Below are 72,089 nucleotides of genomic sequence, written 5' to 3' on the forward strand. Positions count from 1 at the left end.
AGGCGGCTATCATCAGTGAAGCCAAATACAAGAAAAAACTGGAAAAATATTACAACCAGCGTGTGAAAGAATGCCACTTCAAGAAAAATGATTTTGTCCTTCGAAACAACGAAGCTAGCCGCGCGATACCCCCGGGAAAAATGTCCCCCAATTGGGAGGGACCTTATCAAGTCTCGGAAGAATTGGGAAAAGGCGCATACGCTTTAAAAGATTTGAATGGAAAGAAGATCCCGCGCGCATGGAACGCGGCACAACTTAGAAAATGTTTCATGTAAAAATATCAAGTTTGTAATCAAGGCTTTTTAAGCCATTATGAATAATGATACGCGCTATTTCTCTTAATGAGAATTCTATTACCTTTTTGCATACATGTTTCACACTTCCCTTTATTAAGTTTTGAGCAATATGACAACATTGTATTGACATCAAAATGAAATAAAACGAAGTAAAACATACATGCGCGAGCTTCAAGCTCAAACGCGTTAACGAGTCTTAACTCTAAAACGTCAGGGCCTTAGCCCAATTCTATTACCTTTTGCATACATGTTTCACACTTCCCTTTATTAATTTTGAGCAATATGACAACACTATATTGACATCAAAACAAAATAAAACGAAGTAAAACATACATGCGCAAACGCGTTAAAGAGTCTTAACTCTAAAACGTCAGGGCCTTAGCCCAATAATGTGAGCCTTAGCTCAAACAACTCACAACATCCATCCTACATGCTGCGCAGCCTGACCATAAAATACCTAAACACAACTAAGGCAAGAGCAAACGCCAAAACATAGTTGTTAAGGTCTCAGGTCAAGGTCGCGTATAAAATTGTAATGGATATCTGAGTAACACATTGACGCGTAAGGCTAAAAAAAATCATAATTCCATAAACGCGCGATAACGTTGAGCAAGAGAGGAATAATGAAAGCGCCAAGACACGTGTCAACATAATCAAGATATGGCAGAATCACTTACAATATGACAAGGGTTAAGTATAATAAATTCCTTACAACCTTGTTCTTATTCCAACGCGCAAGCATATCTTATATTCAACAAGCAAACATGCGATATAAAGAGATGAATGGGAATGCGCAAGATGCGAAGAAGGGAAAAACAGAATTTCATTCAAAAGCATTGCAATTTACAAGTTTACAAGATGAGATACAAACTACAAATAAAAAAAAAAAAAAAAAAAAACATGAAGGGCTTCTCAAGTCTCCACGTTGACATCAGCCTCTTCATCATCCTCATCATCGCCCTCGGCATCTGGCGCAGCCTGCTCCTCGTCGTCTCCAAACTGACCATAGTCAAGTTCTTCATCTTGAATGGAGTCTTCTATCATGACAGTGTCAGGAGCGGATCCTTTGGCCACGCCAGAGCCGCTAGCAACGCCAGCATTCGCCGCGCCATCATCGCCGCCGCCAGCCCCCTCGCACTCGTCAAGTAATTTCTTTAGCGCGACGAGATCGGGCTGGTCAGCAAGCGCGGATATCTGCAAATCATAAGCGAAAATATGAGTACAAAGATACTTGGAAAATAAATCAAAGTAATCTCATTAAAGCTAAAATACCTGCGCAAGGATGGGAATGGGAGTATTCATATACTTCTCCCCCATCGCGGCCATGTCCGCGCAGGCAACGGAGCTCTGATAAGGGTACTCGGATGGGTTCTTTTTCAGCATGCCATATTCATAGCCATCCGTAAACCCTTCAGCTCGCTCCACCAAGCGCGCGGCAGCGTTGCAGTCCATCACAAGGGCCTGAAACTCGTCTGAGTATTTCATCGCGAAAGCGCAACGAGTCATGCCCTGTGAGATTAGCCAGTGGCGATCCTGCGCATGGCAGCAACAGACGTCTCGAGGGCAGGAACCTGAGAGTTTAATAACTCAACAGTTTCCTTAGTCTTTTTCAGCTCCTCTTTGTCGGACGCTGCTTCCGCCAAGATTTCTTCTTTTTCAGCCCGCGCAGCATCAAGTGCTTCCTGGCTAGACGCTGCCGTCGCCAAGGCTTCATCTTTATCTGCCTGCGCGGCCGCCAGCTCCCTCTTCAGGCGCGCAACCTCACTCTCCAGTGATGATTTTTCAGTGATAGACTGGACAAGAGCTTGGTCACGCGCCTCCGCCTCCAGCTCCAAGTCGCGCGCTCTGCGCGCGTACTTGGACGCGTCCGCCTCCGCCGCCTGTAGCTTCTCTCGCGCCGCCTGGAGCTCATGCCCGCGCTTCACGAAGGCGCTGTTGGCACTGGCTCGGTTCTCACTGAGCTCTGCTTGGAGCTTCTCAGCTCTTTCGCGAGCATCAGAAAGATGCCAAGCAGACACCTTAGCCTCTTGCTTGGCTTCCGCAAGAGCATCACGTACTTTAACGTAATCAGAGCGAAGCTCTTGGGAGGCAGCAATGAAGGCCGACCCAGCAAACATATGATCGTTGAGCAGGTCGTCGCGAGCGCGGTCCTACTGGAACCTCCTTTCAGATGGAGGCACAGCATGAGCCCAGAATTCCGCACACACACCCATGGACTGAAAGGTGCTGTCTTCAGTAATATTCCATCTCGGGCGGTAAGTGTGATCGGCTTCCTGCAAAAAACAAAGAAATTATCTAAGTCATCAAAACATTAAGATGGAAGTCCGCGCAGCGGAGCAAAAAAGAACCTATACCTGCGAGGATGAAGCAGAAAAGTCAGCGCCAGCCCCACGAGAAGGCTCCGCCGCGAAACCTCGTGGCGCTGCAGGGCTGGCGCGGGCGCCGTAGGAGTCTTCAGCATGAACCTCCTCATCCTCCTCTGAAATAGGCCTCTTCTCCTGCGACCTAGAGTCAAAATCAGTCTCGCGAGGAGGGCTGTGCGCAGGAGGAGGTGAGGGAGGTCTCGGCGCCGCCAGGTCGGCGCGCAAAACGGCCTCCTGCTCCTTAGTAATCCCAATGAGGGGAGATTCATCGCTTGCAGGAGCAGGAGCAGAGCCAGCGGCGCTGGCGCCAGCGCCAGGAGTGCCGCCAGAAGCTTGTACGCCAGCTACGGCTTCTATGAAAAAATCAACAACAACAAATGGTTAATGACTTGATCTAAAAGAAAGTCAGAAAAAAAGAGCGCAATACGTACCTTGGCGCAACTCCGTTCGCGAAGCAAACATCGCCATGAAGTCCATTCTACCCTTCTTTGAGGGTAAAACAGGGGACTTCGAAGCGACCTCCGGCGCAGCCTCGGCATCTTGTTGCGCTGTCGCCGGCTCTACAAACATTTGAGTAAGACAAGATTCATTAGTAATTCTATAAGAATCGCGCTCATAGAACCATAAAAGATAAGCAAAGGATAAGCAAAGTATACATGTCAAAGGCGCAATGCCACTTCCCTTTTCCGTAGCGCGAAGGGAGGAGGTAGCGCCACCATACCTCAAGTGGACAGGAGGTCTGCCCACTTTTTGAGGCAGGGAAGCCAAGGAAACCTTGGTGGTAGATTCCTGGGTTTTCCCAAATCCCCCCGCCTGGGTAGGAGGATCCTGAACAACAGGGGCATCATCCTTCTTCTGTTTCTTACTGGCCCCTGCGCCAGTTTTCCCCTTAGCTTTACGCTTTAGTTGGGGCGGCTCCTCTTCCTCCTCCTCTTCCGCGAGCTCCAGCTCATAATTTTCAAGCGCATCTACAATACATGCAACAGAAGTGTTAGCAGAATTTGGTATTATAAAGGAAAATGCATAAGTACAAAGGCTTACCAGGCGCATCGCTGTCGAAGACAAATCCCAGATCAACAGGGATGAACATGTCATCAAAGCGATCAGGGAAACCAACCTCCCCAGCGCCAAGCGCGACGGAGCCACCCTCCATGTGCTCATCATAGGCGGCATGGATATACTCCTTGGTGACTGCACAAAACAAGTCAAGTGATATCAGCAAAAAGAATTATATTCGCGCAGAAAAAAAAAAAGAAAAAAGCAATGAGATAAACTTACACAACCCGTCGACTTGGATAACGGGCTCAAGCGCGTTGTCCGCCCACCTCTTGCTCATACCAACCCCCACCAGCGCCTCCTCACAAATGTTCTTGGCGGGGGATGGTTCAGCGGTCAGCTTATTAACCCAGGCGCCAGTTGGGTTCTTGAGGACACCCACATCCGCAGGCGCAGAGGAAATCGAGCGCATGGTCATACGGATGGGGATCACACCAGCCCTTATATAAAAAAACCTCTCAGACCAGTCATGAAGGCTCTTGAATGAAACAGTGGAGCACTTCACCTTCTGACTGCGAGGAACGAAGGAGAACCAAGAATCTTGGATCTTGGGCTTATAAAAAAATTGAAAGCGCCGAGGGGTGGGCTCCTCGCGCTGTGATTTGCACATGAACTCAAAGTGAGTCATGCGCACAAGTCCAAACGGATGGACTTGGGATATATGAATCCCGTAAAACCTAAGCACCGCACCCACAAACCTTGTCATCGGAAGACGAAGGTTGCAGTGGGTGAAAAAATGGCTATATAGGGATATATAGCCGGCAGGCGGGTCCGCCGCCGTTTGCCCGGACCCAGGCAACATGCAGCCAAACAGGGGGGGAAAACCCTGAGAGGCGATGAGGCTGTCAAGATCCGCCTGCCTCAGTTTGCAGGGGATTTCATTCCACCTCTTCACGGCCTTGGTCCTCCCTACCTCCTCCGATGAGCCCTCAGCAGCCTTCTTCCCCTTGCCGGTCTTCTTCAATGTAGACATTACTAACGATTTTCTACGGCAATGGATGGGGGAGATTGTGTTGTCTGAACTATCAGACATACAATTGTAAAATCGAACAGGGGAAACTTCTGAAGAACAGATAGCTGGAAGCAGAACAAAGATAATCGGAATACAAGGAAAGAAAGAAAAGCTCAGAAGAATAAACAAGAAGATGAAGGATAAAAAAAAAACTCTAAGGGCTGGCTTTTATAGGCCCAGGAGAGAGAAAAATTCGTGCTGATCGGACTTCACGCGCCACCACTCGCAGGTGTGAGCCAACGCGAGCGCGACACGTGTCCCTGACACTGTGTGAGGGGACACGAAAAGAAATAATACAGTTGTTGCCAGAGTTCACGCGCCGCCACTCGCAGGAACGGACCAACGCGAGCGCGACACGTGTCCCTGACAGCATGTGAGGGGACACGAAAGGCAACTGTAGCACCTCGAGCACACGAAAGATCTGACACGTCTCCATCACTGACCCACGTCAGCAACAACAAACCACGTACAGGGACGATTCGTATGCACCAAAAAGGATAGAATTTCGCGCAACGATGACTAATAAGAAGAAAAAGACAAACCCCTACTAAAAGAACAAACTGTTAAGTCTAATATCTATCTTGCCTCGCTAGCGCGAGACAAGACACACATTAGACTGGGGGGGCTTGAAGAGGTATGTACCCGCCTCAACATCGAGCAAGGCGGGTCAACCCACAAGATATAGACAAGAAGCTTGAAATCAAGACATTATGAAGGCACAAAGCCAAAACCTACGCGCATGGCGCATATCACATATGCTCACGCATATCACATATGTTCATGCATCACATGCTCAGGCATCATATGCCCAGGCACCACACATGCTCAGGCATCATATGCCCAGGCACCACACATGCTCAGGCATCATATGCCCAGGCACACATATGCTCGCGCATCACATATGCTCACGCATATCACATATGCGCGCGGCGCATATCACATCTGCGCATGAAACATCTGCGCGTGAGAATAAAGAGAAGACCTCGCGCATCCTCAGGATTGGCGCATATCACACATGCACATAATCAACCTCATCCTTATCCAAATCAGGATTAGGGCAACCTTGATTGTGCACGTCAGACAACCTTCCAGAAGGTATCTTTTTAAGGAATAAGAATACGCTGATGTTGACAGCTGCCAAATGAAAGGTGGACAACTCAGCATGACACATGTGCTACCACGTGATTACAACCAATGAGAAAGCACCAGGTGTCCCAGAGGACACGTGGCGCAGAGCAATTGGAGGAGGCCAACAAGGCTGAGCCTAATCAGTGGAAACCCTAGCACTATAAATACAGCATCAACTCCACAAGGAAGCATCATCAAATATCACCTGACAACATACAATCACAGAGTATTCAGCTATTAAGCAATACACTCTAAATTCCTTACTCTCACATATTATTATCTTCTCCCACAAATACTTATTCTCACACCGGAGGGTTACCCCAAAGTGGACCTCTCTGTCCCTTTCTGAGGGGTAAGTTTACGGTGCTGTTCATTTTGTAGGTGGAAGAACCCAGATCCAAGAGAAACCATCGGTGAAATAGCATAATCACACCCGAGGAAAGTAGATCGTCTACCAGTGAGTCGATCCACGTTTCTTCAACTACCACGTAGACAAATTCTAAAGAGTATGAACTACAAAATATAAATGCTACTCAAAATTATAAAAATTTCTTTATATTGAAATTAAACCAAAAGATACTAGCCATGGGCGGACATAGCTATTAACTAGGGGTAACATCTACTACCTCTCAATTTTTCGTCGATGGTGTAAATTTTTATTTAGTCAATTTTCGTATTTTGCTACCCTTGAAAAAGTATAACGTGACCCTTATATGTTTAAAGCTCAAAGCTAAAACCAATTAACACCTAATTTAAGTTTAAAATCCAACCAAAATAAAGCTCAAATCAAATAAAACCATTGTTTGTTGTTCCCATACACTTGGACTAGGCCGGACTTTAACAAAAGAAAGTTTCATTCAGCCATTGTCCACCCACGTTGCTTCCACCCCATGCCGCCCTCCTCTGGTCACCGGACCTCCACGCTATAGCCGAGTCGCCGACGACCAGTGTTCCCTCAGTTCCTCTTCAACAGTTCGACTTCTACGTGTTCACTTTATGTATTCTTCAACTTTGATCTAAAATTGTAATTGCCAATTTGTTTATACAAATTGTTAATTTGGATTTGTTTGTTGGCAACTGAATATTTGAATAATTGATTATGGTTTATTGGATATTTAGATAAAGTAAAATGGAATTGATTCGGGATTTAGAGTTAAATTTTGTTTCTTTTAAAAGAAAGGGAACTTGGAAGATGACGACGTCTTATTAGCAATGTTTTTAAACGAACATTTCCAATAAAATGATGATATATGTCTAACAAGAAGTTAAAAATAGGTTATTATATGAAATACGGTATAAAATTCGGTAAAAAAAAGATTCTTTTTACATTGTATGAAATACGCTAAAAAAAAATTTAAACGTTACCCCTAAGATTTCTGTCTAGATCCGTCACTGATACTAGCAACACTTTTATTATAATATGAACAAATATATATACATATTATAGACAGAAGATGATGAACGCACGCCCCATACGTTGAGAATTTTATAAGACCGAAAGAAGGCGAATCCCTACATCATATTCCATTTCTAGTACATGACACCACCACACCTTTATAGTCTGGACACCCTGTTTAAACATATATTTATTAAATATATATATATTTAAAATGAAAAAAATAATAAAGATTCTTTTCAACTCTTTTTCTTTAGTATCCCAACTGGCAAATACCAACCGAATCTTTCTCGTCAATACTTATTTAGTTTTGCATTCTACAACTCAAAAGTGGTGGCTAATTTCCTCATATTCCGGCTCTCTTTTGTCCGATTCTAAATTGTTAAAATGAAGGTGAACCGTACGGTTCAAGTGTTTAACTAAGAGCATTCTAAGCCCGTTCCCTAAAACTATGTAAGGAGAATTTGTAAATTATATGGTATGGTTATGATGGTTGCGAGTAGAGGAGAGAGAAAATGTTATAGGGGAAAGCAAAATTTGGGGTTTCACTGTTCATACCGTATAATTTTTTAATATTTTATAAAAGTGATTGTGAGTGAAGGAAAGAGAAAAGATAATGATAAAGGTATAAAAAGTATTATTTAATAATTAAACAGGAGATAGAAAAACAATTATTTTTAGTGTAATTATATGATATATATATATATATATATATATATATATATATGGATATAGGGTAAGGAATGGGCTGGGAATGCTCTAAACCGATCGAACTCAAGTGTATATACGATTTGGGACTTTCCTGGGGCTGGCTCAACGAATGTGGATGCCTGAATCGAAACAAGATTTTGTGGCCTTTTCATCGCAATTGTTAAGAAAAAAAATTTGCTCGTTACAAGTTTTGAACTCTTTGAACCCGTGATCTATACTTTAGTAACAACCATGCCTACCATCACACCAATACACTACTTTAAGTTTACTTTACCCATTATAATATAGATATAAAGTTTTTTTGGACTTGGAGTCCTTAATTAAGTGTGGGCCTAAGCCCTAACTTGTTTTGTTGTCTCACGAGCCACCCCTGGACTTTCCTAAGTGTGTACGGTACGACGTATGTTTGAAGATTTAGTTTTAAATGAACCGTGCTCGATAGCTGGTGGATCAAACCTGAATAATTTACACCCTGAATAATTTGTTTCAAATAAAGCGAACCAAAGTATGTATTTGTGAGTTTACGTAAGCACAACCCATGTTATTTATTATTTTTCTATTTTGCACATCAATAATATTGTAAATATGAAATTTATGACAAAAAAAAAGTACAAATGGCTGTAAAATAGTTAGGTATAAACCATAAAGCCTAATGCACATTTCTATTTCGGCTTTTAAATTCGGGTAAAATATTCAACCAAATTGAATTGTGGTATATAAGACACAAAAGAAAAACGGTATAAAATAAGTTGATCAACCGAACTTGCCAACTCAATCTTTACCAGACCTTGGCTTTTTAGTTAAACATGTTTATGAGCTTGATTCAAACCTAACCCGAACCCACTTATGGTAGTTCCAAATTTACAATTTTTTTTGTTGCATTCTTGTTGTGTTATTTTCACGTCATGTAAAAAATTTGCGACCCTATACCATAAATAGACTTTTGAGGCCGAAGCAAACATTAGAAGTTTATGTTATACATGTCGAATTTAATGGGTAACAAACTAATTGTGTAATTTGAGATGGCATTTGATGGAATGAGGAGTGTAGTGTTTTAAACTGAACTCGACTTAGTTTATTGTTTCGTAGCTCATTTCTTTAAATTTATAGTGTTAAAACAAAAGTACGCAAAAACTTACATATTCATACGAGCCGAAGACCCCCCTTAGTTGTAAGTTACTAATCAAGGGTTGTTTTCTTATTCGATTATTTTATGGGTTTAATGGCACCTTTTCTAATGTACCCTTTTCGATTTTAATCAACGATATGGCATTTAACGAACTAACGAAAGCAGGTGGGTTGGATTCAACGATGTTGATGACTTATTAATGGAATTCTTTATATCATCCAATCATTAATCATTGGCAATCATTTATTTGCAATTTTAAAGTATTAAATCTATAATTAGGTTAAAGTGGACGCCATTTTTTTAAACATTTACATAAAAAATAATAAATTTGTTTGAAATATATTTATTATTGCAATTAATAAAATAATAATATTATCATTCATTGGCAATTTGGCATAGAGGTGGTTCGCTAAATAAAAAATATTTTCATGGATTTTTATTGCAACATTGGATATATAAAATACAAAGGACTCGTGTCTAGCTTAGCTCGTAACTAAACTTTGAACTAAAAAGAGTCATATATGTATTGTATCAATTTATGACACCAATTTAAGTTATAATAATGAATAAATAAATAATGATAACTATGGTATTAAAACGATAACTATTATAGGTAATAATAGCTATAATAACTACATTAATATTTTAATAATAACTAGGTTAGTGTGTTGTATAACATACAGATGAAAAATATAGAAAACATTAAATGTAATTATATGAATAGTAATAAACGTTATATTTTATAAATTATAAGGTATTACATAATAAATAATGAATATTAATGAATGAGTAATTGCATATTTACTAAAATACATAGATTAGTAAGAACAATTTGTATATGTATTTTAACATAATTCAAAATAGAAGGTTGTAAATCTATACATATTAAGAAAAAGAGATTGTTAGCATAAATTCATCTTAATTGAGTTGTTAAATCACAAACATTTTAAAAGTAAGGCAGTGAGTTTAATTCACATCAGCAACATATTTTTCATTTTAACAATGTTAATTAAACCAAAATAAATAATGATGTGGAATTTATTAAATTGGAAACTTATACACTTGGCATCTTATGTGAAAGCTCTAATTAAATGTCATGTGGACAATATGTCTTCTTTTAATAGTATAGTTATTAGTAATAATAAAAGTAATAATATTAGTAATAATGATATTGCTAAAAATAAATTTTTAGAGTAATGACAATAAATATAGTGTAACTAAAGCAATATTAATACTAAAATTAATATTAATAATAAGAGCAATGCGCCAATAATAATAATAATAATAATAATAATAATAATAATAATAATAATAATAATAATAATGTTATTATTATAAAATACTAATAATAATCACGCACATGGTAGGATTATCATTCTTCAAACTCGAATATTTTCCCACTGACCCATCATCTCGATTTTATTTTCCTAACATTATGTCATTTTCTATGGATTTTTGTCAATAATTAAATACTGTGTTCTTGAAGGGGACCTCATACCTCACAAGTCAGAAGGACATGGCATAAAGTGAATGCATAATTCACACTAATGTAACTTAGGTAAAAGGTTTCCCTTTGGTGTTCTTGCCATTTCTGTCTCGTAAAACTTCGTTTAACTCAAATGTATTTAACACATGTCTCGTAAAACTTCGTTTAATTCAAATGTATTTAACACAACATTAGAATTCAATTTTTGACTAAGTGTATTCTAATATACATCTCTTTCCTGTTGTCTAAATTTTCAAATACAGGCATATCGATTGATTTCCCAACACGGGAACAACATTTGTTCTTAATATTCGATCATCAATGTTGATTACTTACTTGATTAGCCCTAAACATAAGTACACAACAAATGTTAGGACGTTAGGTTATGAATCCATGAGGGGTTGCTTTCCAAGGACACCAGCGTACATAACAGGTTGTTGAAATGCTATTTGGAGTTAAGAGGACAAGAAGTACATAGATTCCAATATTTGTGTCAATGGCATATGATTGTGTGTACAACATTAAATAAACATGTATCAAATTGGTGAGGGGTTGCTTTCCAAAGGCACCTAATTTCTTAAGGCAGTGACGAAGCTTGGACTTAGTCACAAGGGTGATCAAAATTTCGGACCCAAAGATTTTTTAATTAACAATTCAGTTTGTGTCGGTGATTCGGTTCATGTCGGATCAAATAGTCCCCTTCAATTTTGAGTTTTATAAAAACAAAGCTTTTACTATTCGACAACTATTTTGTAATTTTGTTTATAAAAACAGTGAGGTTTTATTAAAAAAAATCAAACAATGAGGTATTATATATATAAAAAGATCAGCGGTAACCTTTAGTTTTTTGGAAAAATACATCGAGAGTGAATGTGCTTAATACCTATATAATTTTTCAGGAAAAATCACGAAATTATACTATTAACCGAAAAAACGGCAGTGACTGGGGTCGCCCTTGTCCCCAAGAAGTTGCGCCCCCTACCCATAGGGACCCTACAATAGTAAAATCCCATAGAAAATGATGTGAATATGTACATTCATTTACATTGCATATACTATTAGGAATTTTTATGGGTTGTTTCAATAGGTTTGTTTCGTGGCTATGGTTTGAAGAAATTACACTGAATCAGGGTGGTTTGGGTTGACCGGACCGGTTAAATCAGTTCGATTTTGGCGTACGGATTCATAGCATTGGATTTTTTAAAGTTGAGTATAATGGTAAGCTTGGAAAAATGACCGAACGTTTTACCTTTTGAATATTAAATGGTTTATGAGAAAAGTGAAAAAAAGAAAAAAGCACATAATTGGTTAAATTTATATTTATGTATATTTAGAAATTGGTTACTCTTATATAAAAAAAAAATCCGGCCGGTTCTAGAGGATATTAAAAAATCTTTAAACTTTTGCATACAATATATTACTTTATAAGGTCGGTAGAGGTGGGATTGTTGTGGAGGTTGGTGGACGATGCTCTTGTTTGCATCCCCAAGAAATTAAAAAAAAATAGAGGTAATAAAAGGGTGAATTTAATCCAATCATGTTAATTTGGATATATTTATTGCTAAGATATTAAACTAGCACTAATTGGTTAAATTTATATTTATGAATATTTAGAGAAGATTATGGAAAAAGTGAAATAGAAAATGAAAAAAGTTAGTTGTAATCAATCGTCACGAAATAATAAGAATACTTGGTTGTCACCCAAAAACGTAGGTTAGTTTAGACAGATTCACATAAATCCATAAGTTCATTTCTTTTACTTTCCATGTTCAGCTCTCGTATGTTTAATCCAAATTGGAATATGTATCATGGTGGCATGCACTTGTCATCATGACAGTGTTTCGTACCAACTTATTAAAGTCAAAAATATAATAAAACAAAATAAAAACATATATATACATAATAAGATAGATAATGGGTTCATATTATATAAACAATTATACTACTTTAAGTAAGCATATAAATTACAATTCTCTAAATATTTACTTGACTTTGGATTACAGTCATCGCAACATACGTATCAGACAATTTTAATGTATATCAATTAAATTTCAATAAAACTACTTACAATTATTTTGAACTAAATATGAACCCAAGCTGGTCATTTAAAACTACTTATAATTAACTGTATGATAAGGGTGATATAAAGTTGCATAATGATGTGCAAACTGGTAAGATATTTGGGAAGGGTTCTTTTTGTTTTCACAAACCATTTTTCTTATTATTCGATTTTCCTTTAAGATAGCTAAACTTTAAAAAATATAATATAATATAATATAATATAATATAATATAATAGTGATAGTAACATAACCAGTTAAAAAAATGAAACTTACAATTTGTGGTCAATCTTTGTTGTGTAGAGACTAAATTCTCATTGGTGATACCTATATAAAAAAAATTAAAAAATTAAAGATGATAATTTTACTAAATAAATAAATAACTATTATGTAATCAATAATAAAAATAAGAGTTTAGAAAAATATACCATCAGTAGTGTAATATTAGATAGAGATATTCGTAAGGTAGTATTGCTAAATGTATAACACATCATCTCCTTAAAAACAATAAAAAGTCCATAGTACTCAAAAAACAATCAACTAAAATAATTCAAACATTGCATATTCGAAAACATTTACTCGTTAATCTATTAAACATCGAATCTTGTACTATATCAACTTGCTTTTTGGATATTTTAAAGTATGTTTTTAAAGATAATATGTCTTTATTAAAATAATACTTATCGATAACTGATGACATACTTTATTTTATTTGTAATATATCTCTAAATAAAAAATTGGTGTTACATAATGATCATAGAATTATGGTTTCAATTGAAAGACAACGAATTACATATAAATCAACTGTGTGAATTAGATTACATGATTCAGATTAAATGAATCGCATTAAGAAGATTGGTCGATTGAATCTGTGAATCGATTTGTCACACCCCGACTAGCACAATGCGGAAGCGTAAAACGGGAATGTAACAGACACCTCTAGTATCAACACATTGTTTATAAAGAAACATTACCAATTAATTTACAATATATTACATTTCTTTGTTCTATCATTGTTTTACAGTCTAGGTGGTACAAACAAAACTATTTCGTTAACTAAACATTCTTACTACTAACACCCTTGCCTCTATTCACATAGCATCAACCGCACACCTTGGGCAAATAACAAATCACCAAATCATTTCAATTTAGGTACACCTGAAAAGCAGTTTAAAACGGGTCAACTACTAGAGTTGGTGAGTTTCACGAGTTTCAAGAAATCAGTAATGAGTATTCACAAGTCAGCACTTGTAATCATGAAATAAGTATGTATGTATGTAAATGATGTAATTATGCTAAGCTACAGTGAAGCCTCGACTGTATGTGTTGCGTGCATCCATTTCCCACGCTCCATCAACCACTGTGGCCCCTTTCTGCCCACAACATGCCCCGGTAGCTATGTCTAACACTACGTAGCCTGCTTGTATAAATATGGTCATGTGCAAACGGCGCTATGTGACACGGCAACCAAGCCGATTCCGTTTGGGTTTGTCAAACCAATAGTACTATTCACAAGCCACCGGCTCGAAGTTAATCACTGTGTTAGTGGGGACTTTCGTGTGTTAGCCCTTAGATAATTCACATCAATACATGTTTCAGGTATGTATATGTAATCAAACATGTTTTTCACCCCAAGAGTTCGTAAAACTGTTTAAAGAGTGGGGTCATGAAACTCACAGTTTAGTAGATAATCAGTATTGTATCAGCTCGTGGTTTGTTCGGTCTGCTATCAGTAGCCCCTATAATCAATATTATAATAATATTAATGTTTTAATATTATTATAATCTCAATACTAAACTGGGCTGTATAACTAATCTGGGTATATTTGGAATGCCCAGAAAGTGGCAATAGGCTTAGGTTGTGATATTGTTCAATGTTTAATACTTAAAATCGAACTTGGCTCAGATTCCCGTTTTCCCAGCTGGGCCAAGTTGTTCGTTTACGCGTTCAGAAAACAGTTATGGGAAAATAAGCTTGGGTAAATGTATTGGTTAATAAAATGATTAAGTTATAAAAAAAGGATCACATACTGGGGTCTCGGATTAGCCACGGGGCCCGTTTCCGTTTATTCAGTTTGATTTAAGAAGAAACGCGCACAATCCATCCGGATTGTCCAGGTTTTTCATAGAAAAGTTCGTTTTCACTTAATTAGTTCAAAAATATGATTTTTGATCATTCTTGGTGTTTTGATATTCCCGCAGATTCGTTAGTCGCAAACTTGCCGGATTTTATAAAAACTGAATTTATTTAATATTCAAGTTAGCATAATTAATTAACCGTTAATCATTAAATTATGAAAATTTAGCCACTTATCAATTAAAATATGTAGATTTTTATAAAAATATTTCTGGAATTATTTACTGATTTAATTTATAAAAATTCATTTTATCAGCTATATTTCGCCTGAAAATCGTCCGTTTATCCCAAACAATTTCTAAAAATTCCACAAAAATTCCTGAATGCTAAAATCATCTCCCAAATCAACCTGTATCAATTCCAGAATGTAAAAAGTTCGTGCGATATTCTTTTCGGCCCAAATTCGGCTATAAAAATTCACACGAACGCAAATAAAAATACCTTTAAACTTCTCCAAATGATCCCAAAATTCATATGTAATCAAAAACATCAAATCTGAGTTCCCAAAAAAATTTCATAATTTTTGAAGTATTTTAGCTATTTTTCCCAAATAAACGTCCCAATTCGGTAATAAATTCGCCAAATATTCTCGGATGGTCGAAAAATTACCAAATTTGAACAGGGACTTATTGACATGATCCCTGATGTCCCTGAAAAATTTCAAGGCCTAACAATATGCACATCACAACCTTAACCTAAATAGCCCGTAAGCGAGTGTTTCGGCATTATCTTAGCGGGTTTGGCTCGTTTCCGAATTTTTAATCAAGTTTTGAGGTTCTTGTGCTTCTAAGAAAGCTAGGTACAAGTCCTATATCACAAACCAAGCAATATTTCATCAACATAACAGCCCTTAACTTAGGGTTTCGGCTAGTGCACAAAAACGAACTTTTGAACCGTAAAAACGTCGTTTCAACCCTTTAATCCGTGTTTATGGCAAAAAAAACTATCAAAACAGGTTCCTTACCATGTGTATGATCAAAACATGTTTATGGACCATTTTTAGAATTTTTACACGGTTAGGAATGATTTTTAGTAACCAAGACATGTTTTTATGGTATTAAACAAGTTTAAACAAGTTCAAAAGCTACTTATTTAAGCTCTTTACCTTAGGGTTTGAAGGTTTTCTGGAATTTCAGATTGCAGATGCTTGGACCTCAGTTTTTATAAACCAAAATGGATAAACAAGCTTCCAAAACAAGTTTTATAAAAAGAATGGGGGGTGGGTTGGGCTGTCCGATCGGAAGCCTTCATGGGCCCATGATGGGCTGTTTTGGCCCAATAATCTGGTTTCTCAAGCCCAAATACGAAAAGCCCGGTCCAAATTTAGTTCGGGTTCGGTTTTTGGCGCGAAAAACTTATCAGGTGCGTTAAACAACGCGAAAACAAGTGTTTTTCGGCTAGTTTTGTGTAAAATTATAAAAACATACTATATGTTTGTAAAAATCAAAAATATTTTAACGGATCGCTTAAAACATTTCAAATAAGTGTTTGGTAAGTATTTTTCGGCTTAACGGATGATACAATGCTTGGTTTGTAACTATCTTTTGCGTTTAAATCTATAGCGGGTAGTTAAACGAGCATATTTTCGTTTAACTTGTTTGCTATCAAACTAAGGCCATATTTCTAATGTTTTACCTTGTATAGATCGTATATCACTTATAGATGGCCCCTCGAGATATCTGGGTCATAACCCGACCCGTTCGGTTAATCGTTCGTTTGTTATGCAAAAGGCGTTTATTTGCTTAATCGGTAAATACGTACTGAGGTGTACCTTGTTTTGGCTCAAATTTCACACGATTGGCTCCGATTGAGGATGTTAACCCGATTGAATCTGTGAAGGTGAAACAATTGAATATGTGAATATTACAAAGGTTTGATAGTTACCTTGAATACTGATGAATTTCAATGTAATAGGTAGATAGTGATTGTTAGGGTTAAAACGTGTGAATTGGGATGAAAAAGAATTATGAATATGATAGGCATCGCAAGTTTGATTTTGAAATTGAATTATAGTAATTAAAAATAATTAAGAAATGCCAAGTGGTACTTTAAAGAAATTTGGTGAAAAATAAAAGGAGAATTTGGTGAAAACTCACTTGCCGTTTGCCACTTTGAAGACTCATAGTTAATTTAAAATAGAGAGAACTTCGGTTTTGGTCCTTATGGTTTCTTAAATTTATCAATTTTGGTCTAATAGTTTATTTTAGGCTTTTATGGTACAATAGTTTAAATTAACCATTAATTTTAGTCCAATCCATTAACGTAATTCACCAACCGTTATTTAATACAACTTTGAGCGGCTTTTTTTGTATTTTTCACAAACTTTTATATCCTATGAATATTTCTTTTTTCTACTAAATATAACTTTTATACTTTTTGTTATTTTCTAACTATTATGGTTTATTATATCTGTTTATATATAAATATATACTTTTTTATTATTAAAAATATTTTTTTTTGAAACCAGATCTTTTATGTAACTGTATATTTATTTATAATTGAATACTTTAATTTTTACTTTTTATAGCGGTAATAATATACGGGATTTAAAAAACATAATATTATTTTTTTTAAGTTTCTTTGTAAGTTGTACACTTCTACTAACTACAAATGATTTAAAACACTCAACTTTTGCTGCTTTTATTTCTCGGTGGTAAAAAGAGCATATATTTCTTATATTGTTTTTTTTATTTTACTTTTCAATTGACGGACGATTTTTGAAAATCTGTTTATTAATTTTAATTCTTGGTTGGTATTGTTTTTCCCGAGCAACGAAATTTTTGTACCCTACTCTATTTTCCAATCAAAGTTTACAAAAACTAAATTAAATTAAATTAACTATGTACCATCAGTAAATGCAAATTAAGAACTAAGATTAAAAAATTGTTTTTCAAAAGTAAGAAAAACAATATAAAATATATGTTTTTTTTATCATCAAGAAGTAAAAGCGGGAACATTGATTTTTTTAAGTCATTTGTAGTTAGTAAAGTCTATAATTAAAATTGTACTTCAAAATAAAACTAAATACTTTGTTTTTAAAATCAACATACTATTAGAGCTATAAAAAGTAAAAAAATAAATAAATAAGTATAAGTATTTACATATTAATAAATAAACATACACTTGCATAAAAGCATTAGTTTTGAAAAAAAAATATTTAAAAAAAATAAAAAAGTGCATAGATATTTGTATATAAACAAATATGAGAAACCATAAAAATAAGACATAACAAAAAGTATAAAACTTATATTTAGTAGAAAACCTAAAAATTCTTATAATTAAAAGTTTGTGAAAAGTACAAAGAAGCCCCTTAAAGTTGTATTAACTAATGGTTGGTAGATAACGTTAATGGGGTGGAATAAATTTGATATTTAATTGAAACTATTATACCATAAAAGCCTAAAATAAACTATTAGACCATAATTGATAATTTTAATAAACCACATGGACCAAAATTGAAGTTCTCTCTTTACAATAAAAGGAAAGATATTGAGTTTTGAATTTAAAATAATTAAAAAATAATAGGAATTGACATGTGACACTTTAAAGACCCCTTGTTAATTATAAAAAAGGAATGTTTTTGAAAACCCACTCTTTTATTATATAGGTAGATTTTAGTGTTGTTTGTACGCTACAATGCAAATTGACCATTTTAATCGTGTCTTTAACGTTATAATGATTAATATAAATATATAATAGTTAGGATTAACTCTGTGTTCCTTAGTTTCACTTTAAAGGGAAAAAAGGAAAGAAAATAAAGGGAAAAAAAGGGGCAGTTGTGTTCACGAGCTTCATTTAAGAAAAGAAAATAAAGGATTGCATTCACTGAAGAATAGTGTAGTCCCAAGTTTTCGATTAAGAAAAGAAAAGAAATGATGGAGGAGGATAAAAGAGGAGAAATGAAGAGTAAAACGGTGGGAATTGAAAGGAAAGAGAAAGTATAGATTGGAGAAAAGAATAGAAAAGAATGCGAAAGATTATTAGGATTTATAGGGATGGGCCATGGGTCCTGGCCTATTGGGATGTTCAGGCCGAATGGGCCAACTTAATCTAAAACCAAGTCTATACCATAAGTCCAATTCTGAACTCACATCATCTTTTTAGCCCTCTTGTTACGTAAAGGGATATTTATGCACGTTATTGTAATTGATTTATTTGCAGATTTTGTGAATTTTGTGTGAGGAAAGAGACCGTGAGTGACAATTGAAGATGGGAGAGGATTTTGAAAAAGCGATTAGTAACGAAACTTAAACATTTTAATTGGTGGGGTGGGGGGGGGGGATATTTGGTAAACATATGTTTAGTTGGGCTTTTAGCCCAACCAAATAAAAACAATTTTATTCAAAAGTAACGGGTAAACTTACATTTTAAGCCTAACAACAGAGGGGCCAAGGCCCCTTTTTGGACCCTAATGAAGCTCTGACCATATGGAAGCGATGTTGTATGATTGTAGCGGGAGTAATACAAGCCCACTAACAAACCAATATCATCTATACATCCTTTAGATACGTAACAATGTGCTAGTTTTTTGACATTAATATATCAAGATAAAATTGAAAACTTTAGGAAAGGACTTGAGCCACCACCACATAGAGATACGTGTAAACAATAACGCAAAGAAGGCTAACTATAAGCCCAACTACAATCAAATCTACGCAAATTATCCCATCTAACACTTGCATTTTTTGCTCGATTTTAATCCAATGAAACTTGTTCACATTAATGTTCTCCAAAAAATCGAAGCATTAGTGAAGACACAACAAGAAACTGAGTATTTAGATAATGATAAAATATTGGTTTGAATATTATTGAAGGATTGAGTTACAATATATAGACATCATAAAAAAAAAACCCTAAGTAACCAAATGAGCCTGCGGGCTTTTACTAATAAACCCTAATATGATACTATTCTCTTATATAACATTCCATGAACCAAGAACTACAAACTCGTAATCTCAACAAGCATAATTAAGCAAGCTATGGATGGTACAATCAAATATTGAATGCATGGCAATATGAAGCAATATATGGATTTGATGGCAAAAGTTGGGTTTTCGAGTTGATCGAACCATAATCTTATTATTTATAATTATTATTAGTTTATTTGTTTTTGTTTTCCCAGACTGAGTATGGTAGTGTAACCTTTTTTTAAATACAGAAAAAAAAAACATAACTTGTTAACCAATACCATCTGACTAGTTTGGGTTTGGTCAAACGGAGTCAGCATCGCGTTTGGGAAAATCTGGTTCAAGATATGAGCTGGATCAGGCCCAATGGCCCTACTTAATTTAAAATCAGGCCTACATAAGCCCAATTCTAAATTCACATCATCATTTTGCCCATTAAAGATAGTAATGAACAAAAAATAAAAACGTTAATCATAGGGGTGCAAACGAGTCGAGTCGAGCCCGAGCTCGACTAGGCTCGAGCTCGGCTCGTTTAGCTTACACAGAGCTCAAGCTCGAGCTCAGCTTGATTCGAGCTCTATTTTCAAAGCTCAAGCTCGGCTCGTTTACTATATATCAAATATTTTTTATATAATTATAATTATTTGTATATAATTTTTTTTCTATTATAACTTTATGTATATAATAATATATATTATTTAGTTATTTCTATTTATTTTTATATAACATTATATATATTAATTAATAATTATTAAATATATATTTTAAAAAATTATAAAAATGACAAGCTCGTTTAGGCTTGCGAGCCGGCTCGGGCTCGATAAGTGAAGCTCGGGCTTGGGCTCGTTTATTAAACGAGCTTATTTTTAGGCTCGAGCTTGGGCTCGGGCTCGATTAAACTCGGCTCAATCAGCTTTTTAACGAGCCGATCTCGAGTAGCTCGGCTCATTTGCACCCCAAGTTAATTGTGTTAAATTAATTAATACAAATCACCTACTCATATCAGCATGTAGCATCGAGACGATGTCCACACAAACAAATCAAACTTCTTCACATGGTCCAATAAACCGTACCGCTTCTTCCCGTCACCGCCACGTGTAAATTGCTTCTTTTTTCCACCTTTCATCACCTGAACTAAACTTGTACATGTGCTACTATTACTTGTACTACTCACCGAACAACCTGTTTCGTCTTCACCACTCCAGCTAATATTACTACCGCTACTCTCATCACTAACACCATTGTTTTTCATAATCAAACTTCTTATATTGTTTTTCTTTGTTTCATTTTTGTTCACTTGCATTTCTTATTTCATCAGCTTGTCACAATACTCTTTGTTCTTTTTCTTCAACTCGGATATTTGCCCTTGAAGATCGTCAACTTTACGACTTAGGTTAAGGACATTTTCGTCTTCTGTTTGTTCATATAACACGCATCTTGCAAGCTCACCCGCCTTACGTTTCATGAATATGACTCTGATGCTAGCCTAGAGTTTTCATTACTTAAAACCACGCGTTCTGATTCTAATACATCTAGTAAACTTTTTTGTATCTCTATCTTCTTCTTCGATTCTTCCTACAAACACAAAACATAATATAAGCCTTGACGTTCAAGAGCGCATTTAGTACAAAACCAATTTTAATAGAGAAACTGAAGAGGTAGGTCCCAGCAGAGCCCAGTTGGACCCGCAAGACTCACCTTTAAGGACGTCTGCGCAGAAACCAACTGGGTCCGCAGGACCCACCATGCTCAGAGACGTGACGTCCTTACGCGCAGTACGCAAGCTGTTCCCGCAGGAAAAGCCTCCCAATGGTGAAGTACTCTGCCTGTTCCCGCAGCTGCGGATACAAGCCATCAGGGAAGGCTACCTGCGCAGCAAAGCTACACGCACAAGGCACTTAGCTCTCATAATAATTCAGTGTCACCTGAAGAAGGAATGAGCAAAGCCGGGAATACTCCCGCCCAAATGAGCCAGTACGTACGATACTGGAGGATCTTTTGTACTGTACCTGACGAGGTATGGACAAAAGATCTGACCAAAGATACGACAGCTCACTGACAACAGTATGACGAGCAGCACGCTCTTGTACTGTATGTCACTATTAGCCGCTGCCTACTCACCAACCTGTCGGAGGACGTGCATAGCCTGCAGTTGGTGGAACAGGAATAGTACACAGCCGGCCTGGTCACTATCAGCCGCTGCCTACTCACCAACCACCAGCATGGCATGTGCGTAGCCCACAGTTGGCAGAACAGGAACACTATTCAGCCGGCTGTACCTTCTTGGAAACCTACCTTCGGCTATAAATACTCCAACACCTTGGAATGGTATGTCATCTTACCTTGTATCTTATCTCATATCTTGATATATTACCTGATATCTGCTCTAGTCATTCTCTTAATATACACTTATATTCAAGAGCAATCTAGTATAATTCTCACGCCGGAGAATGGTCACAAGGAGGTACCCCCCGTTCTCAGTGACGAGCTCACGGTGTCTGTTTTGCAGGTTATCAGAAGAACCATCTTTGCCGGATCTAACCCCTCGTGGGAAACATCTATTTAACCCCCAGATTATCCGTAATCTGCCTGGGGTCGATTAGTGTTTCTTCATTGGCGCCATCCGTGCATAAAATCTAGAACTTAATCCTTTTCAGTTTTCTCAAAACTTCTGGAAAGATGGTTAAAGAAACTCCGGTAACCACAACCCCAGCTACTGGGGGGAATACCGGCGACTACACAGTTTTTACGAACACTACCCCGGTTACCCAAGCCGGGGCAAGTGCAGTAAATTTTATGAACACTACCCCAGTTACCCGAGCTGGGGCAAGTGCAGTAAATAATCGCTCACTGGGATACACCGATACCCAGTTAGAGAGACAACGAACGAGGCTCTCCCGCCAAACACTCGATGAAGTTAAAGCGTGGGCGGAAGCACGTCAAAAAGAATTCCAAGCTGAGTTGGATGAACGCTTACGTTCACACCAACAGGCTGATGAATTCGTACAGTACTTGGACGATGATTCGGAGGAATCCGATAGTGACGAAAACCCTCGTCATAGGGCGAAAGGGAAGCGTAAGGAAACGGACTCCCAACCGAGAAGGCATTTTTGGAGAAACCTTCAAACCAAAAAACGCGGGTGGAAACCCACGGACTTCTCAAAAACATTTAGACCTACTGCGGAAAATGCGGGAACGTCCAAATTTGCAAGGGACATTGCGGAAGCAATCGCCCCGAAAAGTGCCAAACAGATGTCCAACATCGGCACTTACGATGGTATATCTGATCCAGACGATCATTTGAACAGGTTCATAGCGGGGGCAACCGTCAGTAGTTGGACGGAACCTACGTGGTGTTACATGTTCCAAATGACGCTTGTTGGGGTAGCTAGAGCGTGGTTCGATCGTCTACCGGTCAACCACATCTACGATTGGGCAGACTTCCAACAGAAGTTTAGCCAACACTTCAGCCAACAAAGAAAGTATACCGAAGAGCAATGGACAATCCTCAATTGCATTCGAGAGGAAGATGAATCTTTGCCAGACTTCATCACTCGCTTCAACTCAAAGAAGCTAAGTCTGGGTAATATTAGCGAAGATCTTGTTCGCGCTGCTTTCATCCAGGGCGCGAACGACCCAGAGCTCATCCGCACTTTAACGGGTAAAGATGGCATGCCATCCACATGGGATGCCATCATGACAGCAGCTAAACGCTTTGTGGAAACGGAGAAGCAACTAGGTAGAGATCTCCCCCAGAGCACAAACCTCTACACCCAGAAAACAAGGGAAGACAACGTCCTTACCGCCCGACTAAACAAAAAGCGGAAGCTAGGCATTTGGCAGTCAAGGGTAAACTTTGACACCTCATCCGGCTTGCAACAACGGTTAGGCGGAGGGGATAACGTACAGTCGAACCAGAACTCCAGATGGACGCCACTCACTAAAAGCGTCACCGAGATATTCGCCACTGAGAAGCTCCCATGGACAAAGGCTCCAATAATCCGACATCGTCACAATGCTGATCGGAGCAAATACTGTGACTTTCACAGGACAAAAGGCCACAACACTGAAGAATGCACAGACGTGAAGGACATCGTCGAAGCATTTGTCAGAGATGGGACGCTCGCACACCTCGTGGCGTAACGAATGCTGAGCAGGCTGATGCGTGTAGAACCCCAGTTGGGGAAAACACGAATAAAATTGCAGCTTCAATGTTGGAGACTACATATTGCGTAAACAACGAGATCCCGAACCAGGTGCATATCGGCTCGATGGCACTCCCATCCCAACAACATGAAAGGGAGCTCAATTACACAGTTTGCATGTAGATCAATTCCAAACTTGTAAAGAAAAGGCATAGAGCCACTTCTAATGGAAATGATTCTCCTTAGAACATTGATTCTGATGATCTTACATTTATACTTATGAACTTTCCACACTGATATGCCGGTCTTCACCGCATACATAAGTGGGGAAGTCGTTGCTTGTGGAAGGCGGCAAAACCCGCATAAACACAAAAAACGGCAAACCTTCACGCAGGTCAGTCATAGGTAAAGTTTGGTCATCCCACTAAATGAAAGTGCCGGTCCTAACCGCACAAATCATGATAGAGGAAACCGAACTAACCTATTGACAACCGCGCGTCGAACGGTTAATTTATTCAAAACACTGATGCCGGTTTTCACCGCATAAATAAGTGTAAAGAAATCGTTGCGTGTGGATGGCCGCAAAACCCGAATAAACACAAAAAACGGCAAACCTTCACGCAGGTCAGTCATAAGTAAAGTTTGGTGATCCCACTAAATGAAAGTGCCGGTCCTAACCGCACAAATCATGATAGAAGAAACCGAACTAACCTATTGACAACCACGCGTCGAACGGTTAACCTATTCAAAATACTTAGAAAATTTCTAACGAAAAGATGAGGAAAACCTCCACGCAGGTCAGATATAGGTAAAGTTTAGCCATCCTACCAAGTGCAAGTGACGGTTTTACCCGCACAATCACGAAGGAGGAAGCAAAACTTCAACCTATTATCTACCACGTTCAAAGGTTAACTTATTCTAAACACTGAAAATTTCTAACGAAAAGATGAGGAAAACCTCCACGCAGGTCAGATATAGGTAAAGTTTAGCCATCCTACCAAGTGCAAGTGACGGTTTTACCCGCACAATCACGAAGGAGGAAGCAAAACTTCAACCTATTATCTACCACGTTCAAAGGTTAACTTATTCTAAACACTTAGAATTTCTAACGAAAAGATGAGGAAAACCTCCACGCAGGTCAGATATAGGTAAAGTTTAGCCATCCTACTAAGTGCAAGTGACGGTTTTACCCGCACAATCACGAAGGAGGAAGCAAAACTTCAACCTATTATCTACCACGTTCAAAGGTTAACTTATTCTAAACACTTGGAAAGTTGCTAATTTAAACTAAAGTATGCATGAGCAAGTCATATAACGTTTATAAAGCAAGTCATCCAGTGAAAGTAGCGGTCTTACCCGCACAAAGATTTATATTTCATAATTCATTACAAGAATGGCCGGGTAACTACCAGCCTACAAGAATATAAATCTATACAATGTAAACCTATCCTAACAGTGGGAAGGGATCTTAAGGTTCAAGCTTCAGGACCACTCCCTCCAAACCCACTTGTACCCGCACCATCAGTTGGCTGTGGCGGTTCAAGGAAGGTCTTTAGAATGGCTAGCCCATCATCAGCAGCAGCAACTTCGTTCACCTTCTCCACCACCGGATGCGGGAAGGCGGCATACTGGTTCACTGCTTGGTCATATACAGCTTCAGTATCCACATCATATAAAGGGAAGTTGGAAGGCGGGATGCCTTTCTCAACGAACCCTAGACCAAGCAGGAAGCCGGCCTTTTCCCCATCCTCATGAGAAGCGTTGAGGGCTGCGCTCATGGCATCGTCGTATGATGTGTCCGTGAAGACTCGATGCACAACCTACAAGAAAAAATACAAGTATCAAAACCTTTTCTATTTACAAAGAAAAGCGTAAAAATATTATGAAATTACGCATACCTGAGACAACGCTTCTCGAAGAAGCCATTCCTTGGCAACCAGAGCCTCCTGGAGGGCGGCTTGAGCTTGGTTACGGGCGCGTTCGGCTTCACTTTTATTAAGGTTGGCAAGCAACACTTCCTTAGCAGCAGCCTCTTCAACGCCCTTTAGCTTCCGCTCAGTGTGGTCAAGCACGCCCCTCTGGTCCAAGATCTCTTGGAGCTTCTTGGCGTCTTCCATAGCCAAGGCATTATGAGCCTGCTGGAGCCTCTCTAGCTTGGCTTTAAGCTCCTCATTCTCAATGCGTAGAGGCTCAGCAACAGCTTCAGCCTTGGTGGCCCTCTCTGTTGCGTTCCGTGCAGTTTCCTTAGCCAGCCGAAGCTGTTTATTAATAGCTTGGGCAGCCTTGGAACGGGCCTCGAGACGGGCCTGAACTTCAACTTCAAGGGCCTGGAAGGCCTTCTCCTTTTCTGCAGCCACTGCGGCAAGCCTCTTGTTCTCCTCCCGGATGGCCCGCGCCTGAGTCACTTCCAGGCTACGCGCCGTCTTTAACTTGTCGTTTTCACCACAAAGTAACTCGACGCGCGGCTGCATCCGGGCAAGGAGAATCCGCAATTCATTCGACAGCCTACCCTCCTGGTAGCTGGACATGGCTTCCCCCAGCGCACCGGCGGGGGCGGCGTGGCGCGCCCATTCGACGCATTCTACAGGCGTCCGAAGGGTTGTTCCTCGGCGGATGTTCCATCGTGGAACATACACTTCATTGGAATCCGACACTGCAAAAGCAAAAAGCAGTTAGGAAAAGATGATAAAAAAATATATATATATATAAAATAAAGGCCAAAATAACCCTACGCACCTGTAGGGTCGACGACAGGCCTGTAGCCGCCAAACCCATCACCCGAACCTAACGGATATCCATCCAAGAGGTCAGGCAGATGGGAAGGAGGCAGAGATTGGCTTGACGCCCCAACCCCGGACATACCTGAAGGACCGGCCGCAGTCGCCGGCGCCGGAGGAGGCATAGCGGAGGCCGCCGCGGCAGAAACCAGCGGAGGTGAACTCACCGGAGGTGAACTCACAACCGCGGCCGTGGCTGCGGAAGAATCCACAGAAACAGTCACCGCCGGCTCAGTGAATGAATCAGTAAATATGGCACTGACAGCCGGCGGAGATGTCATCACAGTTGGAACAGTTGGCTCAACCGGGTGAGCAACTGAACCAACTGAAGCAGGCGCAGACGCCTGGGTCATCGCCTTAGGTAGGTTGACCAAACCTACCGTCATGGGTCCGGAGGTGCTCCTCCCCGCTCCACCCTGAAATGCGGTAGCATCCACGCCTGCACAAAGAAGATATAAGTATAATGGTGGAAAGCTATGCAGTAAAAAGTAAAGGAAGATTATACTTACGGGTTTTCTTGAGCCTAAAGGTTCTGACAGGCGGGGACGAACCCGATGGAGCCGGCCTCTTCACGCCGCTCACCGTCGTCACACTGGGCTGCCCGGAGGTGACAGCCGTCTCAACCTCCGGAACAGTGGTCTCACTACCACCAGGGTTCCCCGCCGCCTCCTCGCTCTGGGTTTCCGAGTCAGACCGGACAACCGGATCGGCGGTGGAGGCAACCTTCGCCTTGCCCTTTGCGCCAGTGGCCTTCTTTTTCCGCACCAACGGAGGACCATCTGCGGATTCCTCATCAGAAGATGACAAGATTAGAGGAATTCCAGCAGAGGTTTCAGCATTGAGAGGTCGAGGGTTGAATAACTCCTTACCTGGCCGCGTGGCGCACAGAATGGGGTGGCCTGGCGGGTAGACCTCCACAAACCGGTCACTCGTTTGCTCCAAGATGGGTAACTCGTTCTCATCGAGAGCACGAGTACCCATCCGAGCGGGACCATCAGCCTCCCGCGGATGCAGGAGCGACTGCAAGTCGTTTCCCTCTGAAATAAAAAGAAGAAACAGTTAGAAGAAAAACCTATATCAACAAAGAAGACAGAGCATACCGTAAGGGACAGAGTTCAAACCGTATTCGAGGACGATGGGAACCTGTGACGCCTCCTTCCACACCCGGCTCATCCCGAGCATCGCCATCCCAGACTCCGCAAAGCGGTACACCGGAGTCTGGACCCGGGAGATCTTGGCGAACCACTCCGCCTCCTGGTAGTTGAGGGCGTGAAGGGCGGGGAGTGCTCTCCCATTCTTAAACGTCATCGCAAGGGGGACGACGCGAGCGAAAATATAGAAAAATTCCCGCTTCCACGACCGAAGACTGCGCTCGGTAGCGCAGATCTTCAAACCCTTGATCCGATTGACCAAGGTGTACCACCCCTGGATGCACCTCCAGGAGTAGAAAGTCATCAACCGATCAACGTGGGGCTCCACGCCCAGAATGAGGCACACCCACTCAAAGTGGCGGATCTTGGCGATCGCCATCAGGTGTACCTGCGTCAGATGCACACCGTGCCTCTCCAAGACACGGTATACAAACTTCGTCAATGGGAACCTGAGATTCCCATAAACGAAGAATGCAGCGTACACCCCTATCTTGCCATTAGGGGCATCGTACACCGTCTGGTGTGGCTCCGGAAACTCAGACTCGAACGGCTCGAGCATGAACTTCCGGACGACGTACTGATAGAGGTCGGCCGGAAGAGCACACTGGCACTCGCCAGCAGTGCTCTTGTCGTCCTTTTCGGACGTCGACGTCGGGTTCTCGACGAACAACTCAGACTCCTCGGCAGTGGCCTCAAAATCACGGGTAGAAGACATGTTTCGGATGTACAGAAAAACGATTTCAGAAGAATGCTCGACGGAATAGTGAGTATTCGCTCGAAATCGTTTAGAAGATGAAGAGAGAAGTGAAAGTGTGGACTAAGGTGCAACCTCTCGCCCTTTATATACTCATCGCAATTAATGCGATGAATTTAATGCGGAAGATAGAGAAATCGCAGGTGGAATGAAACTATGACACGTGGCAAAGAGCAGGCTGGCAACAGCTGTTGAAAGGACGCGTGCCATTAATTTCGCGGCCACGCGCCCGAAAAATCGCGCCCACGCGCCTGAAAAAGCGCCTGGAATGACCATATACTGTCACGTCGCCATAACTTCCTGCACGTCCTGACACTGTCAGAAGAAACCGTCGGACGACGTTTCAACAGTTTGGACTGTTCTTATCCTTTCACCAACTCTTCGAATTTCAAAAAGATTCAAAAGTAAGCGGGAAAATACCCCTTACCTTGGAAACCAAGTAACTATAAGACAGGTGCGAGTACAGTGTTAAGGCAAAACCCTTCACATACTTAGCACCTGCAGGGAATTGAAGCCAGGAATACCTTGGAAGTAAAGTAACTATAAGACGAGTGCGGGCACAGTGTCAAGGCGAAACACTTCACATACCTAGCACTCCGCAGGGAATTGAAACCAAGAAGGATCGTCTGGGCAGTGCTTGCGGAAACGGGAATAACATCCCCGCATAGCGGGAACGTCGAGAACTAGATTGTTTGAACCTCCAAGATGGAATTGGTTGTTTAAACATAATTGATCACTATGTTCAAAACTACCAAAACCTCATGGAGAATCTACACAAGTGGAACTCAACGCTCCTGACTTGCGAGGAGGTTACAGACCTACCCGCATCACACCCAAAGATCAAGCAGAAAAGTCGGGAATTTCTGCACATGACATTAAGACTTCCGCGGGAAGAATCCCCATGGAAACCCTTAAAACTAAAACCCTTTTCAAAACCCTTTTCTTAAGTCCAAAAGTTCACCTCACTTATTAAATTCATGAAAAGAACATTGGACTGGGGGGACTTGAAGAGGTAGGTCTCAGCAGAGCCCAGTTGGACCCGCAAGACTCACCTTTAAGGACGTCTGCGCAGAAACCAACTGGGTCCGCAGGACCCACCATGCTCAGATACGTGACGTCCTTACGCGCAGTACGCAAGCTGTTCCCGCAGGAAAAGCCTCCCAATGGTGAAGTACTCTGCCTGTTCCCGCAGCTGCGGATACAAGCCATCAGGGAAGGCTACCTGCGCAGCAAAGCTACACGCACAAGGCACTTAGCTCTCATAATAATTCAGTGTCACATGAAGAAGGAATGAGCAAAGCCGGGAATACTCCCGCCCAAATGAGCCAGTACGTACGATACTGGAGGATCTTTTGTACTGTACCTGACGAGGTATGGACAAAAGATCTGACCAAAGATACGACAGCTCACTTACAACAGTATGACGAGCAGCACGCTCTTGTACTGTATGTCACTATTAGCCGCTGCCTACTCACCAACCTGTCGGAGGACGTGCATAGCCTGCAGTTGGTGGAACAGGAATAGTACACAGCCGGCCTGGTCACTATCAGCCGTTGCCTACTCACCAACCACCAGCATGGCATGTGCGTAGCCCACAGTTGGCAGAACAGGAACACTATTCAGCCGGCTGTACCTTCTTGGAAACCTACCTTCGGCTATAAATACTCCAACACATTGGAATGGTATATCATCTTACCTTGTATCTTATCTCATATCTTGATATATTACATGATATCTGCTCTAGTCATTCTCTTAATATACACTTATATTCAAGAGCAATCTAGTCTGATTCTCACGCCGGAGGGTGGTCACAAGGAGGTACCCCCCCCCCCCATTCTCAGTGACGAGCTCACGGTGTCTGTTTTGCAAGTTATCAGAAGAACCATCTTTGCCGGATCTAACCCCTCGTGGGAAACATCTATTTAACCCCCAGATTATCCGTAATCTGCCTGGGGTCGATTAGTGTTTCTTCAGAAACAAAATAACTGCACAAGCACTTGTATGTGCTGCTAATCCAATAAGAAATGAGCCAAGCCGCCCATAGGCAGTAAGTTACTCAAAATCCCATAGAAAATGATGTGAATATGTACATTCATTTACATTGCATATACTATTAGGAATTTTTATGGGTTGTTTCGATAGGTTTGTTTCGTGGCTATGGTTTGAAGAAATTACACTGAATCAGGGTGGTTTGGGTTGACCGGACCGGTTAAAACAGTTCTATTTTGGCGTTCGGAGAAAACTGAAAAAAGAAAAAAGCACATAATTGGTTAAATTTATTATATTTTATGTATATTTAGAAATTGGTTACTCTTATATAAAAGAAATATTTTTTTTCATGCCGGTTCTAGAGGATATTAAAAAATCTTTTAAACTTTTGCATACAATATATTACTTTATAAGGTAAGTAGAGGTGGGATTGTTGTGGAGGTTGGTGGATGATGCTCTTGTTTATATCCTCAAGAAATAAAAAATTAGATGAACTAAAAGGGTAATTTAATCCAATCATGTTAATTTGGATATATTTATTGCTAAGATATAAACTAGCACATAATTGGTTAAATATATATTTAGAAAAGATTTATGAAAAAAGTGAAATAAAAAATGAGAAGAGTTTGTTGTAATCGATTATCACGGAATAATAAGAATACTTAGTTGTCATCGAAGAACGTAGGTTGGTTTAGACAAATTCATATAATTCTATATGTTCGTTTCTTTTACTTTCCCCGTTCAGCTCCTGTATGTATAATCCAAATAGGAATATGTATCTCGGTGGCATGCACTTGTGATCATTACAGTGTCCAGTACCAACTTATTAAAGATTTTAGTGTTGTTTGTATGTTACAATGTAAATTGACCATTTTAATCACGCCTTTAACGTAAAACAAATGGCTAAAAGATTACATGTAATTAGTTATTATGTGTGCTCTATAAGATATTCTTTATTTGATCTGCAAGTCGGAAGAAAAAAGTTCTCCAAAATCAGATTCATCATGCATCAAGCAACCAATTGATAACTAAAAAAGAAAGCTCATCAACCATAGATGCGTATTTAATATAGATATAATGATTTATGTGAATATATAATAGTTAGGATTAACTCTTTGTTTCCGAGTTTCACTTTTAAGGGAAGAAAGAAAAGAAAATGGAAGAGAAAAAACGATGATTGTCTTTCCGAGTTTAATTTAATGAAAGAAAATGAATGATTGTATTTATTAAAGAATTGGTGTAAATATATGAATGATTGTATTTACAAGTTTTCAATGAAGAAAAGAAAAGAAATGATGGAGAGGGGAAAAGAGGAGAAATGAAGAGTAAAACGGTGGGATTTGTTTTCCTTCAAATTGAAAGGAAAGAAAAAGTAAAAATTGGAGAAAAGAATCATCATCGTCATCATCGTACTCAGTATATCCCACCAATAGCAAAGCTATGTTAGGGTCTGAGGAGGGTAAGATGTAGACAGCCTTACCTCTACCCCATAGGGATAGAGAGGCTGCTTCCGGTGAGACCCCCGGCTCGATAGTAGTTTTGCATCAAGCCTTGGACATAAAGCACATAGCACTCAATCATCGGGATACCGGCTGATTGGTGCATGTACCCTCGTCTTTCGGCTATCAACGCCACCACATGGGGTCCTGGGCCTATGGGGATGTTCAGGCCCAATGGCCCAACTTAATCTGAAACCAAGTCTATATAAGTCCAATTCTGAACTCACATCAACTTTTTAACCCTCTTGTGCAAAAAAAAAGAAAAAAAGAAAAACCCAAACCTGAAACCGTACCTGAAAAAAATCCGGAATCGGTTTTTTTTATACCTGGGTTTTTAATACCCGATCTGTAACATCCCGAAATTTCTAAGTAATATTTAATATATTATTTTGTCGGGTGAAATAAACGAGTTAGTGGAACAGCATAATATGAAGACTTAGTAGGATAATTAGATGGGTTTGGATATGGACCAAAAGGAAATATGGGCCTTCGGTCCATGGGCTTGAGGGAGTATAAATACCCCCTTAAACCCCAATCCTTTCCATTCCATCCATTTATCCATATCTTTACACACACCCAAAACACACACACCACATACACCGCCGGCGGCCGAGGAGAGGAACGAACAAGATCCGAGAGAGGGTGAGCGATTAGTTGTGATTAAACAAGTTAAACGAGATCCAAACAAGCTCAAAAAGGTATGATTCTTGATCTTTGAAGTTTAAAGATCCAAGCTTTATAGTGTATAAACGACCGAAAACGGTTGGGGAACGTAGTGGGTGATGTTGAACCATAACAAGGGTGTTAAAATCGCCAAAATGCTTGATAGAAACCACACAGCGGCTGGACTGGGCAACTTCGCCGCGAACTGGGCAACTTCGCCTTCAAAGCGATAACTTCGCCTAAGGCCAAGTTCGCCTAATTGATAACTTTGCTTACGGCCAAGTTCGCCTAACTGGTAACTTCGCCTGAGGCCAAGTTCGCCTAATTGATAACTTCGCTTACGGCCAAGTTCGCCTAACTGATAACTTCTCCTAAAGCTAAGTTCGCCTGATGACAACTTCGCCTAAAGCTAAGTTCGCCTGATGGCAACTTCGCCTAAAGCTAAGTTCGCCTGATGACAACTTCGCCTAAAGCCAAGTTCGCCTAAGGTTTAACTTCGCCTAAAGTCAAGTTCGATTAGAAAATAGATTAAAAAAGATAAGTAAAAGTAAGCTAATACTAGGCCACCAGATTAAATCAGGCGAGTATTGATACGTGTAACTTATACAGTCAGCCGAGCTCAGTTAAAGAAGGGATTTACAACTATCGGAGGAAGAAGCAGAGTTCAGGTGAGTTTCTAGCCCCATTCCTTGTTATGTTTTCGGGGCTGTGTGCATACTCGATGTGAAGTGTGAATACACTTACCTTAGGTGGTAAGTGTATGCTATAGATGTTATACGAAGTATATGTTTTATAATGCTTGTCGGTACGTGAACGATCTTCGGATATTGCACATATCGCCAAGGATAGTAAATTCCAAGTGGTTGATAGTGTGTATGAATGTTATGATGTGACTTGTTTATTACGTAAATACCGAACTGATATGAAGTGTGATATAGGCAGGTAGAGGTAGAGTGTGTTAAAAGTGGCAAGAGTCCAGTAAGGGTGTTAGTGGCATAACGTGAGCGCGTGATAGGGAAAGCCTGTACGTGCCATCGTTATTATGTGTGTATGATTGTTGATGTGACTTGCTTATTATGTAAATGATATGAAGCGTGTTGTAGACAAGTAGAGGTAGAGCGTGTTAGAAGTGGCAAGAGTCTCGTAAGAGTGTTAGTGGCATAACGATAGTACGTGGTAGGGTAAGCCTATACGTGCATTCGTTATTAAAGTGGCAAAGTGGCATAACGTTTTATGTTATTAAAGTGGCAAAGTGGCATAACGTTATACGTTATTAAAGTGGCAAAGTGGCATATACGTTATTAAAGTGGCATAACGTTATACGTTATTAAAGTGGCAAAGTGGCATAACGTTATACGTTATTAAAGTGGCAAGGTGGTAGGTGCAAATAAGAGGCTAAGTGGTAAGGTAAGCAGGTTAGATGTGAACGTGTGAATACACTTACCTTAAGTGGTAAGTGTATAGATGTTATACGAGTAGCTATTATGTAATGCTTGTCGGTACGTGAACGATCTTCGGATATTGCACGTATCGCCAAGGATAGTGATTGTCAAGTGGTTGTTAGTGTGTATGTATTCTATGATGTGACTTGCTTATTATGTAAATATTGTATTGATATAAAGTGTGCTGTAGACAAGTAGGGGTAGATTGTGATAGAAGTGGCAGAGTCTAGTAAGAGTGTTAGTGGCATGACGATAGTACGTGGTAGGGTAAGCCTATACGTGTCTTCGTTATTAAAGTGGCAAAGTGGCATAACGATATTCGTTATTAAAGTGGCATCAAGTGGCATAAAGTGGCATAAGTGGCTATGCTGTAGGGGTAATTAAGAGGCTAAGCTATAGGGGTAATTAAGTGGTTAAGCAATGGCATGTTAGACTGTGGACTATGTGTCTTCGGATACGTATATATTGTATGTAGTGGTTGTATGATAAGTTGCTTGATTAACTAGAACTCACTCAGCGTAGCTGACTTTTAGTATGCACGCAGGTGAGTAGAATGAGACAGCTAGCTTGAGCGGGCACATGGTGGGCGAATAGGAGACTGGCATCCGAAGACTCAAAATGTTTTAATGTAATTGACGTTTATTTTGAAAGACAAGAATGTTTAATTAAGACAAGTTTTGGATTGCTGTAACGTTTCATGAAAGTTTTTATATTCCGCGAAAGTTTTAATGAACTCTGATTTGTAAGAACTGTGTTTATGAGTAAATCCGACGCGAAAGTAGGGCTACCGGGTTCGGGGCCTTACACGATCCCATACCTGTTGGGTACGGATAAGGTATGCATTTCAGTACTAAAACTTGTACCCGGAACCAGACCCGATTTATACCCGGTAGTACCTGAAAACGAAACCGGTTCCATTAGTTTTTCCAATAATTGAAACTAGGTATTTCAAATACCCAATCTATACCCGTAATTATCCGAAAAATACCTAAAAATATCGAAAAAATACCCCAAGAAAGTGTAGCCCCTTAAAAAAACCCAATCTATAACGGAAATATACCTGAAAAAACCAGAAATACGGTTGTTTTCAATACCTGAAAAAAAGGTATTCAAATAATCGGTTTTAGAATACCCGGTTCTATACCTGACCCGAACCCAGTGCATAGGGTATGGTTTTTAGAGACAATACTCGGACCCGAACCTGACCCGGGTATGACTAATACCCGTTTTTTCAATACCCGATCATCTCAAACCCGGTTTCGACGGTTCCATTCCCGGAACGGGGTACTAGAAAAACCCGATTTGTGCACCTCTACATCTTGTTACGTAAAAAGGATATTTAGGCGCGTGATTTTAATAGATTTATTTCCAGATTTTTAGTGAATTTTGTGTGAGGGAAGAGACCGTGACAACTGACAATGGGAGAGGATTTTGGAAAAGCGATTAGTGACGAATCTTAAACATTTAAATTGGTTTGGGGGGTGGGGGGAGGGATATTCGGAAAACATATGTTTAGTTGGGGCTTTTGGCTAACCAAATAAAAACAATTTTATTGAAAAGTAATGGGTAAACTTACACTTCTAAGCCTAACAATAGAGGAGCCAAGGCCCCTTTTGGCCCTAATGAAGCTCCGACCATATGGAAGCGATGTTGTATGAGTGTAGCCAGAGTAATACAAGCCCATTAACAAACCAATATCATCTGCACATCCTTTAGATACGTAACAATGTGCCAATTTTTTTACGGTAATTTATCAAGATAAAATTGAAAACTCTAGGAAGGGACTTGAGCCACCGCCACATATAGATGCGTGTGAAAAATAGTGCGAAGAAGGCTAATTATATGCCCAACTACAATCAAATCTACGCAAAGTATCCTATCTAACACTTGTATTTTTCGCTCGATTTTAATCCAATGAAACCTGTCTCACATTAATGTTATCCAAAAAATTGAAGCATTAGCGGTGACATTACAAGAAACTGATTATTGTTAGATAATGATAAAATATTGGTTTGAATATTGAAGGATCGAGTTACAATATATAGACATCATAACAAAACCCTAAGTAACCTAATGAGCCTGTGGGCTTTTACTAATAAACCCTAATATGATACTATTATCTAATAGATCATTCCATGAACCAAGAACTACAATCGCATAATCCTAACAATCACAATTAAGCAAACAATGGATGATACAATCAAACATTGAATGGATGGCAATATGAAGCAAAATATGGATTTGATGGCAAAAGTTTGGGTTTTTGAGTTGATCGAACCATAATCTTATTATTTATCATTATTATTAGTTTATTTGTTTTTGTTTTCCCAGACTGAGTATGGTAGTGTAATCTTTTTTAAACGGAGAAAGAAAAACATAACTTGTTAACTAAAACCATCTGACTGGTTTGGGTTTACGAAGTCAGCATCGCGTTTGGGAAAAACCGGTTCGAGATATGAGCTGGATCAGGCCCAATGGCCCTACTTAATTTAAAACCAGACCTATACAAGCCCAATTTTAAACTCACATCATCATTTAACAAGCCCATTAATGATAGTAATTGAACAAAAAATAAAAACGTTAATTGTGTCAAATTAATTAATCAATACAAATCACCTATTCATATCAGCATGTAGCATCAAGACGATGTCCACACATAAACAAATCAAACTTCTTCACCCGGTCCCACAACCCATACCGCTTCTCCACATCACCGTCACGTGTACATTGCTTCTTTTTCCCACCCTTCATCGCCTGAACTAAACTTGTACATGTGCTACTATTACTTGTACTACTCACCGAACAACCTGTTTCGTCTTCACCGCTCCAACTAATATTACTACCACTACTCTCATCGCTAACACCGTTGTTTTTCATAATCAAACTTCTTATATTGTTTTTCTTTCTTTCATTTTTGTTCACTTGCATTTCTTGTTTCAACAACTTGTCACAATACTCTTTGTTCTTTTTCTTCAACTCGGATATTTGCCCTTGAAGATCATCAATTTTACGACTTAGGTTAAGGGCATTTTCGTCTTCTGTTTGTTCATGTAGCACGCATCTTGCAAGCTCGCCCGCCTTACGTTTCATGAATAATGACTCTGATGCTAGCCTAGAGTTTTCATTACTTAAAACCACACGTTCTGATTCTAATACATCTAGTAAACTTTTTTGTATCTCTATCTTCTTCTTCGATTCTTCCTACAAACACAAAACATAATATAAGCCCTGACGTTCAAGCACGCATTTAGTACAGGACCGATTTTAAATTTTTAATAGAGAAACAAAATAACTGCACAAGCACTTGAATGAAGCGAGCCAAGCCGCCCGTAGACAGTAAGTTACTCAAAATCGGCTCTCTAAAATTAAGCTCAAATCAAACAAAGCTTAAACGAGCTCGAGCCGTTGGAGTTCAAGCCTAAAAATATGTTTGTTTAATAGACGAGCCACAACTCGAGCATAACTTATGGAGCTGGCTCAGCAGCTTAAACAAACTTTATTTATTAAGTTTTATTTGATATATTAAATATATATTTATATAGTATTTTGTATGGATAAAAAAATGATAAAAATAACCAATTAACGATATTATGCTATATTTAAAAATATTAAAATTAATTTTTTAAATACATAAAAAAAATGTTTCAAATGTTTATAAATTGTATAATAAACAATAAACGAGTTGAGCCACAACCAAACTCGAGTTTGAAAATCTATTTACAAGCCGGGCTTGAGCTTTAGAAATAAAGCTTGAAAATAGCCAAGGTCAAGCTTGAGCTTTCACAACTTAAAGCCTGGCTCAACTCGTTTACTAAAATATACTTAGGTTCTCAATTAAATCAACTATGTATTAAGCGTTATTTTGCATATGCGTATTCGCATATGAATGCATATTTTACCTGCATCATATTCAAATTTTGTAGCGCATCCACCACGATATGGTAATCGACAAACTTCATAACAAGCTCCGATATTACAATCACGGCGGTATCAGGCTCTTGAGGATGGAGCGGAGAATGGCAAGAAAGTGAACTCTCCACATGATCGAAAAAGTTTACGTGACACATTTGTTCTTGCTCATGTACGCGTTTTTGAAGTTGTTGTTTAGAGAGTGCACGAGTGTAACGATCAGCTAAATAAAGGTAGCGATTATAAAGATCTTGAAGTAAGGCCAAAAGTTCAGGACGGTTTCGATAATAAAAGTCTGCACGTTCCCCAAATGTGTCCGGCTTGCACTCCCCGTTGATTGATTGTATTTTATCTTCCATGTCTGTTTTAATAATACGTGATAAATATAAATTCACCAATGGCATGCATATTTGTAAACGATTAATGCTAAATGTACCATCTATTTGGTATCGTTATTCGTTAGACATGCTAAGAAAAAAAAAAGACAGTTTTTATGGGTCGGTTGATATTAATGCGTCGTCCAGTCTAATTTGTTACAAGATAATTTTTATAGTATAATTAAATGTTATGAAAAAAAGAGCGCACGGACATTATAAAATAATCGGTTTTAAAACAATAAATCTAAACTCGTGACTTTGATGGTCCATAACTTATGATGGACAGGTCCGTTTGATTTAATTATTGGAATTGAAATGAAAATAATAAACAATACAAAGATGAAAGTGACCGTACGTAAAACACAATCTTGGGTACAATCTTAGGACACAACTCCCTCCCAAATCTATTTCAAAATCAAAACCAAATTCCATACATAAAAGATTCTCCTCTGCAGCTAAAAGTATAATTGTCTTTTCCAACATCTCATACGTTCATATCATGGGTGAATCTCAATCATAAGTGTTTTTCTTTTTTTCATTAAAAAGTTCATGTAATATAATTTCACAAAATGATCCAATTATAAAGATGTGGGTAAGCGGACAGTAAACTGCGTCGCAAACCATTTTTGAATGACAAATCCGATTCTACTAAAAAAAAGTTACAGTTCTTCGGCGTCGGAATATTACCGTGCACGATTGTCTAAGTTTTAATACTTCTTTAAATAAAAATGATTATTGAGTTTCATATGTAATCCAAAAGATCTTTAAAGATTAAAAAAAAATATGTTATTACATGGTATAAAACAGGACTCACTAATAAGCTACCAAAAATTATATCATCTAAAACTCAACTACCCAAAGTTTAAATGAGCTCAAGTTGAAGCTAATTTAGAAAACGAGTTTAAGATAAAAGCATTACTTAATTATCTAGCTCAACTAGGCTTGCAAGTTAGTAGGTGTATAATTTTTATTTGATAAATTAACATAAAATTGTAAATTAATTAATAAATTACAAATGAGCCGAACGTAAGGTTAAAAACTCCTCACGAGTTTTGTTCAGGCTCATTTACACCCTTAATAGAATAATAGTTGTCTATAAATAAACATGCTTAACTCTACTTGTTAACACGATAAACCATATATGGGTCATGCATTATATACATAGATAATAATGTAGGATAACATATCCCGTGAGTTTTCTGGTAAGGTTTCTTATGTATATATGTATCTAATAAAAAACATGTTGTCCTTAGTAACATGACACATGATGAAATGATGCTTGCTACTGGAAATCATAGCCGTTGATTGTCACGTGATTTGTTTGGATTTTAAGAAGAAGAAAAAAAAAACATTCAACTATTTTCTTATGAGTTAATGCAGTGCACCATATATTTGCGTTTTATGGGACGCATTGAACTATTTTTAAAAGCATTGGATGCTTCTCAAAACAGAGCAAATGGCCCACTTTTGAGACAATAAATTCTAGATAGTAATTGTTATCACGAAAAAAAGGTTGTTGGATATATGATATTGTAAAATAGAAATCTATTAAATGAATACTCTTTTAAGTTCTTCATTCTAGGGTCACTTGCAAATTATGTTCTTTAACTTTAACAACTACACTAAACCTTAATGAAGTTTACATGTAACACTTTTCGTTATTCATTTTCGCTAACAGAAGATAAATTTTTTTGTTAAGTTTTAGTTAAAATGATCAAACTACCAAAACAGAACACGAGACCGATTTAAAATATTATAACGGTTTTCTAGCAATAAGGATATAATGGTCATTTTTACAAAAAATAATTAACTGAAAATCTCACATTTGTTGGTGGAAACGACCAAAGTGTAACTATGGACGTTCAGTGTAATTGAAGTTAAATGATATAATCTCCAGTGACCCAAACATATATGACGTAATTGTAATTTATTAAAATGCATATTAATATTAAAACTTTATTATTAACTAGATTTTATCCCCCGTATTACGGGGATTGTTATACATTATTCGTTTTTAATATTTATATATGTATATTTGGATTTTAATTTTATTTATTGTAAGAAATTTAATAATTAATATACTTGAGGTTTGATGATGAAATGGTTTCGCAAATATATAATATGTTATAATCCAGTTTAAAAGCTATCTAGGTTTGGTGATACCCATTACCCGTTTATTTTATTTATTACAAAATTGTTTATTAATTATAAGTAATATCTTTTTTTAAATAAAATAGGATATTAATTTTTAGCATATTTCTATTTTATAGGATTTTCAATATCAAATATTTGGTGTGATTGTTTTTTATATAAAGAGATGTTATAACAGTTTAAGAGCTATCTGGGTTTGGTGGGACCTTTACTCGTGAATTCGGGTCAAATGTGTGAGAAGCCTTCATTTACAAATAAAGCAATCTGATGGCTTGAGATAATGATTGTTTTACATTTTTTCGTTTTTTAGTATTTATTTTTTGGATTTTAATTTTCTTTATTGTAAGAAAGTTAATAATATACTTAGGGTTTAATGATGAAAGAGTTTCATAAATAAATTATATGTTATAACCTGTTTAAAAACTATCTGAATTTGATGACCCATGACCCGCTTATGTTTTTGACTGTAAAATTGTTTATTAATTATAAATAATATCTTTTTCTTTTTAAATTGGATATTAAATTTTAGTATATCCCTATCTTATAAGATTTTCATATCAAATAATTGGTAAGATTAATTTTTAATTTAATGGGATGTTATAACCCGTTTAAGAGCCATATGGTTTTGATTAGACTCATACCCATGAATTTGGGTTAAATCAATAAATGGCCTCCATTTAAAAATCAAGCAATCTGTTGACTTCCATAAAAGGGGGAGCGACCACATTACGACACATAGGATTTTAGGGTTTTCGTTTATATACTATAGATAAGAAATAAACGAGTGGAAAAACTGAAATAGCAAGTGTGTATAGTTTTTAAACTTAGCATGTGAACCAAATCTACTTTTGACATCTAAATATTTAATAATCTATTTGAAATCCAGTTTCCAAGAAAGAAAATAATAAAAAGAAAAAGCACAAAATCACAATCGCTTAATTCAAACGTAACAAGTTAGATATAATGTAAAACAAAGGTCCCTCACCAGAAATCGTTAGAAGGAGCCATGAAGGCTTACTAGTGAACCTGCTTTTGCTCTGTCGTGTTTGTTCCAATGACGACGTTGTTCCGTCAACAATGGAGCTGCAGCTTGAGTACGTTACAGGCAACATAACATCAACCGGCCCTATAACCTGCAAAAAATTATTAAAATCATTGTACTATTAAATCATGTGTAACACAAAAATATTAAAGTCATTGCTGATTTGTGTACGTAAATGCATAATAAAAAAGTGCAACGTTTAATGCACACCAAACCTGTGGTTTCAACTTTTAAGTTTCAACAACAATCAGACATACAAACGTTTAATGCACACCAAATCGATGGGTACCGATTTTGTGAAAGCTGAACTACAAACCTAAATTTTGGTTCTTGAAACTCGTTCTGTTTGAGTTTTCAACTTGGCTTCGGTCGGGTTTTGTCATTTGAACTTGAAAATTTTGGACCGAAAGAAAAGCTTTATTAATTTGGCATAAATCATTTTGTTAATTAATAATTAATTGACATTTGTGTTAAAAAATATAAGTTTCATATTTATTAAATTCATATAAATTTCTTAAAATAAAAAATAAATATGAATATCTGTAAATTCGTTATGGTTCGGTTTTTCGGTTTTTAATAGCATGTAAAATGAAAACCAAACCATAGGAACATAAAACAAGCCACATAAGCACAAACATTCTTCAACGTTTTACGAATAGTTCATTCGTGCGATTAGTGTAAAACATGCTTATAAATTAAGGGTTATTATTATTTCAGAACTCCAAAAAAGTTAATAACTTATAGGAACTCTTAAAAACCAAACATTTTTTTTTTAATTTTTTTTTTCATATATTAACATTATTTGAAACTAGTTTTATCATATTTTACATATAAATTTTTATAACATATATCACAAGTTTACATATGTGTTAAATTTATGTAATAACAAACTCACATATATATGTGAAAAAAATTTAGATATGTGTAAAAACTAATTCCCATAATTGTAATCGTAAATATAAATATAAAAAATGATAAACTACAATCAAATAAATCAAATAAGTTCCTTCATGTTCTTAAATAATTTAAGAGTTTTATAATGATACTCATCATATAAATTATAATGAAGGAAATTAAACAAATGTGAACATTTTTCAGCTCAAAATTCGAAAAGATAACACGAAAATTGACGGTAATATATACCTTGCCGGAGCTTGAATGCGAATTGCTATAGTTATGGAATGAAAGTGGCCGGAGATCAGATGAGAGTTGATGGCTGGTGGTTTATGAAATAAGTTGGTGTGGACATAACTGATTTGATTTGATGAAATGTGAACTTGTAGGTATGAGTTTTGGGCTTTTGTAGACTTGACTCTTGAGTGCAAGTGGTGCCAAAATCCCGCAAACACTAGTTTGATTTTCAAAATTTGGGTGGTGCCACGTGGTATTTATCTATTACCTTTTCTTTTATAACTTTGTATTTGAATAAAAGTGAAAAAGAAAGTATTAACAATGGAATCGAATGTAGCTTTTATAAGTTAGGCTTACATGATGGAGAGCACACATATGTACTCGGGGTGAGGTGAGAGAGGGAGGTGAAACTTCGTAGTAGCGGAGTCAGAAATTTTTGTTTGTGGGTTAGGGATTTTTTGATGTTCGATTTTTTCCACCGTCGAAGTATTCGGGCCCGGATAGGTCCGGTCGGTCCAAATAAATAAAATGGAACATCACTGTCATAACAAAGCTATATCGTCGTTGTTTTCAGGCCTGAACTGCGAAGGAGGCGATAGTTTGGACCTCCTCAATAGAAAAAAAATTGGTCGACTGTCGTTTTTGACTTTTTTTTTCTATTTAATTTTTATTTAAATATTATGTTAATGTTAATTGGTTGGCTTATTAACCCATTCTGTTAATAACAATGGGCTTTTATAATCTATATATCATGTATGGGTTATTTTGGCCAATTTATAATGTTTGTTACTAATTTTTATAGTTTTTTAAAAACTTCTTATATTTTGTAAAAATATGTTCATTTATAAAAAATTATTTAACTCCATTTTTATAATTAATGGGTTTGAATATTTTTGTAAAAGTGAGACCGGGTTCACTCGCCTAAAAGAATAGGTTCGATCATTAAATCGTATCTATAGATTATATGTAAAACCGAAAATTGACCGGGTTCGGCCGAACCCGGTAAATTGTATGTGGCTCCGACACTGAGAATTCGTGTTGATGAGAGATAAGTTTTATGTAAGTCGTATTTCAGTCTATTGGGTTCGGTATGTCTGGCATGAGTTTCAATCTTGCAGATGCTCTTAGACCATCCGCAGCGGAAAGGAAATGGCAAGGAATGCCACTTGGCTAATGAAGAAGACTTGGTGACATGTAGAGAAGCGTTAAAAAAAATGACACTTGACAACATCATTTTTTATTTTTTATTTCTAACGATTCTCTTTCTAAGAGCATTCTCATCCAACCCCTCATATTATGTGAGTGGTGTTTTTATAATTTTGAGAGTGATTCAGGGTGTTGTAAGTGAAGAGTTTTTATATTTTACAAAAATGTAGTGATTTTTCTGTATATCATCTCATATAATTTTTTAATAAATTTTGAAAGTGGTTGTGAGTGAAGGAAAGAGAAAAAGCAATGATAAAAGGTATAAGAAGTATTATTTAATTGAAATGAAAAGAGAAAATAAAATAAGTTTTAGTGTAATTTTTTGTTTGAAGATAGAGAGTGAAATGAGAATGCTCTTACGCTTTAAATTTAAAGAACTCCGGTCTCCGGACTCCAGCCATAACTCAGTGTCATTTTTATTTTTAACTCAATAGTTTTCACTATTATAACTTTTTCAAACTTCAAACTTACTTTTTTAAGTATAACCTCGGGTCCTCAATACAAATATTTATTTGTCTGCAAGCCCAGCCAAGCCCATTAAGTAATTTTATAATATTAGCCCGCATGCCACAAAACTTCCAAGCCCAAGGTAATATGAATATCAAGAGTCAAGACCCAAAACCTACGTAGTTTAATGGCCCCTAACCCTTAGTCTAGTGGCCCAGTGCCACTTATTGTTTTCCTAACTTTACCTCCCAGAAGTCTAGGCATCCGTAGTGGATGGGTTAAAAACGCATATTTTTTTATGCCACATCAATATCACGTAAACACGAGAGATTTTATCAAATTTATGCGTAGTGGTTAAAGCCCTTTGTAATTATTAAATAATGTTTAAATTAAATAACAAAAAAGAATGAAAAAAAAAACCGAAAAGGAAAGATTTGATTGGTCATCTGACCATCCTTTTTACATGACGCCGGAAAAATGTGCATGCCTAAAAAGCAACAAAAACGCGTTATGTATAACGGTGTTTGGACGTTTTTGGTGCAAATTGGGGATGAAGCCCCACTATGCAAGCCCTTGCCCCCTTCTTGAATTATTGTTAAGCGTTTTAAGGGAAAAAAAATAGTGATTCAAATGGTACTTTGAAAAAGGAAATCACTATTATAAAAATCAAAGATCTCTTAAATAGAATAAAGAGTAAAATTGTGAAATAAGCTACTTATTCGAAAATGGAGACCGGGAAAAAGGCAAAAGTTAATGATATAACTAGATTTGATAATTATTAAAGCATAACTAGTATTTTGGCCCGTCGTGTTGCGGTGGGATGCGAAACCTTAAACGAATAAACTAACAACATCCAAGCGTTACCACGAAATCAGTCATTGATTAACATTAGGAAGTAACAAATCGAAGTAATCGCAATGTGTGGAATTGCAAGAAATACGAACAACCACGGAAACAAAACTTAAATTCTTTGCCCGGTAATGAAACATGATCTCCCCAACACCTTTTGATATATTGAAATCCGATGTGGAGTTTAGGTATGTGATTCCAAACCTGTTGCGGATGGATGTGTGAGTAGAATTTATCTTCATAGCATTTGTGAGAGGATACGTATTTGGTTTTTAATATATATGTCATAATTATATGACATGACAAACAAAAAAAACAGTTAATGTAACAAATAAGACTTCACTTCATAGCATCCACAACATTTTTTAAACAATTATAAATAGGGGATTAACGTACAAATAAAATTAATGTGCTAAACATGAGAATCAAGTAGAGTAATTATATATACAAGTAGAGTAATTATGTAATTACATCATAGAGTAATTACGTAATTACTCTATGATGTAATTACATAATTACTCTACTTGTAAATATAATTACTTGTGACATTCGTCAATTTCGGGTCTTGTTTGTATTCGTTTTTGTATTTGTTTATTATGTAAACCGACCCGATTTGTAAACCGAAGCTTATGTTATAATCAAAATGATGGATTTATATTACAATATTGTTTCACACTTGTTGGGTCTTGAAAACATCATATTTTTATTTTTATTTTTATTATTTATTTATTTATTTATTATTTATTTTTGTTGTTTTGTGTTTTTGTCTTGATCCATTTTGCATGAAAACTCTTGTGTCTCACATCCATATTTGACCACCAACATTACCCTATATATACACCACCTTTCCTCTTCATTTTCCCTTGCTAAAACTCAAAAAAAAAAAAAACTCTCTCAAACATCAAAGATTCAAGGTTATCTTCTTAGGTGTTATTGAAGGTTTTAGTCTTTCATCTTAATTAGTTTATGTAGCCTTATTAATACTTGTTTATGGTTGTGCAACATATATATAATATACACCCCTTGTTTACCTTTGGTAGTTACTTCTCCGATTCCGGTCGGTGAGGTTTCGGACCTCATAAGGCAAGGCTTCATGGAGGACTTTGTGTCCTTGATATATATACATCTATATAACTTGTTCATACATATTAATCTTGCTTATTTTAGTTTGTTGGTCATGTTTACAAGTTCCATGGTTATGGGTTTTTAGGAGTCTATGCTTCGGTTTAACCGTAAATAGCTCTAAACCGTAAACTGAACTTTGTTACTAGTTTTGTTAAATAATTGTTTAAACATACTTATTGTTAGATCTAAGTTTCTAAAGTCATTTTTACAAATTCTATGGTTATGGGTTTGTAGAATCTTACCTCGGTCTTAACCCAAAACACGATCCGAACCGAAAACCGAACTTCTGTTTAAAGACTTTATTGTTAACTTTTGGTTGTAAAACTTAAAGTATTTTATTTGTACATTATTATAAAAGTTCTTTAGTGTTTGGACATGTGGAAACTATCTATGAACTTGTTGTGAGATGGAAACCGAACTAAACCGATTCTTACTCGCTTAAGACACACAAGTGTGTTTTTTTTAGCCGTCAAGACTTGTATATTTCTTTAAAAATAGTTACAAATTGATTTTTAAATATTTTCTTAAGTACTTGGAAATGTTGGATCCAGCTTGATCTCATAACAAAGTTTGGACCGACAAAACCGAACACTCGCTTAACGTGCGTTGTTAGTTCTAAAACAATGGAACTACATACTTGGTTAAGTCTTATTAAATTTTATTGAGTTATCTCATAACATTCAATATTTTGGAAAGTTGACTTTGGGTTTGACCAATTATCAAGACCCGAACCGACAACCCGAACACTCGATAAAAAAAAACCGTTTTAGTATCTTTATTCCAAAGGGATTTGCATTCTTGCATTTTACCCACCTTATTACTTAACATAGGTTGAGTAAATATTAAGGTTAGATACTTTAACCCGGTTTCGAGCAAACTTACATTTTTAAAGGGATTTGCATTCTTACATTTTACCCACCTTATAACTTAACATAGGTTGAGTAAATATTAAGGTTAGATACTTTAACCCGGTTTCGAGCAAACTTACATTTTTAAAGGGTTATTATTATAAATTCTTAAATAGTTACATTTTAAACCTTGAACTTTAATTATTTACATTTCTCAACATTTATTTTGTTTAAAGACCTTCAAGACAACCTTTCTAAATTCAAGACTTCTTTTCTTTTTAGGCATTGTGTGTTAAACTCGTCGTTCCGACAAATCTCCAAATTATCATCTTTCAAGTTTACTACTTGAAGGTGAGTACTTCATACCCCATTTTCCATCTTTTATTTTGGGGGTGACATTTCATACTTATTCAATAAAATGCTTTATATTTGAATCTTAAACCACAAACGTAGTTGTATACTTTACCTAAATAATTGCTCGATTTGGTGTTCTATGCTTATATGCCTATGTGTTTTTCGCTTTTGGTTGGTGGAACTATAAAATCCTAGACTATTTGGCATCTCTTTATAGCAAGGTGTCGTTAACGTAATGCAATTAACAATAACTATAAAATCCTAGACTATTTGGCATCCCCTTATAGCTAGGTGTCGCTAATGTGTTTAGCGATATCTATTTATCCAAATTACCACTTTTATTTATCGTTTCGTATTCAAGTTTTGTGGCTATCTTTATTATATACTAATATGATTAAATTTATGAATTGCTCACCAACTTTTGTGTTGACAAATTTTATTTTATGAAATGTTGCAGGTTTGCATCTTGGTTGATTTATGATTGTGAAGAAAATGACATCAAAGACCTTAGGATATTAGTAAAAAATGAACAATATCAAATTTGCCATATTTTGTGATATCCTGTTTATGGTTATTTTATGGATAATTGTTATGTGACATTTTCGATATTGTGAAATGAAATGAGTTTATTAAATACTGTCACTTTAATTAGTGTCATGTGCTTATGGACAATCGTTACACCTCGGCATGTTCCGCCGCCTTTGGTCGGGGTGTGACATTACTCTACTTGATTCTCACGTTTAGCACGCTAATTTCATTTGTATTTGATCCAAACCCTTATAAATATGTCGGCCGTAATATTAGATTTCAAACATCTTTCAAAAATATCAAATTTTAGACAACACTAGCTCTTTTTCCCGACACACATTTCAACTATCCTTCAAAAACATCAAATTTTATACAACACTAGCTCTATTTCCATCCTTAACATCTTACATACTTATTATTGTGTGTGCGTAAGAGTGATGTGCCCATCCCTCTGTCTACTTACGTCGCCAAACCTCCAAGCCAAACGACATCCTTCTAACGCCACCTGTCCGTCTCCCACTCATTCGAACATGAGAATGAAGTCTCTGTTGGAGATGCTCTAATATAAATGTCGTATTCGTCTTGTAAATAAATAAAAGGGACTAAAGGTAGAGTTTAGTGTTAGTTAAAGGATGACATATGCGTTTGAATCTAGTGTTAGTGTTGTACGACATCTGTCTCTCTCCATCTTATTATCTCTCTCTCTCATGACCTAGCCTCTGTCCATCGCCACCACCGTCCGCCACCACGGCCGCCGTCCGATCTCCAATCCTCAACCAGATCACCGTACAATATCCTCCGTCAGATTCATTCCATTTCGCGAACACGTTACTCAACCTAGGGTTTTAGAACGTAACTGTAATTAGGGTTTTCTATTCGTTAATGTCATCCACGCGGTCTAATTCGATTGATTAACGAGATCAATTTCGGTAATCCAAATCGAAATTGTTAATATTTGTTTCATTTGTAAACATGCGAGGGTTGCAGAAATCAAAACGAGTTACTTGGGCCTCAGATTTAAATCTGTGTCAGGTATACATAATACGCGGTTAAAATCGGTTTCGGTTCGGTTGTTGGACTGTTAATTGTTACTTCTGCAATCTAATACAGAGCTGCATGTTGACTATATTGACTTAAATATATTGATGATATACAAGTTAAAAAGTTATATTGATGAAGTGATTGCCATCTGTGTTAAATAACAACTTATAATGTTGAAATGAAATGATAATGTAGGTGTTGAATTGCATTATAGTTTAAATGCGGTTCTTGACACGCGTTTGTTTCGTTGAGGATGAGATGGTTTCTGAATTGAAGTACTTGCATTATCTTTGGTTGAATTGTCTTCTGTTGGATATTGTGTTTTGTGGTATAATTGTATAATACTGAAATGATAATGTTGGTGTTAATTCGCGTTAAAGTTTAATTGTGGTTCTTGACATGCGTTAGTTTGGCTGAGGATGAAATGGTTTCTGAATTGAAATACTTGCATTATCTGTGAATGAATTTGTTCATATTGTTTTTTGTTGTATTGATGATGCTCTGTGGCTTCACACTTTTTGTTGTATGTTTATAGTGCCAAAAAGAGGTGAAAGGTGATGATTTTCTTAGAAATGTATATGCAATGCTTATTTTACTTGAATTGTGTTGAGTAAAATGAATGAATTATGCGTGTCCACATAAAAAAAAGTGGTTCTTGACATGCATTAGTTTGGTTGAGGATGAAATGGTTTTTGAATTAAAATACTTGCATTATCTGTGGTTGAATTGTTTGATGTTGGATATTGTGTTTTGTGACTTAACATTACTTTGTAGGTTGTATCATGCTTTATAACTTCACATTTTCTGATGAAATGAGTTTATAACTGTCATCTGTGTTAGATATCTATAATACTGAAATGATAATGTTGGTGGTAAAATGGTAATGCTGGTGGTAATTCGCGTTAAAGTTTAAATGTGGTTCTTGACCTGCATTAGTTTGGCTGAGGATGAAATGGTTTCTGAATTGAAATACTTGCATTCTCTGTGAGTGAAAATTTTCATATTGCTACTGGTTGTGTTGATGATGCTCTGTGGCTTCACATTTTGTTGGATGATAAGTTATCTCTTTGTAGGTTGTATGTTTATAGTGCCAAAAAGAGGTGAAAGATAATTATTTTATTAGAAATGTATCTACAATGCTTATTTTACTTGAATTATGTTGAGTTAATGAATGAATTGTACATGCCCATATCAAAATTTATATGTGGTTCTTGAAATGCATTAGTTTGGTTGAGGATGCATGGTTTCTAAATTGAAATACTTGCATCATCTGTGGTTGAATTGTTTGCTGCTGGAAATGTTCAGATTGTCTTTTGTTATATTGATGATGCTTTGTGACTTAACATTTTGTTGGATGATAAGTTATCACTTTGTAGGCTGTATCAAGCTTTGCGTCTTCACATTTTATGATGAAATGAGTTAATAACTGTAACCTGTGTTAAAGATGCATAATACTGAAATGATATAATGGTGTTGAATTTGATTTCTTTATTAGGATGTGTGAGGATGTAATGTTTCTTGACATGCATTATCTGTGATTCTGTGAATGAATTTGTTTACTGCTGGAAGTGTTCATTTTGTTGGATGATAAGTTATAACTTTGTAGGTTGTATGCTTATAGCGCCAAAAGAGGTGAATGTTGATGCTTTTCTTTGAAACTTATGTATCATGATTGTTTTACGTGGATTCTGTTGAGTCAATGAATGCATTGTTACATGTTTACTCGTTTTAGCTTGGTGAATTTAAGTTTCTTTTAGAAATATTTGTGAAATAACTAGGTTCGTCGTGCTAATGGTATCTTTTGAATTGAGTTTATGTCAAGTAAAGGTGGATAATTGATATTGTATGGTATTGCTTGGAGATGTAATAAGAAACCTAGGAAATAGGACTTTGCTCTGGTTCCAAGTTAGCAGTTTTATTGGTAGAAGTAAGCATATATGAGTCTTTAAAAGCATACCTGATGTTGCTGAACTATTGAGGTAGCAGCTTAAAATTCATCTCTAGGTCAAAAAGTGGGATCAGATGTTAACATGAACATAGAGAATACTTTGGGAAAGGCTGCTCTGTTTTGACATTTGCTAACATGAAGATCGATATTTGCTGCCAGTTTTTTAATATTCTTTTTAAAGAGTCAAAAGGGTTTGCTTTTTTTTCCCCAAGTCCTAGTAAATAATTAGTCAATAATCAACTTTGATGTCAACAGATCATATAGAATGGTGTTTGGATGTGCTTTTGTTGTTTGAAGGTATAATAATTAGATAATCATGTTTGAGTGTTAGGAAAGTCTCATTATCTAACAATCTAATTGATAAAATGATCAAAAAGAGCTTTTTTTTTTGAAGAAAGATGGTGGACTGTAGAATGAAAATAAAACTAAATAAGCACATTTGGTTTTACATTATCATAGTTAGCTCTGTTGTAGTTAGTTTGACACTCATTGTCCAAAACTAGTCATTTGACTCCTAAATAGTTGGGACTTTAAGTCACAATAATAAGATAATTATAATTAGTCTCAAAAACACAAATGTTGAAGGCAAAAGATTTTAAAATGAACGTTTCAGTGTGATTATTTTCTTTACGTGGGAAGACCTGTTTTATGTGCATAAAATAACTAGAGAACAGTCTTATCATTTAAAATTTTGGGTTGTGTAATGACTGAATTTCTTATATAATTTGGCTAACACTAATGTATTATAATAGGTAAAGCTGTTTTTATCAGATGAATCGCCATCCCAAGTAGGTTTGGGCGGTCAAGATCATCTCCAAGCAAAGGACTCATGGTCATGGCATTCAGGGGGATCAAGTTCTGATGACAATTTGCCACCTGGATTTGAAGGAATCCAGCCTTCAAACTTATTGCAGAACAAATTATCTCAAATACCCCTCATCCAGTGGAAATGTCCTACCAGAGTAAGTTATTTTCGTCTAGTTTTTTACTTCTTATCTTGATTGCAAGTACTCTTGATTTCAAAAAAGTTACTCATTAGATGTAAGCATAAGTTTTCTGTTTTGTTGTTTGTGTCATATTGACAAAATGGGTGGGTTGGGCGGGTGATGGGTCGTGCATGGTTTGGGTCAAAATGTGTTCTGACTGAAATGGGTCAGGTTTAAACTTGCCATTGTAGAAAAAAATACCACTCTGAACCAATGTAATTATCAGTTATTAGCTGTCAGTTGTTTTATATAAACAAAATATCTTTCTATAGTTTTCCAAAAGCACATATAAGTTTTGGTACAGATCATAGTTACTAAAAGCCCTCGTTTCTTGCACCTAGGCCCATTTTTCAGGCAAGGCTCAATAAATGCGCGTCTAGTTCCTAGGCGAGCGCTTTGGTTGTCTAAGTCAAGAACATGCGAAGATAAAAGCCGAGCAAAACAAACGCAAGGAGTGCTACCGGAACTTAGGTCTAGGAGAAGCCAACTTGCATTTGAATCTTGACTGTTTTAGAACTTTTGGTACTAATTAGATGATATTAAATGTTATATAATAGCTTTTGTTTATTCTATTTGAAGATTGGTATTATTTTTAATATACATAATATAGTTATTATTTTTTATTTAAGTGCGTTTTTTTTTCCTTAGGCCCTCGCTTTTTTTTGCGCCTAGGCCCCAGGCGAGGCCTAAGAGTGCCCGTTGGGAAAAACAAATTGGAAACTTAAAGAACTATCAATTATTGAATGACTGATATTGGGTCCTATGAGTGCCAGTAGTAACTTTTTGAAAAATTTATTGAACATGAACATCTAAATTTGTAATTTTAACAGAAATAAGGTACTAAGGCAGTGAAAGATACTGATCAAGTAGCTTTGTTCTTGAATAGAAGTTATATTTGACTTCTGCATTTATGTTTTTTTATAAAACTATATGATTTAGTACTTGGTTTTGAACGAAAACCAAATCGACTAAAAATTATCTTTTTTAACTTGCTCTATGACCGTGGGTCGGTGAAATTTGATTGTTTGACAAGTGCCTTGAATTATATAGAATTATAATCTAACCAAAGAAATGTTAATGCTAAAGAATGTTTTAAGTCGAATATTGTATCAGAAAACCGTTTACATCTTAAAGGTACATATCATAAGAAACTATATATTTTCTCACTTCTTACAAAAAAGGTACCTCAACATAATTTTAACATATTAAAGTCCCACTACAAAAGTATCCTTCAACCCAAGTCTGTTAAATTAAGTACCTACACTTGTCTAGAGTACTACCTGTGAAAAAAATATTTACAATAATGACCTGTTAGCTCTTAAATGTGTAAAAATTTAATCAGTTGGTATTCAACTTTTTTGTTTGCAAAAAAGAATGTATATAATATTATTTTTACGAATTTAAGGGTAATTAGTCATTGTTTTGAATACATTGTTACAAACAAATGCATTCCAGATTTCTAGACAAGTGTGGTTTAATATAGTAAAATTGTGTTTGGGGACTTTTTTGTGGTTTCTTGCATGTGCAGGGACTGTTATATAGTAAATTATGCCTTGAAGGACTTTTTCGTGAAAAATAAGAAAGGATATTAATTTTTATGATATTAACCCTATTTTAAAATGTATACTTATGCATCAATATCTACTGAAATTTAACATAAGAAATATGGTTGTGATATGCCTAAAAGGATAGCGGCACGTGTTTTACACTGATCGAAAACGATAAAAGCGAATACCTTGAAATGCTTTAAGTTGTTTTCTACAATGTTTATGCATTGAAGCTTAATATAACTTTATTAAAGCTAAAAAAAGTTTTTATAAACCAAAAGGAGGTTTATACAAAAAAAGGTGGATGAGGATATGACATAAAATATTGGAATGAATATATCAGTAATATTAGTTATTAAATATCAATATAAGTTTTACGAAGAAAAGTACTTTTATTGCGCTGATGTTAATATAGAAAACATATAATGTATAAAGTTCACATTGTAAATTTGGACAAAGATATAATCGCACATCAGATGCCAGAAATCTAATTTTTTCACAAATATGAAGCATAATGAATTCTTTTATCAATCACCAAAGCAAACACCTATGTATTTTATTAAGAAATGTTGTAAACAAAAAAAAAAAAATAAAAAAAATCTGTACACTTGGAGTGTAAGTAAAAGGGCACAAAAAGTTGTATACGATGCATCAAAATATGAATAAAAGGAATAGGACTTTAGTGAGGGTTGCTAAGGTGGATGTGTGGCCATGCGAAGTTGGACCTGATAAGAAATGATGTTTTTTTTGAGAAATAGTAGAGGTAGCTAGTATTTTGGATAAGATAGGAGACTGTGATGGTTTGGGCATGTGAAGAGGAGGCAGGTGACGATGCCAGTTATAGTAGGGGAAACCCTCATTGTGGAGGGGAGGAAATATAGAGGCAAACCCAAACTAACTTGGAATGAGTGGGTTAGGCAAGATTTGATAGAGTTACACCTCTTGAGGACATGATCCAAGATAGGAGTTCGTGGAGACATAGAATTAAGGTTCGGGATCTTCTTTAGGGTAGTGACACATTTGGCAGACTTTGCTTGCAACTGTCGTCTACCATTGTGTCTATATGTTGTTCTATGATGTTGTGTATGTTGGTGGTAGCATTCTATCATGACATTTTGGAAACCATCACTAGCACTATATTTTTTTATATTATGCTTTGTAAGTAGGTGGTGTTTGGAGCCGAGTGTTTTTGTTTCACTGGAAGCAACTTCTCTATCTCTTGGGATAGAGGTATGGTTTGCCTACGTCTCATCCTCCCCAAACCCTACCAATAGCTTTTTTATGGGTAGGATTTTACTGGGTATGATTGTTTGTTCTTGAGGATTAGTTCTTAGTATAGATATAATAGTCTACGTAACAACAATCCATATCAAGTACAATTCCCACCCGATACAAAGCTATTGGTAGGGTAGAGGGAGGGAGGGTGGGATGTAGGCAACCTAACTTCTATCCCAAGGGATAGAGAGGTTGCTACCAGTAAGACCCTCGACTTTCCCCATAGTTATAAAAGCCCTCGCTTTCTTGCGCCTCGGCCATTTTTCAGGCGAGGCTCAATAAATGCGCTTCTAGTTCCTAGGCGAGCGTTTCGGCATTGTCTATGCCAAGAACATGAGAACATAAAAGCTGAGCAAAAGAAACGCAAGGGTTTCTATTGAAACTTAGATCTAGGAGAAGTCAAAAGGCATTATATTGATACATTTTGTTATTCAAGTTTTGGAATCACATTTGAATCTTGACTATTTTAGAACTTTTGGCACTCATTAGATGATATCAAATGTTATATAATAGCTTTTGTTTATTTTATTTGAAGAATAGTATTATTTTTCATATACATAATATGTTTTAAATGTTTTATTTAAGCGCGCTTATTTTTCCTCAGGCCCTCGCTTTTTTTGCGCCTAGGCCCTAGGCGAGGGGTATGCGCCTTGACTGCGCCTAACACATTTGATAACTATGGTGTAGGCGAAGCTCCTTAACCCAAATCATAAATTTCCATGAACTTCTATCCTCTCCCATATTCTCAAAGACAAGTAAGTCTAACAAATCTCGGCTAACCCGCTCATCCCATGTAAGTTTAGGTTTGTCTGACTCCTTCCCGTAACATCGAGTTATCACTGCTCTGATTGGCATTGTCTCCTACCACCTCTTCTCATGTCCAAACCATTTCAATCTACCCTCCATTATCTTAAGATACACCAGCCACCCCTAGTTTTTCCATTAAAACCTCATTTCTTATGCGATATAGTTGTCGATAGCGGCTGTAGGGAACGCTATAGCGGGCTATGTAGCGAAGCGCCCTGATGCCGCTATAAGATGTTTAGCATCCAAATAGCATATAAATGGCTGCGACTGTTAGAATATCTTTTTCTAATATAAATAGTGTTTTTAGGTGATTAGTGATAGCATTTTGTAGCTATTTTGGTAGTGTTTTCTTTCTGTTGATAACAATTGTCAAATAGCGTTTTTGTTGGTTCTAAAATTTTCTACTACTTTATCTTTAAACGTGAAATAGCAGGCGCTATTTTTTTGCTATTGCTACCTAGCATATAGGTAGATTGTGGTTATATACCGCTATTCGCTATTGACAACTGTGGGCCGGTCTAACTTTGTGTGTTAACATCCACCTCAGATAATAGTCTATGTATAATTCTTAAAATGCTTATTTTCGTCATCTTTTATACAAGTTATTTCTAATACTATTTTCATTTCATATCTTATATTAATTTTCACAGTTTATTTTGGATCCTACATGGCAAGTGGCAGCTGGAGAAGAAAGCAAAGAATTGGAGGTTGAAACTCAACGGGAGATGAGAGTACTGGAAGCAGTTTATCCACGGCCATCTGCTGTTCCACCAAAGTTGGTCTTAATATTTCTCATATGTATTATTATTTTTATGATATTTTTCAAAATTTTCCCATTTTTGATTATGCAAACATATCCATTTTTACAGCCCTGCATCAACAATGGGAACTGATGAATCATATTACAACGATCAACACACTCCGATCATCCCCATCACACCCATCGAAGACGAAGACACGGCACCCGACACATCATCATCATCATCAACCAACGGTATGCCACCACCACCACCTGGCGTGGTCCCAGGTGTCGAACCGGATGTAGTAACCGCAGCCTATTCTGCTCTAAACGCAGCCATGTCAAGTACCGCTCCAGGAAACCTAATTGACCCAAGCTTGCTCATCAAACTCCTAAGTGACCCTGGTTTAATCGAGAAACTAGTCTCGACCCATGCACCGTCCACATCTACTCAGCAACTTTCTCAACTCGGTCAGCAAATTTCTCAACTGCCTCCTGTTCCCGCTACATTGCCGCCACCCATATCTTTACCCGACCCACCATTACCCGTTCACACCCGACCAACTCACCTCCCGTTTTCAACACCGTCTTCTAGCGGCACACATTACCAGCCACCGAGTCGGGTGGGGCCCGTACCGGTTCCCGTTCATGCATCTGTTCCCGCTCCGGTTTCAGTTCCGAATCTGCAGCCTCCTCAACCGCCACTGCAGGAGGTAAACCCACTGGCTAAAAAGGATTTAAATTATTACAAGAGTCTGATTCAGCAGCACGGTGGAGAAAAACCGGAAGGAGTGAATAATAATAACAATAATAATCAGAAAGGGCGCGATGTAAAACAAAAGAGTATGAAGCCGTGTATTTATTTCAACAGCGCTCGGGGATGTCGACATGGTGCGAACTGTGTATTTCAGCACGAACGAGTTAATAATAGCTTGCAAGAAACACAAAGTGCAAAAAGAATGAAAATGGATAGGGAGATAACTGGTACATAGATGCTCCAATTTTGGGTTTAAAGAGTTGGTGTAAATGTGTCTCATGGGAGGGTGCACTTTGTGCTAAATCTATAAGCTCTGTGCTTGCTTTTACTATACTCATCTACTGCTTCGGGCTAGTGGTGATGCCACCATGTCTTTTTGTTTTTCTTTAACTTAAAAATTTTGCTTGATACATCTTTGTTGTTGGTTGGTCTTTTGCATGATGGCCTTTTTGGGGTCAACACACTTTTGTTCTTTAAACTTCGGTTGGTGTTGGCCAACTTTTTTAAATGGCAATGTTACAATTGCTGTTTCTTTTTATTGCTTAATCTATGGGTCTTCGGCGTCAAAGTTTTATGGTTTTAGTTGGACTCGCCCTTTGTCATAGACATATGCATCAAAGTTTTATGGTTTTGGTCCGACTCGCCCATTGTCATTAATATGTGCTGCCGCCCATTGCCATAGATATGCGTGTCGCTTCACAGTCGCTTCTCATGCTTTTTAGGAATGTTATCACCCTATGCGCATGTTCTACTGTTTTGGTTATTTGTGAGTTATGGTTAATCCTTTTAAATTGACAATGCCTGTTTTATGATTGATAGGGGAGCTTATTTTCTCTAATGGATGTTAATGGACTTCTTTTAGGTTTAGGTTAGACGTTGTTAGGGCAAAGTAAGACCATTTTGGTGTATGGTAGTTATGGTCGAGTTCATTAAAACGTTTATGGTTTTATTATTTGCGATTGATTTATGCACCGCAAGTCTGCATCTAGAATGCTTTTAATGAATGATTTATGTAAAGCTTAATACTCATTGGCTTATGCTCGCAATTTTAGCATTAAGTTTGGGATCATTAGGCTTTTAGTACCATTAGTAGAGAGTTGGCTTGCTAAAAGTATTAACTAGGATCTTCTGAAGAAGATAATATAAACCATGTTTATACATCATTAATATTATACATACCAAATATATAAAAAATATACCAAACCTTTTTCAAACAAATACACAAGATAACCGTTTGTAAACTGCTCAATGCAATCTCATCAAATATAAATAAAAATGATAAAAAAAAAGGGGTCATATTATCCCATCTGTGTTTGCTCCTTTACAACTTCATATCTGCCATTTCCTCTCTACAACACCCACAAGAATAATATCAAACTAATGAAAAAATAACTTAGAATGTCGATTTTTATTTCGAGTCCAGTTAGCTGCCATATCAGAACAATGAGTGATATAAATTATACAAAAATAATATAAAACAGTAATACCATAAGGTCAGAAATTACCTTGATTACCATTTCATTTTGTGGTTTGTAACGCTTGAGACGTTGACCTCTGAATCCGAGGCGACCCGTGCCTGTCGTTAACCGGGCCCGGTAACGACTGTCTCTTTTTCAAGTCCGGGCTCGACCTCGGGGAGATGTTAGCAACCGCTTTGGCTCGTGCAGACTCAGTCGCCTGCATGTAACCTGGGACCACTTGTTCACCGTCAGCATGATCATGTTTTGGTGAACCAAACACATTCCTTTGCTTCCTGGGCTTTGACTCTTTAGGCAACTGGTCCAAACTAGTTCTTAAGCCCGAATTCGCACTAGAGCTTACCGGGCTTGACTTTTTACTAGTTGACCATGACTTCTGGGTTTGACCCGATACCTTTTTATCGGTTCTTGTTTTCTTACTGGCTGTCGAGAGTTGACTCGATGGTGTTCCTTGTGATTCAAGGTTTGTTATGTGACTTGACTCGGGCTCGGGCTCGGGCTCGGGCTCAATGTTATCGGGCTTTTGGTCAACTTGTTTTTCAGGCGTCGCACCGCCTATGTTATTGTTATTATTATCACTATTATTACTGTTATTATTATTATTATTATTATTTTTATTATCATAATTAATGTTTGTATCCGCTTCCTCGAATTTCATGTTTTCAATTTCAAACGGGTCCGGCGAGTCAAGTGTGGATGTGATTGACAGCTCAGTCCCACATTCTGAGCCGCCGGTCAGAACCACCCGTGAACCATCGTGAACCAAGTCGTCACACGGTTCAACAGAACCTGAACCTGCCACAGCTGGTTTAAATGGGTCCGAAGAACCGATATTCTTGGGTGAACTGGAGCCTGAACCGGGTTCATCGTCTTGTTTAGCAGACCCGGGTGATTTCAAAGAGTTGGTCAAAGAAGAAGTCAATTCCTCAAACTTTGACTGAGCAGCAATAAATGCTGGGTTACTTGCTTTTCTTGATCCAATCTGTTTGGCTGTTTGTTTCGGTTCAGTTTCTGATACTGTATTCTCGGATATCGGTTCAGGTTCGGTTTCCATTACTGGACTCTTGGGTATCAGTTTGGGTTCGGTTTCCGATACTGGATTCTCAGGTATTGGTTCGGGTTTGGTTTCTGATATTGAATTCTCGGGCACGGTTTCTGATACTGTATTTTCGGATATCGGTTCGTGTTCAGGTTCGGTTTCAGATACTGGATTCTCGGGGATCGGTTCGGGTTCAGTTTCCGATACTTGATTCTCGGGTATCAGGTTGGAATCGGTATCTGATACTAATTTATCGGGTATCGGTTTGGAAATTACCGTGTTGACCTCATCTTCAGTGTTATTTACAACTTTGTCCTGATGATGTTCTGGTGTGTGAGGCTGCAGGGTTTCTGGTGAGGACACAGACATCCATCTCTCCAACCAGTTCCAAGCCGAGTCGGATTTTGATGGATCGCATTTGATGTTGATTTGTTTCGTCTTTGGTGTCGATTCCAGTAGCTTTATATTTAAAAAAATATTAGTATACCGACGATTAATTAAAATTTGTAACGCGAATATTTACCTGGCGAGCAAGCCGGTTACTTAGTAGCTTCTCAATGGATACATGTGTCGGATTTGAGTTAATAATTCCCGCGTTTTGCACTCCCTGAAACAAAATAATAATCGAACATTTTATGGCATTCTGATACGGAGCTGATCCAAAAGTTGTCAGAAACAATACACTAAAATAATAGAAAACTTTAAAAAATGTTTTCTGTTTTTTACCTTCTCTCTGCGCGCGCGTACAAGCGCTTGCATCTTGACAATGGCTTGAACACAACGTAACGTTCCCACCGCATGATTCCTGACCAAATGTCCTCGCACTGCAGCTTGCAGTTTGACCGCATTTTTATGTTTGACCAGCTGTCTCTCGGCCTGAGAATCGTACTCAACCATAAAGTTTAAACACAATTAAGATGTCATTAACACATAGTGGAAGTAAATACAGCGTCCACTGATTCCCCTCTAGCAGAGGTCTCAGGTTCAAATTCAGCTTCCACTGGACCCACCAGTGGGTCCAGTGAGTTGGTTCTCACGGTTACAAAAAAAAATATACATACCAAGAATCTCCTAACAGCAGCCTGGATCACAAGAGCGGCTGATTCATATTCAGATTCAGATTTTTCAGGAGCACGTTCATGTTTAGCGTCGTCTTCTTTACAAACAGGTTTTGCAGCCGAATTTGGAATCTCTTTTGTCAATATATCGTCTGAAGTTTTTTCAGACACGTTAGAATTAATATGCGGTTCGGAACTGATGGTAATTGGTTCCGGGATCTCTTTATTATCAGTAGAAGATATGTTTTCGTTAACGACTGTGTTGCTTGGTGCTTCATGTCTAGGTGATTTTTTCCTTAAACTCCATCCTGGTTTATCGGGACCTTTGTTCTGAAACGAGTTCAAAGAGTTTAAGAATCATTCGAAGCCTAATCCAAATTCCGTTATACAAATCAACTAACTTAATAAATGTAAATAATCACGAGACCCACCACTACACTACCGACCAATAAGGTCACGTAAAACACAACAGTTAAAAGCTGAAAGCTGGATTTAAACCTGAGACCTCTGCTAGAGAAACTTATCACCAATAATATTATTGATATCATTAAATGATCAAAAGCATAAAGTCAAAGTACCTTACTAGATCTCTTTCATCAATAGTTTACAAAAGTTCAAATAATTAAATTTCCATCATATATACATTATTATTTGCAACAAAAGTGGATTAAATTAATTAAATCTAGCACCAAACATGAATCCAATATCACAATATTCAATAATTCAATCAAGATCAAATTCAAACTGTTCAACTTAATCAGCTACCTAACACAAATCAATATTACAAGTCAAACACGAACTCCGGATCAATCAACGCCAGCGAATTCGATATTGAAACAGAATTAAACGAGCTAACGAATTGCGGGTATAACGAAATATATGGAACAGAGTAGAAAAACACAGACAATGAGACAAGACATGTGTTATATATACCTGGGAAACATTGATATCATCCTTGTCTTTAGATTGATTGAGACATCCACAAGAAATGATGTTGAAGCAGGATCTTCCCATGTTATAATAACCTGCGGTGATCTAGGAACAAATCCTGTTGGTTGGAGACACTTAAATAATGTTATGTTGTGCGTTATTGTTTGTTGGTCACGTTGTTGTAACTTGTACCGGATTTAGAGGGAGGGGTATTTATGGAATAACAGTTAATACAACATAGGGTACCCGTTATATATATTGAAAATGTGACTTGTACTTCGTGCATAAAAACTAGTATGAAGACGCTTCCAAGAATTAGTTGGCATGTTCTGATTTGAAAATTTGGACTTGTCATCTAAATATCAAAATAATGTTGGTCACCTAACATATGTTTCAATATTAAGGTTATGCTATGTAGAGTCCTAATAATTTCATTAAGAAAATTATTTCTGGATTAGCCAACATTAAATGTGTTTGTTTAATCAGAATGACACATCTGAATCAGTCAACAAACATTTTACTAATTAAATTTTTAAATAACGTCGAATGAAAGTTTTACCTATTTGTCCATTCACATGTGTTCGAAACCCTCGATTTGTCACTCACGCACCAGCTCCTCACCACCACATCAGCGTACTTAACACTGACTTAGCACTTGCTGGCTCATAATCTGTTAATCATGTAGGCCTTTTACATGCTTAGAACTTAGCACTTGGTGTATGGTGCAGAGGCTGTTAAATATCCCCTAAGAAAGAATGTGTATGAAATTTACATATTTTCAATAATTTCTTTTGTTTTGGTAGAATGTCAATATAATTAAACAAAAATAACAAATGTAATTATTAATTACTATTTTTTTTTCTTTTCTTAAAACATTGAGCTTATTTTTTTAATGTTACTTCAAGTAATTTCTTTATATGAATATCAAGTAATTTCTTTATAGGATTATCACTTTTTTTAACTTGTAAGTGTAAGATCTTGCATGATACATCAATGTGGAAATTGTACTGAGTTGATTCGCATGCTAGACTAGTAAAGGGGCGTTTGACAGTCTAAACACATGGTTTTAATAAACCTTATAAAGCCGTGCATTTAGCAAAATTTCAAATGTAAATGTATTGAGGCATGTAAAATTACTCGTAAACCGTTCAATTAGAAGTTCGTTTATTAATAAAAAAACCAAACATGAACAAATTTTTATTCTTTTTATTAACAAAGAAATGAACATGGGTGTCTTTCATTCGTATACGCTCATAAACATTCATTTATACTCATTTATTTACATTCAATTAGATTCGTTCATTTACCTTCGTACGTGCTTGTTCCTTTTACGTTCGTGGAGTTTCACAATAGGCATTTATCCATTATGGTTGTTTATTTATTTTTGTGAACATTCTTTTATAATATTAACGAACTAACATAAACAGACCCAGATATAAAAACTAGGTATATTGGTTTTTATTAAGCTCAGCTATTACCTTTTGATCACTGCCGGTCATAACTAATGAATTGGTTACTGACGGTCCCAACTTTTAACGTATTTCTTCCTAATGGTCCGCGACTAACAAAATCCTAACGGCGTTAGTTTCATGTCGTCGGAAAAACGTTTTTGGCCGAAAAGTCAAATTTGTTGCCGAAAAACACCACCTGAATACCGCAAACCATCACCAATTGATTCACCGCCAACCAACCACCACCACTTGAGCACCATCGACCGATTCCGACGATGGTTCTAGGGTTTCCGACGCCCTCAATAATTAGGGCTTTTACTTGATAAAGGTTCCTAAAGGTCCAATACAAATTTACCAAGATGTTTGGGACGAAAATGTTGAGTTTTTATACTAATAAAGAACTAACATAAACGACCCGGATATAAAAACTAGGTATATTGGTTTTTATTAAGCCCAACTATTGCTTTTTGGTCATTGTTGGTCCCAACTAATGAATTGGCTACTGACAGTCCCAAATTTTAACGTATTTGTTCATAATGGTTAGCGACTAACAAAATCCTAATGCCGTTAATTTCATGTCGTCAGAAAAACGTTTTTGGCCGGAAAAGTCAAATTTGTTGCCCGAAAATACCACCTTAACACCGCAACCATCACCAATTGACTCACCGCCAACCAACTACCACCACTTGAGCACCATCGACCAATTCCAACGATGGTTCTAGGGTTTCCGACGCCCTCAATAATTAGGGCTTTTACTAGAAAAAGATTCTTAAAGGTCCGATACAAATTTACCAAGATGTTTGGGACGAAAATGTTGAGTTTTCGGGGGAAAATGAGTTTTCCGGCCAAAAACGTTTTTCTGGCGACCTAAAACTAACGACGTTAGGATTCTGTTAGTCGCGGACCGCTGGAAACAAATACGTTAAAAGTTGAAACCGTCAGCAGCCAATTCGTTAGTTAGAGCCGATAGTAACTATAAGACGGTAGTTGAAATAAATAAAAACCAATATACATATTTTAAAAACCTAGCTCGTTAACATTAAATTAGTGTCCATACATGAAATCAATGAAATTAAATATACATAGTAATTATAAACAAAGAGGCACCGCAATAGGAGACACGAGATCGAGCGGTGATATTTTCCTTAACACCCCAATACTATCACTAAATTAAATAAACCCCCCTTAAATAAACCCCCCTTAAATATTATATGTTTTTATAATAGCTTCAACTTTTCACCCTAAAAAATTTAAATTTATGTTAACCATTAGATTTTAAGATATATATTTAAGTGGTTTACGACTCTCAGAAAACAACATGGTCAATGTAAGAATATACATGTGAGTTTTAACAATATTGTATGATGGGAATTTTCGGTGTTAACATATAACATCCTAAACGCATATCATCTTGTCCATGACATGCGACGCTGAACTCATAAATTAAATGTTTGGCTTTAAATTTCTTCAACCTATATTTATGTGTGCTTGTTGTTGATAAGATAAAAATGCAACAGTCAAACGTGCTTAGCTGTGGACCATGTGATAGATCCATGTTAGTTGGCATCCTAGAAGTCTTTACCCGATAACTAAAAACAAGTTTGTGACTCTTTGATGGATAAAAACTTACGATAAATCAATATTGTTTGGTATGAGCACTCAAATAAAGGTGAACATTTTGTCCCGAGTACTCATACTATCCTTGTATACCGACCGAACACAATCGGTACCACTATCAGTATTAGTTTTCATGTTTTCTGTATCGGTAGATTCGGTTTTGATACTTTTACTTAGTTGTTCATGTTTTCGATTTCGGTAGTTATACTGACATACGAACCAGACCGACAAAATTAGTACAATATTCGATTTATAATTTTACTCATTTTCGGTAAGGTATTAGCTCGGTACCGATCTTATCCTAGATGTTACGATAGCACTCAACCATCCTGCTATAAAAGAGAACATGGGGGACGGTTGGTGTGCATTTTTACATATTAGGGGTAAATTGTTAATTTAATATATTTGAAAGGTTTCAAGGATAACGAAAAGTAAACTCAATTGACAGCTGTTTTGTCATGACGTGCCATGTGGATATTTAATAACTTTTGTTCGAATATATTAACAGTATATATGTTTTATGCACAATATTTTATTACTCGTAGGTTTTTTAATATTCGACACATGATGTTTTTATGGAATCACAATTCCGTTAGTTACCGTTGGTAGGTTTCGAGTGGTTATTTAACTTATTTTATACTTAAATTTTTATTTAAAATGGTTCGTATAGATATAACTTATAACCGAACTTAAAATAATAAAACTCAAATACGATTTGGGGTCAAGTGCTATAAATCAAGTGAAACGTGCTGACAAGTAGATAAGCTGGTCAAGTGTTATAAATTGAGTGAAGCGTGTTGACAAGTCAAAATGAGTTGATAGATCGTAAATACGTTAACAAGTTGTAAATGAATTGTAATCAGACGTAAATAGGTTACACTTAGGAGCAACGGATGTTTGGCTCGCACCCTCTCAAACTACATATCTATGTTATTATCGATTTTTTAACTTTAAAACATGTGTGATGAATAGTAAACCTTAAACTTTTGTTATTGTTAAAAAAAGTTGAACACAACGGTTTGTCTTTATTGTTTGGCCACAAAGCTTTTTAAAAATTTTATACAATTATAGCTTTTATCTTTTATAAATTAATCATAAATTTTCAAACTATGACAGAACTATGAAAGTTCAGCCACAAAATTTTTTATATTTTAGTTTTGATTTTTTTAGAAAGCTAAATAAGTTGGCGAGCTTAACTCTTTTTTTCCTAAACGTTTTGGCATAAATTTTGGGACAGATCGAACCGATACTGACATCAGTACGGGTATTTGTTTTTATGGTTGTCGATTGATGTAAAATACGTGTTGGAATTCTTTTGGACATATCACAAGTTTATGTGTTTCTTTGATCTTTTGATATGTAAAACAAGTATCAAGATCCTTTCGAACATATCACAACTATTTTCGAACATATCACAACTATATATCTTTGGTTTTTCTTTCTTTTACTATACAAGGTGTCAGTTCTGTATCAATACCATAAAAAACTGATACTAATTTAAAATTAAATTCCAGTCGCATTGCACAGGGGAATTCAATTAGTATTATTTTTTTTTAATTTAATTAATTGAACTCCTCTTCATTTACTCCTTAAGGCCCTTAACAATCAAAAGCTAATTCAACACACACACAAAAAGATTCAACATTTGTCGGTTCCAACATTTATGATAAAAATAATTAAATAACAAATATATTATTATGATAATAATCATGAATACACAGATAAATAAATATGAATTAAATAACTGACCAAAGATAAATGAACTTAACTTAAATTTTAGATATAGAGCTGTGAGACAAAGACAAGACAAGACAGGCTGAAACCTTCTCAATTAAATGAGCAAAGTGTAGGACAGGCTGAAACCTTCTCAATTAAATGAGCAAAGTGTAGGACAGTAAAGTGTAGGTTAAGTTTAGCTCGACTCATTTACACCCCTACTAATAAAATTAATAAAATTGTAGTGTTTTTAACCCAAGGGTTAGCAACACAAGTCCATGTAAACCAATAAACCATACAATCCTCAAGCTGCACATGGCCCACCAAGAGTTGAGCCCATGCACACTTGGCCGGTCCACATATTTTACAAGAGCCAAGGATTATGCCAATTGCCTAAGAGGCAAAGAAGCTTTAAATCTTGGTTTCGAGACACATATAAACATGGTAGTTAATTATGACTTATAGTATGAGTCATTGCTAAACATGTCTAAATAAGGATGATATTTTTGCCCAAATGCCCGTACCCGTACCACTATGCCAGTATCCATCCCTGTAGAGATTTAGCCTATTGGGTACGAATTACAAATATCTTAAACATTTCAGTATTCGGTACTTGCGATATGCATACGAGTCCCGTTTGAAATATGTAGAGGTTTTATCAGGAACTTCCATATTTATGTCTAAAAAATAGGTCCAATCGCTTATTAATCATATAGTCCAACCAGTACCCATATCAATTTAGTCAATTTGTTATCGTACCGAGTTAATTTATATGTACTGGTACCTCTACTGATACCAAGATTATTGGAGATTTGAAAGGGGAAAAAAAAGCAAAGCGATACCAAATCAGATATCATACCAATATACTCGTACCATTACTTGTACCCTACCTATAATTCGGTACAATACTCGGTTTTATTGATGTCTAAGTATAATTGTATAATAAGCACACAATAACACACATGAACCATGGTACTTAATTAGTTATACTATTGAGTCATTTGCATACATGTCTAAAATAAGGTTTAGTTATATGAGGCAATTGCCATACATGCTCCATAGAAGTAAATTACTTATACTAAGCCAGCAAAATAAGGTTTTGAATGTATTACCCTTCTATAATATTATATAATAACAGCATACCACTTCTACCTTGAACCATTGTGAACCAAAATCTGCACAAAATCACAATTAACCACATGATGAAATTTGTAACAACTATTATAAACATAGATGCAAATACTTAAATAAACTTAATATCATACCTTCAAACGGATAAAACCTAAGCGTTAATTAAGTAGCAGGAGCCAGTTTCAAAAACTTAGTACCTTCGTCTTCATCGTCATCACTAATCCATCCATTACAAGCCTTGCGAGTACGAGTAGGGACAACATCACACACGCGTAGTGTATGAGAGGCGTTCTCACAATTTTTGAGGTTAATTTCATTTGTAGAGTTGGTATCTTCATCATCATCATCACTAATCCATCCATTACAATGCTTGCGTTTACGAGTAGGGACCACATCACAAACGTGCAGTGTATGTTGGAGGCTAGCTATATTCGCAGATTGATCATCAACATTATCAGATGAGCTTGAATGAAGAGCGTTCTTTACCAAATCACATTCTTGCATCACGGGTCCTACAAAAATATCAGCTTTTTAATATTAAACTGCAAGAAAACATACACCCTACATTATGAATTCAAGGTTTGACCAACTTTGACCCAAGCGCGCTTTTAAAACCAAGTTATTTTGGTCATGTAGTTTCTGAAATATTTTCTTGAAAATTAAGGACTCGTATTTTTTTAAAATAAAAGTATACCTTTAATGGAAAGAAGGGATGCTTCACTTGACTCTGCATTGTTAGTCAATGATGCATCCTGTAGAACAAAACATTAGAGCTCAACTTTGACTTTTTTAGCAGCTTTGACCAGTTAAAGCCAAAAGTTAACACTAAATCATTTGGACCTTTAACAACTTCTGTTTTTCTTCCTCTTGTTTCTTCCTCTCATACACGCGTAGTGTCCGAGAGGTGTTTTCACAATTATGGAGGTTAATTTCACTTGCAGAATGACCATCAACATTGTCAGATGAGCTGGAATGAAACATGGTTTTAACCAAATCGCATTCTCGCTTCGCGGGCCTTATAAAAATATCAGCTTTTTAATCTTGAAATGCAAGAAACACAAACCTTATATTATAAATTCAAGATTCATGTGGATCATATTAAAGAACTTTATACCCTTTGGTTGTTTTTACATATCAGACTCCACGCACCCAACATTTGACCGAAGTGCGGTTTTGAAACAAAGATATCTGTTCATGTAGTTTATGAAATCTTTTCATGAAAATGTAAGCATTTACTATTGTTTTAAAACAAAATAAGTATACCTTTAATGGAAAGAGGTGGTGGTTCACTTGATTCTGCATGGTGGGTTATTGAGGCATCTTGATTAACAAGTTTATCTGCTGATGCATCCTGTAAAACACAATAATAAAGCTCAATTTTGACTTTTTAGTAGCTTTGACCAGTTAAAGTCAAAATGGACACTAAATCATTTGTACCTTTAACAAGTTCTGTGTTTCTTGACTTTCTTCCACTTGGTTATCAAGAATGGCATCAATGAGGGCCGTGTACGCGTCTGCTTCTATAAATGGCCATCCATCAAAACCATATACCTAGATATGTGGGTTCCACACGGGTCAAACAAACAACATTCGACTTATTGCTACAATCCTTTGATTCAAGCATCAAACACAGAACAGTGTTGTAAAACTCGCTAGACGCTACTCGGACGGTGGGGTACTAACTACCGGCTAGTGATTATTTAAATTGAAATTTTGTATGTATTTTTTCAAACTTATATCTATTCTATATTATAATACATATGAGAAAAAAAATGTAATTTTACATAATTTTAAGAGTTTGAGTAATTACAACTTTTAAAAACATATGGTACAATCCTTTTAAACATATTGTTAAAACTTTTAAGCTAACTTTCCTTCACGATTTTCTAAACAGCCATAACTTTTTTATACATTAATGTTTCTTTTTAAAAATGTACACCATAACAGCAAGCATTATATTTTCTTTTATTAGAGTACTGTATTGCTATAGTTAGTTTTTTTTATTCAAAAAAATTAGCATGTTATGTGATTACCAGTGTTTGTGTTTCCTGTCACACCGCACCTCTCTTGCATACAAAAAATTTTCAAAACTTTATACATTATTTTTTCAAATGTATTAATTAGATTGGATTAGTAAATGTAATTTTTCAAACACTTCAAAGATTTTGACCAACTTTGACTGCCTTTGACCGAAAAATTGTTGTCAAAACTTGGAAGCGTAATTTTTTTTTGGAAGCGAATTTCTTATGTGTTAGGCAACCGCACTCCCCAATTTTGGAGAGCCCCGTTGCCCCACTCTGACCAGACCATGTTGTCTTAACCGGACTCATGCTGGCTTCGGAGTTTGGCTTCAGGCATCCCCTAAGAAACCATACTGCCAGTGCCACTTGACAGCCGTTGTGCCACCACAAGAGCATCCCTCTCAGGCATAACACACGATGGGACAACAACTCGGGTGAGCTCGGACTTCGAACTGACAACCTCGCAAGGCCTAGTTCAAACCCTTCATTGCCATAACCCACCAAAAGTAACACAAATGAGGATCGAGCTTTGAAGTGTAAATAATGATAACTTAATAAGTTTCAATGTTTACAAATATTACACTTCTAAAATTAAACCCAAAATCACCAAATCAAACAAAACCCAGATGAAAAACACAAAATCAAAGAAAACCCAGGAATTAAATGCAGGATCAAGTAACCTTAAGCAGATTTCTAACGGTTTTCCTGACGAGTTGACTCTGGAACCCATATAAACTCATCTGATCAACAGCTGCATCCATTCGGGTCAAACCCGCCTGCAAATTCATGCTTGGATTACATAAAATTATTAAATTATGAACATGAGATGGATTGGTGAAGCTGATTACCTTCTTTCTCTTGGGTGCCATTCAAATCGGGTGAGAACGAAATAGAGAATAATAATATGCTTCATATTATTATTAGAGTGTGAGAGCAGTTGTTCACCAAGTTTTAAGTTGTTCAAATTAAGTTACTCATATTTTATTTTGTCTCAATTAGGCTACTTAACTTTCAATTTTGTCTCAATTAGGTCACTCAACTTTCAGTTTTAGCCCAATTAGGTCACTCAACTTTTAATAAATGTTCTAATACAATATTTTTTTACTCTCATATTATATGTTCATAAATAACTAAAACGCCATTAAAACCAACAATTTTTATTTTTTATCAGTAAATATATCATTTACGATAATACAGTAGTTGTTTCTCTCGTTTTAGAACACAAATTGAAATTTAAATGACCTAATTAAGACAAAATAAAAGTTAAGTAACTTGATCAAGACAAAACAAAATATAAATGACTTAATTAGAAAAAACTTAAAACTCGGTTACAATTCTATAATAAGTGTTTACCCAAAAGAAACAATAAAAAGTTTACTACAAATGTAGCCCAAGGCCCAAGCCCAATAAAGTAGCCCACTTCCAGAAGAACCCATCTCTCTCTAATTAGTCCGGTTGAATATCTCTGCCGTATCGAAAACTTGAGGCGAATTTTCCGGCTGTCGTCGTCATCACGCGCCTCCTCAATTTCATTATTTGATTCACAACCGACTCGTGTAAGCTCTTCATTCTTATATATATATATATATATATTCCTAGCCTTTTATTTAATTGTGAAATTTTGAAAATAATTAGGTTAAAAATCACTGGTAATTCATAATTTCTCCGTGTTAACATAAATTAGTGCTAGTTTTGCGTCCAACGATTACAATTTTAAAGATCAAATGCTCGTTTAATACTTTAATGCATATGCTTGTTTACAATTTGTAAAGCAAGCTTGAGCTCGGCTTGTGAGTCTTTTTTTTTAAGCTCGAGCTCGAGCTCGGCTCGTTAAATGTTTTATAATTTATACACATTTTTATTATTATTTTTATATTGAGAAAACCTTAAATGAGCATAAACTCGACTCGAGCTCGTGTGCAGTAACTTAAACGAGTTGAAGCTTGGCTGTGCAGTGTGAATTTAATACATAGAAGTCCAAACGAGTTAAAAGTTAAAAGTACACATAGCTCGATAAGGCTTGATGAGCTAAACGATCATCCCATACAAGGCTGTAGCTCGGGCTCGATAACTAAACGGGCTTTATTTGAGGCTCAGCTCGAGCTTTTTATCGATCAGAGTAGCTCGTGAACGGGTCGGTTTCTTTGCTGCACCTCTAATGTCGATTGATATTTGATGATCGATATTTGAGCCATTGTTTTCTGTTCTTCAGGAATACTGCATACTGAGTTTCTGGTGCATATATTCAGAATTTTATCAACATTTTTAAATTTCGTGATTGTTCAGTCAGATAACTAAAGGAGATGATATGTAAAAGCAATTGAATTCAAACATGAAGGCTCTTGTTACAGGCCGAGGTATAAATTTAATCAGTTAATGAATCACATCTTTTTTTGATCAATTGTTTTACTGATTATCCGTTAATGCAGGTAAGTTATTCTACAATATTAATATTGTATACGAGCGATTATCATCTACGCG

At 36.7% G+C, this 72,089-nt stretch overlaps 3 protein-coding genes and 1 pseudogene across 4 annotated transcripts in view; 2 read left to right on the forward strand and 2 right to left on the reverse strand.

Moving 5' to 3' along the window:
• Positions 1-36,719: 36,719 nt before the first annotated feature.
• Positions 36,720-41,962, reverse strand: LOC143566587 (uncharacterized). Its single transcript, XM_077053250.1, has 5 exons — positions 41,896-41,962; positions 41,790-41,794; positions 41,523-41,670; positions 38,000-38,370; positions 36,720-37,301 (listed from the first exon to the last, which is right to left on the reverse strand). Exons 1-5 carry the CDS (start codon positions 41,960-41,962, stop codon positions 36,726-36,728), a joined length of 1,167 nt encoding a protein of 388 aa, XP_076909365.1. The 3' UTR covers positions 36,720-36,725.
• A 7,001-nt stretch (positions 41,963-48,963) lies between these two features.
• Positions 48,964-57,450, forward strand: LOC143566577 (zinc finger CCCH domain-containing protein 6-like). Its single transcript, XM_077053242.1, has 4 exons — positions 48,964-49,099; positions 51,809-52,018; positions 56,322-56,446; positions 56,541-57,450. Exons 1-4 carry the CDS (start codon positions 49,040-49,042, stop codon positions 57,400-57,402), a joined length of 1,257 nt encoding a protein of 418 aa, XP_076909357.1. The 5' UTR covers positions 48,964-49,039; the 3' UTR covers positions 57,403-57,450.
• Positions 57,451-58,496: 1,046 nt separating this feature from the next.
• On the reverse strand, positions 58,497-61,124 carry LOC143566588 (protein IQ-DOMAIN 32-like; annotated as a pseudogene). The gene is made up of 5 exons (XR_013141259.1): positions 60,746-61,124; positions 60,411-60,560; positions 60,208-60,291; positions 58,673-60,143; positions 58,497-58,516 (listed from the first exon to the last, which is right to left on the reverse strand). The product of XR_013141259.1 is annotated as a protein IQ-DOMAIN 32-like (transcript).
• Positions 61,125-71,784: 10,660 nt separating this feature from the next.
• Positions 71,785-72,089, forward strand: part of LOC143566585 (uncharacterized) — a 2,913-nt gene continuing 2,608 nt past the window's right edge. Inside the window, exons 1-2 of the mRNA XM_077053248.1 lie at positions 71,785-71,965; positions 72,038-72,089. The exon at positions 72,038-72,089 is cut by the window's right edge and continues 2,608 nt beyond it. Of these exons, the coding sequence (XP_076909363.1) occupies positions 71,941-71,965; positions 72,038-72,089 (77 nt within the window). The 5' untranslated portion in view covers positions 71,785-71,940. The remainder of the gene's footprint in view (positions 71,966-72,037) is intronic.

This window comes from Bidens hawaiensis, unplaced genomic scaffold, assembly GCF_021521415.1.
Source record: "Bidens hawaiensis isolate Kalapana, Puna unplaced genomic scaffold, B.hawaiensis_p1.1 tig00022914_1, whole genome shotgun sequence".
NCBI lineage: Eukaryota > Viridiplantae > Streptophyta > Magnoliopsida > Asterales > Asteraceae > Bidens > Bidens hawaiensis.

Excerpts from the sequence above, each read along its gene's own strand:
- LOC143566587 (XM_077053250.1), bottom strand. The coding sequence starts at position 41,962 with ATGACAAAACCCGACCGAAGCCAAGTTGAAAACTCAAACAGAACGAGT. Across the intron at positions 38,371-41,522 it reads GCTCCTTCTAACGATTTCTG|ACATGGAAGATAAAATACAA; the intron begins GTGAGGGACCTT and ends TTATTAAAACAG. Across the intron at positions 37,302-37,999 it reads AAAATTTGAATATGATGCAG|GAAGAATCGAAGAAGAAGAT; the intron begins GTAAAATATGCA and ends TTGTGTTTGTAG.
- LOC143566577 (XM_077053242.1), top strand. The coding sequence starts at position 49,040 with ATGCGAGGGTTGCAGAAATCAAAACGAGTTACTTGGGCCTCAGATTTA. Across the intron at positions 49,100-51,808 it reads CAGATTTAAATCTGTGTCAG|GTAAAGCTGTTTTTATCAGA; the intron begins GTATACATAATA and ends GTATTATAATAG. Across the intron at positions 56,447-56,540 it reads CCATCTGCTGTTCCACCAAA|CCCTGCATCAACAATGGGAA; the intron begins GTTGGTCTTAAT and ends CCATTTTTACAG.